A 64,302-nucleotide genomic window follows, 5' to 3' on the forward strand; every position below is an offset into this window, starting at 1 on the left:
GTCAAATAGCCATTTTATCTTCGGATCATTTTTCACATAAAGCACAATTGCACTAACCTAGCAATTTAGTCCTTTCAGTGCACTTTAGATTTTTTGAGTGTATAAAAAAAATCCTGTATATTGAGAATCTGAACAGCAAATAACTTTTCAACATATGAGTTAACACTTGCTACCAAATGGTGGATATCACTTACTCACTTACTCATGTTTTTTCTTTGTCATTTTTTTCCTGTGATTTGTTTTGAAGAAACTCACATCTGGTAATTTTTTTTATTTTTATATTACCTTATAACAGTTGTTTATTTCTTTCTACTGTTTCTTTTGTTTCGTTTTTTTTTGTAACGGTAGTCTCTTTTGTTTTTTTCCCCAGTTTTCTTAAAAAAGCAATGGTTTATTATATTTTTTCAAAAAAATAAAAATAAAACACTACATGAATGCTCACACCAATTATAAACATCATTTTACCATAACACTATACGAATTGAATGATGTTAATATATATATATATATATATAAACTATTAACCTTTGATTGAACTTAAAAATATTTAAGGTATTTTAGAAAAAATAATATTTAGAGGTCTGCAAATGATAGGAACCCAACATTTTAAAAGCATTAATTTTTTTTAATATTTTGCTGTGTAATTTTAACAATTAATAAATTTGATATAAAAAATGTTTTATGTTTAACAACTACATGCATCTTTGACAAATGACAATCATGATTTTGATGATATTTAAAATATTATTTTTGAATAATAATCTTAGGTGTGAAGGTCAAATCACAATTGACTCCATCAACTATAAAACTTCATATCTTTGTTTGTTGTTGATATTACTTTTAATTATGTTGATGTGGAAAGTACTCCAAATAGTCTCTCAAAACATCTCTTTTAAAGCCTATTGTGTTTAACTTCTTTTACTTTCTTACTTTTCAACATGAATAATTTGTTTATTTATTGATATATTCTTGTTAACTGAAAATCACTCTATTTCTCACTGTCCATTAATGAATAAATTTATTTAGTTAAATTTTGAAGGAAAAAAGAATAGTCCAAAAGGGCAAAGCCCACCAACAGAAGACAAGATATATGAGTGTGACTACAAATGATTACATATTTGTTTGCTTGTCTAATTTATTTATTTATTCTCCAAAAATGTTTATTGTATTTTGGTATTATCAGTTTTTCTAAATATTTTATTTTTTAAAATAAATAATTTGATTTCTTCTGTAAAAATGCTTTTTCGGTACCAATAATTTGACTATTTTAATAAGTGATTTTTGAATTTATATATATATATATATATATACATATATAAACTATCGATAAACATCTACTTAGTTATGTGATTCTTAGTTTTTCTTCATAGAAATAAATTTAGAGTTAATAATTTTTTAAAAAAATTATGGGCCAAAGACTAAAAAAAACATTGTTATAGAGTGAAGAAAATGTTTGAAAGAATCACTTTTAAATTAAACATTTATTTTGATTAGTAAATCCAAATAGAACACATGAATTACATCGTCATTTTAGTTATCAATTTTGTGCTGGGTTGGGTTCCATTCTATTTGGAAAATGGCCCAAAGTTGTACCTATATGGCCTCCAAAAGAGAGAATCAATATGGAGATGGCATTATTGTAAAAATATCATATTTTTTGGGTTATTTTTTTACTTTAGAAAAAAAATTGAATTATAACTAATGACTCTCACATAGCTTCAAATTAAATCAGTAATAAGAAAATTAATTCTGATGAGAGAAAGGATTATGGTAGTATTAGTCTCCTAACTGTTTTTTATTATATTAAGCTATACAACTCTTGCAAACAAGATTTGCAATCATGAAATCAGCTTGAAATTCTTAACATTTATTATGCTCAAGTCAATGTTATCATTTACCAAATTATCTCCACCAAAACTTGATATGCAGATTCAATTCTATTTATTATTAATCATGATGAGCAGCAACTTTGTGTATGTTTTCTCTCTAATTAGAATATAATGGGGTTATATCATTTTTTTTTTCCCAATTAAATGAAGCTGTGAATTGAATTTTGTTGTAACTTCAGATAAAAAGTATAAAAGTAACTTAAAATTAGTTTTTTTCCCAATTAAGTGAAGCTGTGAATTGAATTTACAGCAGTGACTTAACTAAACACGGTGTAACTGTATCATGTCTCAAGAAACCCTGGTAGAAGCACCTTCTTTCTCTCATATATATATATATATATATATAGCATATATTTCATGTGTGTCCTTATCCTTCTGAAATATAGAGATGTTTGATTTCAGGTTTTACATCGTGATCAAAAGATTATTATTTATAGGAGTAGTGTATAGAGTTATTGTTCACTGTATACAGTACTATAAAAGGTATCAGATATTGTTTGCTACTATATACAAATAAACTATGACTATCAAATACATATTTAACCATCACTATGGGATGTTCTTAAATGACACGATGTTATATATATATATATATATATATATATATATATATATATAAGCTCACATCTTTTAATGACGTGCGTAGATTTTAAATCTACATGTCCCCGGAATCAGCATTTAACTGTCCCCCTGCAACAACACCTACGACCTCACCCAACTTCTTCTCTCTTTGGTTCTCTGCCCCTTGTGTCTTTTCTTTTACTTTATATTATCAAATTACATTTTCCATATATATATATATATATATATATATATATATATATAAGAGCCAACTAAGTCAATGGAGGTGCGAACATGAGGTTGAGGTGTAATTTAAGGTTGAATGAGGCTGCTAGGAGAAATTGGACTTTGTCTATTATTGATTCTAAGAAAAATTATTGTTCATTAGTGACAGGGTTTTGTCTTGAGAGAGCCATGGCAGTATTAGTTTTCATATGGGGAAAAAAATTTAAGATGTGACTGTTAATTATGATCATGCGCTAATTTGACATCATGGGAAACTTGTTGCTTACTAGATAAAAAATTCTTGTATAAATCCATAAGAAGGTTTTTCTTTTAACCTCTAATAACTTAAATTTTTTAATGGGAGGAAAAAATGGATTTTATTATATCGCTATAAATTTTATGATGGAATTTGGAGTTGGAGTCCACTTATAATATTTATGTTGGCCCATTTAAGATTTCAAACCACCTTTAGAATTCAATTCAAAGAGGTATTAAAATCTTTAGCCCATTTTAATTATAATAAAGTTTATAATAAAAATTGCCCCTGTAATAGATTAGTTGATATTTTATTTTTCTTCTAATTCAAAAATTGGAAGTTGAAATTTAACTTATTACTTATCCACATTTTAAAATATAAAAATAAATAAATAAATATAAAATCATAATAAGGTGACTATTAATTTAAATCTTAAAAAACATTAGTTTTAAAACAACTATGGTGATGAATGACTTTATCAATCTTGTATTCATCCTAATAAATATTTGGATATTAAGCTACCTTAAAATTTAAAGTTGGGTTAATCTTTAATGAAAAATAGTAATAAAAAATATAAATAAATTTATGAGATAAAAATAAATATTTTTTTTTTAAAAAAAATTTCCTATTTTTTGTAATATCAATCCTCTGTAACATATTTCAAAAATCTAAATTTGTAATAATTTTTTTTTAACATATCTAAAGAGTAAAGATAGATATGGTTGAAAAACATAAAAACTTCATGATGTAATGACAAACTGAGAGCAAAATCACAAGATTAATAAATAATATTCCCTGACTTAAATTCACAAGCAACATATATAACTAAATATTAATTTAAAATTCTTCTAAAATATCCAACTATCCAAGTTTACTAAAACATCTTGACTCAGTTCCATGCAGTGATTACATTAGCATTTAAAATCATAAACCATTAATAAATTTCAAATGAAAAAGACTCATCCAACCTTTTTCCACCAATGCCAATTCTTAAAAAGACAACCACCAAAGTCCAAACTCATTCAATCATGTATTGCTTGCATTACCAATAATAAATTGTTTATAAATTTCAAGTCCATTTTCCCACTTGCCAATAGTTGCCATTACATCCACAATACACACCCCAAAAAAAAATATAAAAAAAATAAAAAAAATTCATACCAACCAAGTGATAGCATGCATGGCTGCAAGACCCACCCATTTCATTATCATTGTTCATTTGTTTGACTGTGGAAGGACACCAACCAATGTTTACTTTTCTATTCTTAATTTTAAAAAACAACAACAATAATAACACAACAAGACATTTATCCTAACTATTTAGTATGGGCTATATAATTTTGTTTTGATGTTATTCTATTAAAACTAAGTGATTACATAAATTAAGATTAAATATATCATTTTATAAAATTTATATTAAAAAATTATTTAAATCTTTATTTTTTAATCTGAAAAACTTTCATTTTGTTTAGTAAGAACATTTATAGGATATGTCACTTAATAATAATAAAAATAGTAACAATAAACAGTTAATTTCAATTATTTTTGTTTAATTATTAAGTTTTTTAAATTCACATTAACTTATAAAAAAACTAAAATTACACTTATCATTATTTAAATTTCTGTTAAATATATTTTAAGTCTCTCTATATAAATTTTTTTTAACACCGTTCCACTCAAATAACTTCCATCTTGCTAGTTTCTGCTTGTCTTTACCACCACCAAACGTGTTATTATTATTATTATTTATTTTTTAAAATAGATAGATTATAATTTTATTAAAAAATAAATATAGAAATATATAGAAATATATATATATATATATATAGAAATAATAATCTAGTAACATCTCTAGATTACTAATATCTAGAGACATTTTAATTACAGTCTTTGGATCATTATCCAACGACTGCTTATTTATATAAATATCTTATATTTTTACTATTTATAATTATTGTAGTTAAATATGTTTTGATACAGTTTATGATGATTATAGCCGTCGGATAACTACTATAAACATTTCTAGATTACTGGTTTTTATATATATATATATATATAATAAAAATTTACTAAATATGAAAATATACATATAGATAACAGACATAAACAAAAATACAAAACGAGAGAAAACAGCTGGCCTAAATAAAAAACTCAAATACTCCTGAACAGAGTGAAAAGAGCCTCTCCATCTTAATTTTTAAAAACCAAATAAAATTAAATAAAACGAAAGTGCGGTTGGTGGACAAACGTGGACGAGTAAGAGGGTGCTGAATTTCCACTCCTAACCACAACAGACAACACACGTTAGGTAAGTCCAACCTATTCTCAAGTGGGTCCCATTTCACCAACTTTACCAACCCCCAAATGGGTCCCACACACCCATACACTGATACACATCCCATTCCAACTTATATTTATATACAAGTGCATTTTCATCCCTCCATTCATAACCTTCCTTCTTTGATAAAAGAGGAAAGAGTCAGAGAAACAAAGGAACAAGAAAATGGCAAGTAACACCCAAGCTCAAAACGGAGAGCAAGGCAGGCATCAAGAAGTTGGCCACAAAAGCCTTCTCCAAAGTGATGCTCTCTATCAGGTACTACTTAATTTATAAATTTAATTATTCTTAATTTCTTTTTTTTTTTTAATCTTTCATTATATAATTAAATACAAATAAATCATGATTTTTGTTTACAAACAGTACATACTTGACACAAGCGTGTACCCTCGTGAGCCTGAACCCATGAAAGAGTTGCGTGAAATCACTGCTAAACATCCATGGTATTTATTTTTATTTATTTATTTATTTATTTATTTTGTTTTGTGAGAAATTAGATCATGTTTTAATAAATTTATATATATATATATATATATATATATATATATATATAGGAATTTAATGACAACGTCAGCGGACGAGGGACAGTTCTTGACGATGTTGTTGAAGTTAATCAATGCAAAGAACACAATGGAGATTGGAGTTTACACTGGTTATTCTCTTCTTGCTACTGCCCTTGCTCTTCCGGATGATGGCAAAGTAATTCAAATATATATAAATAACATTTTTAAATTTTTTAGTTATGAAAAAAAAATATTTATTTATTTATTTATTTGTTGGTGTAGATATTGGCAATGGATATTAACAGGGAGAACTATGAGCTTGGGTTGCCTGTGATTCAAAAGGCAGGGTTGGCACACAAGATTGACTTCCGTGAAGGCCCTGCTTTGCCAGTTCTTGATCAAATGATTGAAGATGTGAGATTATAATATTATTACTTTAAAACATCATTATTTAATGCACTTAATTTGCTAGATCCGTCCAAAATGTTTTGAAAATTCTTATGATGACATCCACACGGAACCTCCCTTTAAAACTTTTATAGTTACCCACATAATAAACCTTTTTCAAAACATAAACATACAGAAATTAAATTTTATCATCTTTTATTTACATAATTAATTTTTTTTTAATACAAATATATGTACAAATGTCAACCATTGGATAGCCTAGTGGTATGACATCAAAATATAAAAGAGAGGTCATGAGTTCAAATTACTCCTCTGAATATACTGTTCATATACTGTTTATCTGGGATTTTTATATTATTTTAATACTATACATACACTATATATCCTAGTTTCAATACTGGTTGGTATTGTTTATATTCATATAAAAAAAAATGTTTGTCGTTTATTATTCAAAAAAAAATATATATGCACAAGTTATGATTGAAGACGTTTGTCACTTATTAATTAAAAAAAAAACATATAATATATGATTTATTGAACTAACATAAAAAGCGTTATGAATGGGCATGCAGGGGAAATACCATGGAACATTTGATTTTGTATTTGTGGACGCTGATAAAGATAACTACCTCAACTATCACAAGCGGTTGGTGGAGTTGGTGAAGGTGGGTGGAGTGATTGGGTATGATAACACATTGTGGAATGGGTCAGTGGTGGCCCCACCTGATGCACCACTTCGCAAGTATGTGCGTTACTACCGTGACTTTGTGTTGGAGCTTAACAAAGCTCTTGCCGCTGATCCTCGCATTGAGATTTGCCAACTTCCCGTTGGAGATGGTATCACACTTTGCCGCAGGATCATATAATGTGTCCTCTTTTTTTGCCATTCTATGTATCTTTGTGTTACTCTGTTGTTTTGGAGAGAGAGTGTATGATGTTCTTCTCCTAATTTGCTTAATTTCCTCCTATGCTCTGTTGTCATATTGTTATTATTGAATGTCTATTAACTTTTTTGTTACTGTGCTTTTTTTTATATTCAATGATATATAAAGCGTTGATTATGCTTTCAAGTGATACTGAATTTGTAATTTGTTATTATTATTATTTTTTAAATTTTAAAAGTATTGGCCGGTGTTTTTAAAATAAAAAGTTTTTATACATAAGTAAACGAGATTTTTTTATAAATACAAAATGTATAAACAAAGGGACACGTATTATTGAAAATTGATTGTTCGGTTATGTATTTTTGTCTTGTACTACAAGTTTTGGGTTGCAAGTTAATTTTTACACTGTAAATTATTGAGCATCGCTGTGTCTAATGCAATTTGAATCCAACAATGTAAGGCTCACAAATCAAATTTTACATAAATGAGATTAGTGTCACTGGGTTAAAATTTTTTGAACATTAATAAAATTTTTAGCAGAAAAACTTAAAATTATATATTTTTCTGTCGAACGATTAAGCGGGATAATTTTACTGTTTTTGAGTCCTCAATGTAAGCATGCGCTCCCCCACGTAAAAGATTATGAGAAGTGGCTTGTGTGGAGGTCATTCCCCATTTCACCCATATGGAGTTATGAGCTAAGGTATTTATGTTTTTTCATGGTACCACACTCTATGTACCTCAAGTAGATGCCTCAACTGCTTGTTCACGTACTATGGGCTGCACTAGGCCTGTTGTACTTTGTGTCAGCCCAAGTATATACCGCGCTCTCCAAAGACCAACTGTTCTCAAGTTTGTCTCAGGTTGGAGAGTTGGATAAAGAAAGAACACTGTCCTGAGATAAACCCTGTTATTTGGAGTTAATATTGGTCTAGGCCAATGTTTAAAGCATGAGAGTCACCAAAGACCAAATGGTCTATTGATATACGGGTCATCGATAGAGCTTTTCACTGAGTAGTGAGAGTTCGATTCTCCGTTGATGGTATATTTCTGAGAGATGTGAGCGGTGGTTGTGTACGAGTGGTCTTAGGGTCCATGTATGCACGTGTTCTGCCCTCACTTGCTCCCGGGAAAATCTGAATCCCTCCTCCACATCATAAATAGTGTAAAATACTGGGTAATTTATTTAGTAAAAAAAAAATTGCAAAGATAGTGGTTTAAGTGCTTGCCCGTACCATGTTTAAATTAACACTTTTTAAAAAAAATAAATTTTAGTAATATAATATTATTATACTATATTATAATTGGTTTGTTTTGGTTAATTAAACATGACGTACTTTTTTAATAAGCGGTAAAAACGTAAACTTTAAGGGTTTGGCTAACTCATTTTTTTTCGTTGTGGTTAAGGTTTTTTTTTTTCATGCGCACGTAAGGCATTTTTTTTAGGTTTTAAATATGTGAAATTATCAGAATACTCATTCTATCAACTATGGGACTACTAATATTCATGTCTTTTAAATAAAATGCTATTTATTTTTTATATTTTTCATATTAAACACAACCTTTTCTACTGGTTCATTTTTCAATATAATTAATTTTTTGGATTTTCATGTTTAACGTAACTTATCATGTGAATAAGTATTAAGTCACAATAAAACTTCATTTTTTAAATAAATTATATTTCTTGAAAACATAGACTTGCTTAGGTGGCCTGCCAAATCTGACTAGGTCTCACGCCGATCACTCTCAACGAAAGCACCAATAATATGCATATAAGGGTGGGATTCACATCCTCAAAAGACTGGTCCAATGGTGATTGTTAATCTCACCTCATTTTAATATATACATGAATACTCCCTCAATTAACTGTACCATGTGATGGACCACCCTCTTACGATTAACATGCTACTACCCTTGAACATGGGATTTAATTAAGCCATGCTAGTTCAGGTATGGATCATTGTTCGAGTTATCTCGGACCATAGTGGCCCACACTGCCAGTTTAAAACCTCTAATGCGAGGAAAAAAAAAAAAGTAATAATTTGATGAGTTACCACTCTCAACAGACACATGGACAAGAAAAAGAAAAAAAAAATTACTTTAAGAACACCAACCAAACTACACACTCGAAATAGGCCCGTATAACCGGAAAATCTATACTAAAACTATGCTGTTAATCCACAACAAAAGGCCCAGCCCACAAACAATCAGTCAATATTTGAAATTTCAAGCGGCCACGGTAAAGAAGTAATTCCAGTGACATCCCGAGGGCAAATCCGGAAACTCAAAATAAAGTATTCCAAGAAGGAAAATAAACGGACAGAAGCTGTAAGTGGGAAAACCGCAGCTAACAGCACCAACAGCAAAATAAAACCAATTCCGCCTCCTTTTCCTTCCCTCTTTCCTCTTCAACCGCCAAACTCCCCCCTTTCTTCTTCTTCTTCTTCTTCTTCTCTCCCTCTCTCTCACCTTCGTCCTTCTCTAGCTCTGCGATCATGGATGAAGCCGAGGTAATCATGCTAATCTCTTCTCCTTCATCCTTTTTTAGTGATCTTTTTTTTCTTCATCTCTGAAATCTCAATTCTTTGTCAGAAAATGGCGTCGCTGAAGAAGGCGTATGCGGATGTAATCTTGAACATGGCGCAGGAGTCCGCAGCTCGGATTATGGTCTCGGAGCGTAGGGCGCTCGGATTCCAGCGGAGCCTCTTTGCCGCGAAAGATGAAGCCGTTTCCACGCTTCTCCGCCTCAAGAGTGTCTTGGAATCTAAGGTGAGTGTGGCTGGGGTTTTGTTTCTTCCTTTTTTTTTTCCTCAGAATGATTTTTGTTTTTGGGGATCTTTTGCTTTTTATTGTTTATTTATTGATTCTTTTTTGGTTGAGTGGTTTTGTTGATTCTTTTATGTGTTTTTGTGCTGTTTATATTGAATCTAAAGATGTAATGTAATTTGTTTTGGTGATAGGTTTTATGGTTCTTACATGTTTGATTTTTAGTTCGATGTGGAAATGCCACAGAACTGAGTTCTTTTGTCTTTTGTAATCTGTTAGTTTTGTGCAGTTTTGGAAGTGGTTTCTTGCTTTTGCCTTTTCTTTGTTGATCCGTTTTTTTTTTTCTTGGTGTCTTTCCTCTTATATTTGACTTCTTTTTGTAACAATGCACTGGTCTTGTGTCGAACTATAGTAACAAGTACATTTTCTGTGTGAAGTAATTGGAAAGACAGAATGGTTTTCTCTGAGCATGTCTTTCCTTTCTGTGTGTCGTTTATATTGAAGCTAAAGATATCTGTTTGCGCAATAGGTTATATGTTTCCTAAATGCTTGATTTCAGTTTGATGTGAAGTATGACAAACTTGAACTCTCTTGTCTTGTGTAATGTGTAATTTTGTGCAATTTTAGAAGCGGTTTCTTTCTTTTTCCTTTTCATTGTGGACAGTTTTTTTTCCTTGGCATCTTTCCTCGTATGTTTGAGTTCTTGTCTAACAACACACTGAGCTTGTGCCTAATTATAATAAAGTACATTTTCTATGTAAAATAATTTAATAGACCGTATGAGTCATGTGTTGTTGGTGTTGTTTATATTGAAGCTAAAGATATCTTGCAATCTGTTTGGGTGATAGGTTTTATGGTTTACAAATGCTTGATTTCTGGTTACTATGGAAACACAGCAACTTGAGTTACGTTTGTCTTGCATAATGTGTAGTTTTGTGCTGTTGTAGAAGTGATTTCTTGCTTTTGCCTTTTCTTTGTCGACATTCTTTTGTTCTTTGTATCTTTCCTCATATATTTGAGTTCTTTTTTTGTAACAACATGCTAGCCTTGTGTCTAACCTCTAACGATTTGTGCATTTTCTATCTAAAGTAATTTAGAAGACCATAAGAGTTTTCTTGGTCACCGAATTTAGTGCTTAACTAGAATGGACCTCCGAGTATAGCTGTAGGTGCTTCATCTGTCTTTCGTTTGAAACTTTCAGATTCCTTGGCTTTCTGCACCTAATTATGTCTAGGCTGTAGCTCTATTTGGTAACTGATATTATCTGTTTTAACTATTGGGTTCTTGGCAAACCCTTACATGTGAATCCTTCTTGTCTGATGCTTTTACCCTTCTGCCATGAATAAATTTAAGCTGACACAGAATTTCTCTTAAATCTCATAAGCACTGTTTGCTAGACACCCTTGTCTTCCATGGGAAGAATGGAGTTAAAAAGATAAGGAATGCAGAATAAAATGGTAAAGTTTCTTACTGTGTCAGCATTGGTTCATCACCAATCTGGACAGTAAAATTATATCTTTTCAATGAGTTAGAAATGGTTTTTTCAATGCTTTTCCTGATAATGGTATGTAGGAAAATTACTCTTGCAGCTTGAATTTACCTTTGATCTGGTCCTTCCTAGTCCTCATTGGGATATCTGTTTGCCTAACCATTTTCTTTTCATTGATTTGTTTGGTATTTTCTCAAGTATGAAACTGATCCAATTCAGTTAAATACCGTATTTGATGCCTGGATGATGACCATAAGTGCTACAATTGCATGATAGTTGGATTGGCAACTTGTTGGGTATCAACTTCACTATTTCTTGTTAATGGGTCCCGTACATGTGAAACCACTTGTGATTCCTTCAAAAAACTTAAAAAGTTGTGTTCCTATAGATGGATTGGTCTGCTTTAGTAATCCTCTTGATCTGTTATGCTGTTTATTTATATTGGATATCAGTTCTCTCTAAGAATATACAATGTGTCACAAAACCCCACATATTACTGGCTAGTTACTTGTATTGCTCAAGCTTGTGGTAAATCAGTTAATAGACACTGATGATTTTCTTCCAAACCATCAGATTTATGGATTAGGCTTAATATTTTTGCAAAATATTTTTGTTGTAATTGTGGATTTCTTAATCAGGATCTCTATTATTCTGATTTGGAATCACTTGTATTCATGATATGCTTGCCCATCTTAGTGCCACCAATAATGTGCAAGTCCTTTTCAATCACTTCATCAAATAGTTGTGGCTTCAGATCTTAGAATTTATAGAAAATTTCAAAGTATAAAGTTCAATGGAAATGATCAAGCACACCTTAAAAGAAGTATTTATATGGGTAAAGTCTATAAAGGCAACTAAGTGGCATCAGTGGTGATGGATCCTCTTTCAGGGGATTGGCAGAAACACAGATCTTCCTTTGGTCATTTAAAAGAACATAAGAATAATAAAAGATTTGAGAATAATCAAGATTCAAGGGGATCCCTTTTGGCCATACCATGAAATGATCTTATTCCTTTTCATACTTGACGAGGACTTCTCTTATCAGGGCTCAGATTCCTTGCATGTGCCTGGTCCAGAAGTTTGTGTTTTAGTCCATCCAGATACTACGCGCTATTTGTATACTTTAGTTTGTGTTCCTCATGAAGTCCTTATCATATTTGGTTTTCACTAGGGAAGAAATGTCTCCTTTGTGGTATACCCAGCCAAGTTGCACTAGTGTAACGCCAAAACTATTTTTTATTAGTGCTCTTCTACGAATTCTCCAATCATCTTTGTGCTGTCATCTACTCTCCAATAATCATTGGCATTATTTAATGTCTCTTATCATTGTTCTATTTAAATTCAGAATGCTTCAGTGTCACCAGAGGCTTATATTTAAGCTGATTGCAATTTCAGAACATGAATTATACGATTAGTGCATAAACATGACTTGATCTTTTTTAGAGGATATAGAAATTGTCATTTTTCAATGAGTCCTTGTGTGATCTCCTTGTATCCTTTCCTTATTTTCAAATTGTACAATACACTTGAGTGATTACAGAAAATAGGAAATCATGATGCCAACTTGCTTATTTAGTTTTATGTTGTGTTTGCTGACGTAAATTTTAAGTCTAATGAAAGTTTACATTTCAACGTTTTCATGATGATTCTAATATGTGAATCAGAAGACCTTGTTCATCTTTGTTTATTCACCTGTTCTCTTGGACTTATGTATTCTTCATCAATTGCTGAAATGCTTTTAGAAATTTGTGGCTTCAAGATTTTAGTGTAAGGAATAAAATTTTAAGTTCATGAGTTCTTTCTTTTGAATGAAAATGTTGTTGATAGGTTTGTATTTGAATTTCAGGTTTGGGTCAGTCAAGCATAACTACCGATCGAATTAAACTTGGCCATCTGCAGTCCTAGTTAGTTGTAGTCGAAATATAGATATAGTAACAAAAATAATCTAATTACCTAAAACTTGATGACTACTTTGTTAACTGCTTTTTTGTAATCCTTTACCTTCCAGATAACTGGTTAGTATCAAAAACTGCCTGTGGACTTGAAATTTCTTCTTCATATTTTTTTGGTGGCACATGAAATTTTCAGTGTATTGAAAGATGAAAAACGACATAGGTTAAAATTAAATGCTGATGTGGGTCTAAAGGGTTGATATTTTATGCTTGAAGGAAGATCCAAATTGTGCTTTTGCCAGTTGAAAGATTAAAAGAACTGATGTAATATTTCAAATCTGCAATAGCTGTCGTGACTTATTAATTGTTGTGGCTTGAACACTATGATTATTTTGATTATGATCCAGCAATGTATGTATTAGGTAATCTATGATTAAGGTACTTAATCATCACATTTGATACCTCAAGTAGCTTTTTCATAAGAGTTCGCTACTTTAAAGTGTGTCAGCTAAGTTCTGTGCTTGGGGTTATTAAAGTCAGTTGAGTCAGCGACATTTGATACATTATCATTTCCCAGTAGTGATGTATTCCTTATTTTTCAACTTTCCTTCATCATTTTGAAGATACATGTTAATTAACTTGAGCTTTGACAGAATAGCTTATGTTTTGAATTACCACTGACAATGGACTTATTCTTGTAGAACCAGCAAACCATCAACCACATATTTAAATGACATAGTTTCTCACTGGGTATCTTAAATAAACCGCAGGACTGTAATGTTACCAGGCACATTGACGGTCCCTGCATTCAGGTGAATTGGATTGGTTCTTCATAAAAATTGGCTCTTTTTTCTTTTTATAAAAATATGTAATAAGTTGGATCATCAAGAAATAGCCATCACTGGTTTGATGATTCTAGAGGAAACAATAGGCCTTTAAGCCTTTTTAATCTTTCGTTAATATACTTCACAATATGAGATTGAGTTTGCATGCAGTGTTAATCCTAGTGTCTTGCAGTGATGTTCCCCTTCAGGTGATACTAAACTTAAGTGTAAATGCTTATGTTTTTCTCTTTTCTTCTTCTCTTTCAATTTTGATACAACACAAATGATGCTGGTGTTTTTGACTATGTTTGTTCTTGTTCTTCTTCAGATCAAAGAAGCAGAAAAACAATCCTTAGGCCAGATAAGGAGAATTCAAGAACTTGAATCACAGCTTAATGAAGCAGAAGATACAATAGATTCCCTTAGAACAGAATTGAAAAGCACGCATGACAAGCTAGAAAAGATGAAAAATCTAACTGGATCTTCTGAAGTAGAGAATATGAACACCATTTCTTGTGAGGACAATTCTCAAGAGAGAGAAATTAGTTCTCATTCTGCTCTTTGCTATCCTCCAGGATCTGAACAAATATCAACTGACAAGGAGGATGCTAATTTGAGTCCACCAGCTGTGAATGGTCACTGCATTGTCCTTGGAAATATGATTAAGGCTGAAGAAATGGGTGCAGAAAATGAGTTTTTTAGCAAGCCTGACCTGGCATCAATGATAATGAGAAGTACAGAACCTGAACTTTTCAGAAATGGGTGCACTCAAAGGATCCGCGCATTAGAACAGAATCTTCTGACAGCAACGATGCCTCTTGAAAAAACCGACAATCAATCGGACTTCAATTGCAAATTGATTGAACCTGAGAATGCAAAACCCGAAAGGGCCTACCCTGTAGATACAACAGAGAAAGGAAAATCAGTAACAGTGCCAAAAGAGCTTGCTGAGTTCAAAGAAGTTGATCAGAGTAAAAGCAGGCAAGTTGTCCATTTTTCCCGCAGGGTTTCTTCTGGAAAACAAGGGAAAGTTAACCATGTTAAACCTACCCATCGGAGTGATACTGAAAAAATTTCTATAGTTGATGAAGTGAGCGGCTGTGTTAAAAGCCCCTTTCAGGTTGTCAGCGAAGAGCCTGAGAAAATTTCAAGTGCTCCAGTTTCTCTTGTGATTTCTAAATGCTCTAAAAGATCAAAAACTAGGAAGGTTCAACTCAAGGCATCTCTTCGAAATGAAAAGAGAGGGATATTGAAAAATGATAAACAAAGAATTACCAGGCAGGGATTCAAGGAACAAAGTCATTTGGATTTGGATAATCAAACTCTTGGAAACCCTTCATACGAGTTTGGAGGTAAACATGGACGTGCTGTTGGGGATCCATTATTGCTTACTCCTGAGAAAGAGGATATTTCAGGTGACCAAAATTTTGAAAGTCAGAAACCCCACATGGACAATTCAATATTGAATACACCAGAGAAGGAAATAGCAGATGATGTGGATATTTCTGCTTGCAGCTCGAAACAAGAGAAAAATGGTACCCCTTCTTTAAATTCTATTGTGAAAGAGGAAAACACTTGTGAATCAAGTGGAGCTCCTCAACAAGCCGGAAATGACAAGTTCCTTAAATATACATTTCGAAGGAAGCGGAAGAGAGGTTCTTCCAACAGCAAAATTGAAGACATATTTCCGGGGACAACAGATGCAACAAAGAGGAGGGCAGAGGATAAGCAAGATATCTTGGTGGAATCCCAGAAGCCGAGTCTCATGGTGGAGTCAACTCGAGACAGTCGTCGAATGGCACAAGTTGCTCGCCAGGTACCACTGAGTGCTGATCTTTCCGTTTTCCAAGTTAATTATTGATCTCCCAATCGATGGTGCAGAGAAAATGACTTACAATTACTATTTCTATAATGTTATTCTTACTTGATAATTAGCGCCTAGCGGGAACATTCATAAATTTAAACGTTGCAAATCAATCCTCTCGAGTATTTGTGCAGTTATCTGAATTTCTTTTCCTTAATTTTCAGCTCATTTCCTTGTCTGAGAAAAGATGGTGACTTGATGGTGGACTTGAGTAACCTTTGATGGATGCTAGTGTCACATGCTTCTTCAACTTCCTCTTGACGGGAACTTGTTTCTTCTGCTGCTCACCGGTTCTCAGTTTTGCCCATTCAAAACAGATATAATATGTCAGTTCGGCATGAGCTACTGCCAATACATGTCAGAGAAGAGCTTGATGATTAGCGCAACCATTTTAGTTCTCTTTTTTCTTTTTGTCGATCCTATAATATTAATATACATATAATCTGTCAAAGCTTCACTGCTTTGATGTTTTCGTTCATATTAAGCTTGTAAGGTTAACAGGGTTTAGCCCTCTCTTACCTTGTAAGTTAATGTCATACCTGACATGGGATAGTCCTCTAGCTATATTAATGATTTTTATTACATATAAGCATGCCGGGTTATTCTTTCATAGAAAGCATTATCTATCTTGAGTTCAATCAGAACAAAATCAAGGTATCTGCTCCATGAGTCTGAATGTATTATTTCTTTCTTCATTGTAATGCCTCTATTCCAAATTTCCATTGTTTGCTTTTTTAATTATATATGCTTGCTCTTCACCAGGTTGCTCGCAAACCGCCCTTTGGTTTATCATTTGTGATCTATCAATCAGTGTGACTAGCGAAAATTCTATTTCAATTTGTTGGGATTCCCGGTGTTGCAACAGGTGAAAATTTCAGCGGAATTTAGTGTTTACAGTACTACAGTAAGATACTGTAGCACCGTTAGTGTTCATGTATATGATTGGGTATATGGGCGCTCATTTGGTCTTCTAGTTTCAACCTATTAAAATCTGACACGTGTCCCTAATCATAATAGAAAAAATATAATAATATCACATTGGACATGTGTCTGAATATGATAGGTTAGAATTAGTGTATTCTCTGGTTCCAGAACCAGGGGAGATGAACTCGATCATCTGTCCGTACACCCCACTGTCAACTTTATGCGGCTTTTTGTGTAGGTGCACAGTAGCTTGCACGCTCTTCTGGTGATATTGTGTGGTTGTATGCTTGATGTATGCGGATGCACAGTTACTGGTATGGCTCCTTGGTTGGGTTGTGTGATTTCTTATGCGGTGTATAACCTCTTTATGACAATGCAACTCTTACAAATGCAAAACTAACTTTTTTTGTGATTTAGACATCATTTTTAGTGTGGAAAACTTTTCAAATCAAGAGAAAAAAATCACATAACTTTTTAGAGCCACTTGAAATACTTTCACTATGTCAACAATGGGGTTACAAAAGATTTCTCTCTAAGCTAATTAGAGGTATGCAAGCACAATGACATTAATATTCATTAGGAGAAGCTCTCAGCAACACATGCACATCATCATCACTCAAAGATGAATAACAATGGCATCAAAAAGAGTTTAAAGGAAATCAAGCCAGTGAATTAGGAGGTTTGCTAGCAAAGATGCTTTACCCAAAGTGTGCGAGAAGTCCGGCACCGTTTTGCCGTTTGATTTTCTTGCAAAGCTCAAGTCCTAACCCCTCTCTCTTCTTCTCCTTGAGTTCCTTTATTTATTTATTTATTTATTTTTTGTCTCACTCTCTCTATGAATGAGAGAGTTTTTCCACATATAGGTTTCCCATGTGAAAACCCAAATTTATTCTTGGCTTTTCATTAATTAACATAGCTTTATTTTATTTTATTTTTTCTTTAAGTAGGATGATACACTTTATTCACAAGTTGGGTCCCCAAATTTGGAAGCACCCCAACACAATTGACGTACAATTATCACATGCTATATAGGTTCACTTGTGCAAGTTGAAGATGATTTTATTTTTATCTAAATTTTCTCTGCACACAATTATTGTTTTTAATTTTATTTTTGGATAGTTTATATTGTTTATAAGCGGAATAAATTGGCAACACCTTTTGATCTATTGGCACTAGGTTATTTATGTATAGGGCCTGTTTGTTTCACAGGGGTGGAGCCCGAAGTTACCGAAGTGGTGACTTCTAACCCACTTCAACCTGTTTGTTTCACCGGTTAAGAGCCCGAAGTGGTGATGTGACACCTCCATTATCCATCCACTTCACCCATTCCACTTCAGAGAAAAAAAAGGGGAAGTGGGATTTTCCGAGTTTTTTCACTGTTGGCTGAAGTGGACTTTACAACCCACGTGATTGTCAGGCCTCGTTCGGATCACCGCTTTTATCCATCACTTCGGCCTCTCGTCTTCCCCATCGCTTCGAATCCCCACTTTCCCCTTTGTAATGGCATCGTCACTTCCACATTAGGGTTTTCATTTTCCCGTTGAGAGGCTCTTCTGTCTCCCACCGCTTCTTCAGTTTGCCGTGGTTTTACAGTCCGGAGTTTTCTCGTTTACCGTGGTTTTCCAGTCGGGGGTTTTCTCGTAGCCGAGGCGCACCTGAGGTAATGCATCCTCGCATCTCCGACATCCTCATTCTCATAGAGAAATATGTGGTTTTCCAGGGTTGGGGTTTTTTTTGTCGTTCGGATCATCTGTAGCCCTATTTTTTATCTACGTCTTCGATTTTTTTCACCATATTTTTCAATCTTTCGGTGTTTTTTTCATTTTTTTCCACTTTCCGCCATTAACCTGGAGGCCCTGATATGTTGTTTGATACCAAATTTGGAAGTCAAGTCGTTGGCTTCATGGTTTTTGGTAGGGTTTTTGATATCTTCTTGGGCCGTGCTTTTGCATTTTATATTTGTTAATTTTTTCCATTGATTTGGATGATGAGTTTACGATTTTTTTGCCTCGATGTTTATTTTTCCTTTTTGTTTTTTTATTTGCTTTTTTTAGTTGACTACTAACTCATATGTGATTATAACCTCACCGGTTGATGTTATGCTCTTCAATTTGTGGTTTTCATGGCGAGATCTATGGTTGTCTTACATCGTGGGTTCGAGCAAATTTTGTGATCTTCTCTTTTTCTTCATGGATTTTGATTTGTTTGTTCTTTTTTTCGGTGTGCTTGGACACAATTATTCATAACATGTTGCTCGAATCACCTGTTTTGTAACCAGATCTATGTTATGTTGCTTGATTAATATTTGTTTAATTTTTTTCCTTCTGATCTGCAATGTATGTCCATGTTTTTAGTCCATATTCTTTGGGTTTTCTTCATGGTAGATCTATGATTAATATTTGTTTAATATTATGTTATGTTGCTTAGTAAAAATTTTTGAAACTATGGTTGTTAGCAAGCTGCATGCAATAGTATTACCTTCATGAGTTAATGACACTAGATTTGTTGATTAACATTTTGGTTGACTTCGAATTTTCTGTATGTTAATGTCAAATTCATAATCCTTATAATCTGCATAATGTTGCAATTAGTTGTTCAATTCATTTACATTTCTTTTAGCGTTTTCATTCTCTAATAGTTATGAGTTAATGCCAAATTTATAATCCTTTCAACCTGCAGAATGTTGCAATTAGTTGTCTAATTCATTCACATTTCTTTTGGTATTTTCATTCTCTAATAGTTATGAGTTAATGACAAATTTATAATCCTTTTAACCTACAGAATGTTGTAATTAGTTGTTTACTTGATTCACATTTCTTTTGGTATTTTCATGCTCTAATAGTTATGAGTTAATGTCAAATTTAGAATACTTTTAACCTCCAGAATGTTGCAATTAGTTGTTTAATTCATTCACATTTCTTTTGGTATTTTCATTCTGTACTAGTTATGAGTTAATGTCAAAACCTGCAGAATGTTGCAATTAGTTGTGTTATTCATTCACATTTCTTTTGGTATTTTCATTTTCTAATAGTTATGAGTTAATGTCAGATTTATAATCCTTTTAACCTGCAGAATGTTGCAATTAGTTGTTTAATTCAATCATATTTCTTTTGGTATTTTCATTCTCTAATAGTTATGAAACTGTTTGATTTTCAATGGCTTTAGTTATCATGTCTAAGATCTCTTGCATAGTAAAAGTTTTTGAAACAATGCTAGTTATGAAACTGTTTGTTATTCAATCATATGCCTTTAGTTATTATGTAATTTATTCCTCTATAAGATTTCTGAGGTGATGAAATTATTTATTTTTTTTTAGAGCTACTACCATACATATTTATGCATGTGTGGCCAAGGAGGTCCATATTTATGCAGGTTTTTGGTAATTTCATTCTGAAACCATTGCCTATGTGGGATATTTTCCTATGTCCTTACTGCATGCTATAATTCTACTATGCTTTTTTCATTGTGTGCTTTGCTGGAATGCTGTCTAATTTTGTCCTTATACAATGCTAGTGTGTCTCAGTTTGTTATTCTTATATATGCAATGCTCCTTTGGAATGATGTACAATTATTTGCCTGAGCATGCCATACCCCTCACAGCCGCATTCACAACAATTGTTGTAGTAGTTGCTTTTTTGTTTGAAGAAATGCACCAACCTAGGGTGTCAAGGTCTCGACAGCCTTCTCTTTTCAGAGACCTAACTAGGAAGCGCCACATGGAACATATATTAAGGGGTGGACAAGACTACTATGTTAGTTACCTTAGGATGGATGTAGGGCCGTTCATGCATTTATCCTCCATTATGCGTGATAGGCACTTACTTGTGGATACAAGACATGTGTCCATTGAGGAGCAACTAGCAATTTTCCTACACATAGTTGGGCACAATACGAAGAATAGAACAATGCGAATAGAGTTTCTCCGGTCAGGGGAAACAATTAGCAGATATTTTAATAATGTTCTAACTGCGGTATGTGCACTACGTGATGACTTTGTACAACCTCCTAGTGGGATCTGTCACCCCGAGATTGAAGCTAACCCAAATTGGTATCCTCACTTCAAAGTAAGTATGTCATAATCCTATAGAAAATTTTGAAGATAATTACTACATCCAATTGATATGTCCATAACGCTTACTTGTCCTGTAGGACTGTGTTGGGTTGTTGGATGGTACGCATGTTGATGCGTCCGTTCCCCCGTTAGAGTTACCACGTTTTCGTGGTCGGAAAGGACCAACGCAAAAATGTGCTAGCGGTAGTCAACCCGCACCTCAAGTTCACCTATGTACTTGCTGGGTTGGGAAGGATCTGCAAATGATTTCACCGTATTAAGAGACGCAATATCACGGCCACAACCTCGAGGGGCCTCAAGATAATAGAAGGTTGCCAATCTTGTCTTTACCTTTTAGATCCTCAACCTTTTGCAATTGAATTATGATTCATCGTAGTAAACTCTTGTAGGGAAATATTACTTGGTTGATGCGGGATATACGACCATGAATGGGTTCATTGCGCCTTACCGAGGTGTTCGATACCATTTAAAAGAACATAACGGAAGGGCTCCAATGAACCCAAAGGAATTATTCAACTTAAGGCATTCTATGTTGCGGTCACGTGTTGAGCGTGCGTTTGCCACATTAAAGAATCGATTCAAAATTTTGACCTCCCACCCGTTTTTCCCTTTCAAGATTCAAGTTTTGTTGGTTCTTGCGTGTTGTATCATTCATAATTACATAGCAGGTGTTGATCCAAGCGATCAAATCTTCCATGACAGAAGATTGCAGGATAATGAGGTTCTTGCATCACAACCGCGTTCACAGCGAGAACAACTTGAAGAGAACAGACAGTGGGTCGAGTTAAGGGATAGAATCGCTAATGAGATGTGGTGTCAATATTCTGGCAGTATCTGAATGCTATTTTTAGTTGATGTGTTTCTTTGCCTGCTTAATTTGCTTTCCCAGAATGATTTCCATGAACATCTTCATATCTTGCATGTATTAAATTTATGCGGTACAAGCATGCATTTGACTGTATTAGACATGCTAGCAATGGTTGTTCGGATGAATTGTATTAACTACTCTTTCTAGAATTATGAATTGCTTTATATTACTGCAATGTATGTCTGCTCTTTTCAAATGTTATTCATGCTATGCTATCTTCAACACTTTATTGGGTATTTGTTTTTTTGTGTTTTGGGTTTGGGTTTTCATGAGTTTGTGTGGTTTTTTTCTTTGTCATGCATGAACATTTTCATTATTTATGAATATTCCTGCATTATATAGCATATACCATCTTGCTCAATCTAGTATCTTGCACGCACCATCTGACATGCATCATTAGTTTTCATAATTAGAATTTCATCGAGCATGGAAGTTGGAAATAAGAGATGGAAAACAGAATTTGATAATTTTCTGATTCCGGTGTTGGTTGAGCAAGCCAACAAAGGGTTGAAGTGTGACAAATCTTTCAAAAGAGTTGCTTTTGCCCATGCTGCATCGGCAGTGAACACCAAATTTAACACTGACTTTACAGCGGAAAATATTGAGAACCACTACCGGACACTGAAGGCTCGATACGTGGAGATTAAAAAGGCAAGAGACTTGAGTGGGGCGGGATGGGACGACGAAACGAAAATGATTACCCTTGACCCAATCGTTGTATTCACTTATACGGAGGTATATTTCTTTTGTTTGTTGGTTAGTTTTTTTTTCGCATGCTTTGTTATCTGTGTTCAGTCATAGTCATGTTGTTTTTTTTTTTTGGATTTTGTATGCAGGCACATCCAGCTGCAAAAGCTTTCATCAACAAACCTATTGAAAACTATGAAGGGTTACGGATTATTTGTGGCGAGGATAGTGCGACAGGGTCACATGCGACATCTCTGTATTCGGATTTTGGAGAGAAAACTATTGGAGACAAAAATAATGAGAATGAGAACTCGGACTCACCAGTCGATCAACCTAATAGTGATGATGACGGCGCTGGGAATTCAGCACCTCCAATTGCGCGTAGTCCTGCAACGTCATCGACCATGAGGTCCCAACGAACAAAGGGGAGCAAAGACATTCCAATGATGGCTGATCTGGTGACAGTTGTCGGGGAAATGGCAGCGGCAATTAGAAACCCTACACATTGGTCAGAAACACTGTATTCAAGGGTTATGGAAGTTGAGGGCTTCACTGAGCATGTGTTGGAAGATGTGTTTGATTATCTCCAGGAGAGAGAAACTGAAGCGAGAAAGTTCATGGTTAAACGGTTAGAGATGAGGGAGGCCTGGGTTCGGAAGTATCTCGCCAACCTTGCTTGAATGTTGGTTGCTGCAGGGGATTACTGGACCTTGTTTAGCTAAAGGGTTGTTTGGGGCATGACTGCTTTATGTATTATCTGCACTGCTTTATGCATTATCTGCATCCATATTAGGTCTACATCTTGCACTAGTTTCATCCCATGCACTTGGTCAAACAATCATGTTACATTTTGTTTGCTGATGACCTAGCATGCAACTGACTGTTTGTGGACATGGCTGTAGCATGTGGCCTCGTTCTATGGTATTCTATCTATGACACTATCTATGATGCAGCTATCTAGACATATGTAGACATAATCTGCTGTGTTTTGATTTATTTGCCTCTGCAGGTTATTTCCTATTTGGTTTGTCTTGTTTAATTTGTTTATGTTCTTCACCAATGTTTCTTTGATTTACTTCTGTCATGCTTTTGTGGTTCATGTATTCATATTTTGTATTTTCTTTATGTTTGTTTTCTAGCTGCAGGTACAGGTATTTTGGCAATGATGAGGCAATGTTTTTAACAAGCACTGAGGCAATGTAACTATTCATATGAATGTATCCTCGATGTGTGCTTCCATTTAGTTGGGTGCACTGGCGGGGCAAATTTTTTTTTTGCAGCCATGGTTGTTGCCCAATTGAAATGAAGTCTCTTGAGGGTTCAGTTCACACGTGTGTCCCTTATCATGTAACTAGTATGGCGGGGCAATGGAGCATTACTTGTCTCCATTGCAGCCTACTCGTTGCATTTCTTCGTGAAATTCAGTTTGGTGTTTATGTATTGTATATATATATATATATATTATTGCCCATGAAGTGCTTCATACTGATTTGCCACCTGAGCCAAGGTTTGTAAAAGCTGGAGCATACTGCAGTCTTCATCAGTTCGGCTGACCATGTTAGCATGAAGGATTCAACTTCACGCTTCTATTTTTGTTTTTTTATTATTGAGCAGTCTTTGCTCGGCACTAATATGTAAAACTGGAAGTTATATTGGAAGTTGTAAAAGTCTGGAGTTGTAAAAACTAGAATTTGTAATATTGTAATGGATACTTCAATTTTTGGAATTCAAATTTATGGATTTTGATTCTCATTTCAGTTATTTTTTTTAATAAACAAAATTTTACTATATCTGTTCTTTCATGTTCACAAGACCTAAAAAATAAAATATATCATGATAAACTTTTAAAAATTATTAATAATCATATTATCTAATTGTTTATAAAAAAATAAAAACTAAACTAAATTCATGTCCAACTTTACAATATCCTCACTATCAAGTTTAGGGAGGTAATCTCACCATGGTAAAATAGTGGTGAGTGGAATTGCACTTCCTTGCCAACCAAACATTAGGAACTGCTGAAGTCAGGTTTACAGGATGCTCACTTCCCCAACCCAAACACAAGAAAGTGATCACTGTTGGCTTACTTCCATTCTGAACCAAACACACAGAAGTGACAACTTCAACTGAAAACCTCACTTCCACTGAAGTGTCACTTCCACACTTCCACCACTTCGGTCAGACACTTCTGAACCAAACAGGCCCATAGTGTTTGTGTTTTACCGAAAAAAAATGATTTGAGTATCAGCTCATGCAAAGTGAGGGCATAGCACTACTAGATTACATTAATGCCTCACACGACCCATGTGGCAAATAATCTCTCTCCTAGTCAGCATAGGTTTTTTTTTTAAAAAAAAATCCTTGAAATCAGCTGGCATCCTTCATCAAGTATTTTTTTTCAATCCACCGCCACCCTCTTTTCATCGCCACCCTTCTTCGCAAATAATTAGCTGCTCGTCAACCGACTCCGACGCTGACGCCGACTCCGACGCCGACGCCGACTCCGACTCTGACTCCACATTCGTAGACGTGCTGAAGGAGACGAGTTGTTCCGTAGACGTGCCTGACTCCATCTTCGTCGCCTGCCCGTCAACCGCCACCGCAGCCACCGCCGCCATCACCGTCGCTGCTGCCGCCGTAGAAGTGCTAAAGGAGACAAAAAGGTTCTTAGATTCAGACGTTTGCGGACGTGAGTGGGCATCCTCACATGATCCTTTTTTTCTTTGATCTTTGTTGCTTTCATTGGTTTGTGTGGGTTTTTGTGATTGTGTGGAGGAAATGCGAGAATTTTATGTGTGGAAATTCTGAGGGGGAGTTCAATGGCAGGTTGTTGAAATTTCATTGTCTGTATGGATTCTTAGGCGTTATCTTAGTTTCATTGTAGTAAGGGGACCAAAAATTAAAGGATGTTTTTTTGTGGGGTTGGATGTGAAGGTTAATGAAGAAGATTGAAACATGGCGGCCATGACCTGGAGAACTTGATGAAGCCATGGATGATGATGATGCTCTTCTTCTTCTTCTTTTTCTTCTTCACCAACATTTTATAATTTTTTTTTAAAAATACTTGATGAAGGATGCTAGCTGATTTCAAGGATTTTTTTTTTTTTAAAACCTATGCTGACTAGGAGAGAGATTATTTGCCACATGGGTCGTGTGAGGCATTAGTGTAATCTAGTAGTGCTATATAGCATTACTCTCTCTCTCTATATATATATATATATATCAATTATCGATCAAGGCTGATAAGCCATTGAAACAGTTAGAACATCCTAATCCTCCTTTGAAAAATGAATAAATGTGATCTCCTTGAAGATTATGAAATCAATTTCACAACAAATCCAGCTCATCTTCCCTATTTTTTTATGTTTTTGGTAAAAAAGAACATCAGTTTTAAAAGTAGCTTCATCAATAATATTTCAAAAAGGGACAATAATAAAAAGCAGAGGATGGCAACAATGCAACCTACTGAAGTTCTTATGAGTCTTTAAAAACCAGTGCATCAATTCAAAATCTATAAGCTAAAATAAAAGGAACAAATACATGAAGGGTACAGCTTCTTATGAACTGGAAGTAGGCTTGCAGCCTGAAAAGATATGGGCGGTGTATCGAGAACTCCGGTTGGCGGAATTGATGGTCGAGTTGCTTCCTAATTTGATTGAGAAGTTCGACATAGTCCAAGGTGACGGTGAAGTTGGAACAGTTCTTTGTCTTTATTAGTCTTCTGGTCAGTTCTGATGAGATCCGGTGCTTTTTTTTTGTGATTATGATTAGTACTAACATTTAAAAATGTGATAAGGGACACCGATAGCGGGAATTTCCAAGGAGAAGTTCACAAAGATCGACGATGAGAAATGAATAAAAGAGGTTCACACCATTGAAGGCGGATATCTACAACTTGGTTTCGACTCTTTTATGGTTCGACTTGAGATCATAAAAAAGGGCGAAGATGCTTCGGTCATAAGATCGGTCATGGAGTATGAAATCAAGGACGAGTTTGCTGATAAAGCCTCATTGGTTTCCATTGCTACTATGGCAACAATTCATGAAACTATTGGAAAGTATCTAGTTGAGCAGGAATCTTGAACTTGTTTCCCTTCAGAGAAATCACAATGAAATAAAAACAACAATTGCAGATCTTTAACAACACCAGTTTCCTCAAAACTCACAAATGCAACAATTGCCACTTTTGTATGTGTATTTCCTCATGCCTTTTCCTTGAATCTTCCTTGCCATGTTGGAGAATTGTTTGGAACTTTTAACTGCTTCATCACACATTTTTTCTTTCTTATAAGATGAAATTTGCAGATCTATTTCATTACAAGGTGGCATGGATTTGAGTCTTTTTGTTCTTTGCTATTATTTAAGTAGTCTTATATAAATAAAATATGATATGGTTTAGTGTGATTGACAATTATTAACTCTGAAAACCTATACCCAACGACTGAAATTTAACCTCTCAGAATATATATCTAATTAAAGAAATGGAATCTTAAGCTCATGAAATAATGAAGGACTTACCATCAATGGACAACTTCATCTTTATTTTCTTTACTTGGATGACTTTTATCTGGTTCTTCATTGTAAGATTAACTCCAAGAACATCACTTGCAACTCTTTTTATTTTTTATTTTAGGTAGATTGATATTTGCAAGACACCTAGGGATCTACTAAGAAGGAATTATCCATCAATCATTGCAAGTTTCCTACTTTTCCTAATCTGTTCTATGACATTTTCATAGATTTTAGTCCCTTTTTTTAAAATTATTTCATACTTAGTTTATATGATGTTGCTAAAATTGAGTAAAGTCAAAAAACAATTTTGTCCTTTCATCGAAATTTAATTTTGAAAGTAAAACATTTCAAAATTACTAATGCTTTAAAAGACATGATAAATTTGAAATATTTTTTTTTTATGGAATCAAAAGAATCGAGGGATATAGTATTGATTTTTTTTTTAATGAAAGCGACATACGTTACATATATTAGGGGTGTACGCACGCAAACTTGGGATTTAGTGTTGGACATTAAGATTATTCAATAAAAAAGGGAAGAGAAGCAAGTTACTTACATTGATTTTGAAGTGGCTTGGTAGCAACCAGAATCCAAGAGAAGGTGAAATTCAAGAGAAGCTTTGTTAATGGAGATGTTTCCTTGTTATTCAGAACAAGTGTTGTCTGCGGCTTGAGTTTGTTATTTAAGTTATGCCAATGTGGCAAACAGTTGGACAAAGTCTGTTATTTTTGTTATTCAGACAGTTGTACATTGTTAAGACACTAGTATAAAAGATACCATCAATGTATTACTTCTATAAATTTCAGTTCAATAAAATACATCAATGCTTCTCTTCTCATGGTCTTCATCTTCATCTCTAAATCTTGTTCTCAATTTCTCTTATTCATCTCCATGATAACCAGTCAAAGATCTCAGATGATGAAACTGATGCTATGCGAGTACTGATTTCTTGGTGTTTTTGGCTTCAAAGGTGAAGAAGGAATCAGTGAACTGAGCTTGTTCTCTTGAAATTCTCACATGGTATCAGTGCAAAATTGTTTCTGATCCTTTCTTGAAGCTAGCTATTGTTTTTTATTGGAATTCCATAGTTTTTTGTTCTAGTTTTTCCTGAATCATGGCTGGAAGTTCTACTAATAATAGTAAGGCTTAAGATGTTTTCTCTATTCAATCTTCAGACAATTCGAGAGTGTTTTTAATGTCTAATATTTGGACTGTGAGTCCGCATTCATAACCAACGACCTGTTATCATTATTATTTTGAATTCGAGAACTTGCCCACAATATTAATTTTTTCCAAATATATATAATATATATTGATATTACATGTATGTATAATGTAATTTGTTAAAATGGACATAAATAAGACCGGGTGGGGGAGCATTATAATAACCCTTTGCTTTTTGAAATGCCTTCATTCGGGCTTTTCCCTTCTAATAAAAATTCCAAGCAAAACGCGGGATTGGATTTATCAGGGCAAGAATCCCAATTCTCTTTCTCCCAATGCCTTCCAAGAATCTCCTTCTTTGCACAAGAACCCTAGCTTCCATTGCCAATTCCACCACCTCCTCCTCGATCGCCATCTTCTGGGACCTCGACAACAAGCCCCCCAACTCCATCCCTCCCTACGACGCCGCCGTTCGCCTGAAGCTCGCTGCTGCCTCCTTTGGAACCCTCAAGTTCGCCGTCGCTTACGCCAATGCTCACGCTTTCCGCCATGTCCCCGCCCCTATCCGTGCCCAGCGCCAGGATCGCCGGACCCTAGATCGCCTCGAGAACGCCGGCGTATACACCCCCTCGGAACCCTACGTCTGCCGCGTTTGCGGCCGTAACTTCTACAACCACACCAAGTTCATTAACCACTTCAAGCAGCTCCATGAACGGGAGCAGGGGAAGCGGCTGCGCCGCCTGGAGTCCGCCAAGGGTAGCAAGAGGGTCATGCTGGCTGCCAAGCTCTCGATGAAGATGGAGAAGTATCGGAGGGCAGAGAGGGACGTTCTGGTTCCCAAAATTGGGTATGGTCTCGCCGATGAGCTGCGGCGAGCTGGGGTGTTGGTACGGACGGTTGATGATAGGCCGGAAGCCGCGGATAGAGCGATTAGAGAGCATATGGTGGATACAATGGATAGACGAAGGGTTGGGTGCTTGATGCTTGTTTCGGATGATGCTGGTTTTGCAGGGGTTCTGAGAGAGGCGAGGATGAGGTGCTTGAAGACAGTGGTGGTGGGGGATGAGGGCGATGGGGTGCTTAAGAGATGCGCTGATGCTGCATTTTCTTGGAAGGAAGTGTCTTCAGGAAAGGCAAGGAAGGAGGCCTCATCAGTGGTTGAGAAATGGAGAGACAGGGAACTATTGAAGAGGTTGGAGTGGAGGTATAGGCCGGAGGAAACAGAGGAGGTGGAATGTGGTGATCTTGAAGAAGGACTTAGTGATGGAGATGATGAAGATGGAGGAGACATTGGTTTGCATTGCCAGGTGGAAACACCTTAATCAGTAAGTGTTTGCTGGTGAGAAAATGAGAAAATTATCGACTCCGCAGCTAACCAGTAAAATTATGGATCAGTAGGTGATGGATTTTGCTTATACTCTTCTTACTTTCTACTGTGAATTCAAATGCAGATTGAGCACTAATTAGCTGGGCCATGGAATGCTGCCATCTTTGATGAGCTTAATAAGTGGATGGATAGCCTAATCTTATTCAGGTTCTCTTGTATTAACTGTATAATGTACAGAATTTCTTTAGTTCTAAGAAATTCATTTTTAGTTGCATAATTGTGTAGTTAAGACTAGCAATTCATTTTTATGGCTTGAATCTGTAGCTTTTAATTTATCCAAGTTGAGAATATAAGCTTTTTTTCCAGTGTATGGGGGTAATATAATATCAATCAATTTGGGAGGCACTTTTTCCACTGTAAGCTATTATACTTTCATAAGAACTTTCTTGGATGGAAAACTTGTGATGGATATATCGAATTTAAAATAAAAATAGATTGTGCAACATACCTTTTCACATACTTTTGCAACATATTCTAGGAAGTTCATGAAACATTAAACAAACACATCTTGGATTGAAATACTTAGATTGTCGAGATATAATATGGCGCTAGTTTAAAATGCATGATCTGGTACCATTTGTTGATATATTATACTTGAGACAGGACTAGTTTTATGCTCATTTTCCAGGATTGAAATACTGGTATGGAGTTAGGGGTTTGGGTCCCCCAAACCAATCTATCAGGAATATATGCTCAATATCCAATTTGAATATCTGGAAGTTGTGCTCCTTAGGCCAATCTGCACCAAACAATATTATTCAGATATTAGCTCATTGGTGTCATCTAAGTTGTCGTTCGTGGTGTCTTTAATCATGTAGCCCAAACATGATGTGAAAATGCAGAATAAATCAAAATTACTCTTCATCTCAGCATGCTTTGCAAATAGGGCACTCAGAGCGAACTTTCCTTCAGGTGTCTTGACATCAACCAGTTTCAGCTGTCATATCAAGAATTGAAGAGTAACATAGCAATTCTGTATCATAGGAAAGCAGCATACTTTCTCTTGCCCACTAAAATACGCGGCTATTATTTTGGAATATAGGTAATTTTCACAAATAAAATTGGTCTTTTTGCAAGGTTGAAGCTGATAACAATAAATTGTATAGATTAATGGGTTCTTCCATAGAAGACGCAATTCTAATTTGTAGTTATGCTGTTTGAATGACGTCGATGATACCAAAATAAATGTTGACCACAATACTTTTGACTGGTATTCTTATGAGTCTTTTCAGTGGATTCAGATCTTTGACAATTTTTAGCCAGGCATTGCATATGAAGTTGGCTTAGACGTAGGCAAATAAAAATTCTTAAAGAGTCGCATCAATTGGCAGCTAGGAGAAAATCCGTACGTGAAAGGAACACCGGAGATGGTTTACTTTATCATTTATTTAGAAATTTGATTTGCTAGACATCCAAATAGCAATTCAACTACGAACATAGGTAAGAGAAAATGGATGAGTGATCTTACCTAGAGAACTACATAGGCAATTTATTTTAATCAATATTAAATTGATCCACAATTTAAACCACCCTTGTATATTTTGCACATGCTTTCAGCAAGTTAGAGTAATTTACCTTGCCATTGAGGGTGAGTTTTGCACATGTAGGGTTCTCAGGATCTATCTTTCCACAAGAACCAAGTGGAACCTCACTGAGAGTTAAAGATGAGCTCATATTCTTTAGAGCATCCCTTGCAGTTGGATCCAATGCTGTCAAATAGAAGTATGGAATCCCGTGGCCTTCTCCAGGTAACCCATCACTAAATGAGACCACATTTCTGCATCTTATGGACAAGAATCAGATGCATTTGCTCCAATACAGCAATGATGTTTTCAATTTGATGATGGTACTCACCCAAATGGAACTCCTCCCAGCTCGCTTGAGATTGTGCTGCAGAGAAGTAGAAGGATATGGCTTCAAAATGTAGCCTTAAACCTATAAATAGCAAAGCTAAACCTATAGATAAAAGCTTGAAGTCTGATGAAATATGTTGGCAAAATTAAACCAATCAGTTTAGTTGCTTGTATTTAATAGCTATTAAAGGGTATGGATAGATCAATATCAATCCGAAACCCCTTTGTGTGTGTGTGTGTGTGTGTGTGTGTGTGTGTGTGTATTCTTTTCCTGCATCAGCTCTTTCTTTTACTTCAGATGACACTTATGATAATATGAATTGCCTGCTTAAGCCTTAATGCTACTTGACTGAATGAAGGTTATCTTACTGCAGCCTGCAGGGATCTCACTCTAGCCTTTGGTTCAATCAACTAATGTTCGAGCATGGAAAACAAAAAAGAATCAAGAAACAGTCTTGAAACCTGAGGACACCCCACAAATTCTGAGACACCAGCCAGCGAGCAGTGGCAACAGCATTGTCGGGGTTAGGCTTTTGCTTGATTTGCAGGCGCCCATGAGCAGGAATTGGACCGAGGACTCCGAGAAGTAGCAAGGCAGAGCAAAGGAAGATGGAAATGTGGCAGGATTTAGTCCCTTCGAGTACTTCCATTCTCGGTGTCTTTTGATGGATGTGATGGAGTTCTGGAAGTGTATTTATAAATGGAGGGGTTGGGTGAGTTGCAGTTTATGGCCTGTGTGTGTTGTGTGTTGTGTGGTGGGTGTGGATGTGGGACACTATGCCTGTGGTATTTACTTATTTTTATTATATATATATTATTTATTTTATTATTTAGGGTAAATAACTTAAATGGTGTTTTTATTTTGGTCATTAAGTTTTAAAAAGTTATGATTTAGTCTCTTATTTTTAAGTATTCATTAGTTATTTGAATATACATTGTTAACGGCGGTTATATATGATATATTATGTGGTATATTTTTTATCTGAGTTAGTATATGTTACGTGTGATTATTGTTAATGGTGTATGTTTGTGGATCAAATTATAACAAAAATTAAAAGTAGATAATTAAATTATAATTAATTGTGTATGTTTGGGTAATTAAATTATAATAAAAATTAAAAATAGAGAAGTAAATTATAATAAAAAAAGGGAAAGATTATTTAATGCATGTGCTTACAAAAGTTGATGTAATTATATTACGAAGCACATGTGCCTCCATGAAAAATGTTGCACATCGCTTGATAGGTGAAAATTTGTCATTGTGCAATTTTATTGAGACATAGCTTCCATAAATCCCATGGTATTTGACATGATAAAAGCTAAAACTTATAAACTCTGTAGTAACTACAGTTTAGTGCATTAAATCATTTTAAAGCTAACTATGATTTTTCATGTCCAAAGTTGAGACCATCTTTCCATCATTCCACATTTCAATTTTTATATTTTTATTGGCAAGGTATTATTATCTGATTTTTTAAATAGATATTATAAAATTTATAAAACAAATATAATTTTCATTCAACTGCTTTATATTTTACTGATATATTTTATAAAATCTATATTTGTTTTTCCGAATTTTCTGAATATTCACATACCTAAAATCTAGACCCTAACCCAAATTTCTTAAAAAAAAAAAATAATAAAATAAAATAAAATAAAATAAGAGTGACCTAAAAACCCTTCGATTCCCCAAACCCTCAAAACCCTCTTCCTCGCTCTCTCTCTCTCTCTCTCTCTCTGTGTGCCCTCCTCCGTCCCTCCGACGCATCTCGCGGCTTCTCCTTTCCTTACCTCCAAGCATCGCCTTGTCTCCTCTTCTCCTTCCCGGATTGTCCTCTTCAAGGTCATTTGGGTGGCTACGCTACCGGCGATCTTTTGAGGTAAACCCTTTCCGCCATTTTCCTCGTTCTTAGGTCCTTCTCGCTCTCTTCTTCCCTCTCCCCGTTATCATCATGTTCTCCTGAATTTATGTTCTTTTTCATCTGTAATTCCATTTTGAGTGATTAATGCACTGAAAACCTATAACTTCCTCCAAATTTCCCATAATATGCATTGACGAAATTGCTGCAGTCGTACTGATTTGTGTTGCAATTCTGTTAGGTCAATAGTTGTTTCAGTATCGCTTTTCTTTGGTTTCTTTGTTCAATTTCTGCATTTTAGACTGTAGACTAGACGTTTAGACTTACTGTAGAATTCAGTGTTCTTGAGATTGATATGGTTTATGACTTTGGTTTTTTGGCTCTTTAGGATCATGTTTTAATTTTTTTCTTATTCTAATTTATTATTTTTTTACAGATTTTCCAAATTCTTTTAATGATGTTTAGCGATTTATGTGATATTTTTGAATTTTGTGAATTAAAATGTAAAAAAGTAATGACTCCCCTGCGTCACCAGGTTAACTTGCTAATCATTCTGAGTACAACAAGTGTGCCGAAAGTATAAGAAAGGAATATCCTTTCAATGCTTTTTTGTTGGTCATTTTCTACTCAAGCATTCTTGGCCAAGTAGAACGATTTTCTACTTTTTAGTATTATGTGTTTTTTATTATCTATTAATTTTCTTTCTCCAGAATCTAGTTATGGTTTGTATACATTTTCATTCTATAGTATTTTTGTGAAGTATTTGGTGTTATAAGAACTTTTATTCAACTTACCTCACAAACAGGAGTGACTGGCCTAAGTCATCAAATCTGCAAGGGCGTCTAAGTTGGTTACAATTCTTATGCTAATCTGCAATAGCAGAGTTAACACTCAGGTGAGAAATCACTGTGTTTCTTTTCTCTTGTTAAAATGAACGAAAACAAGCAATTGAATGTTCCTCTCCATTTCTTCTATTCAAGTTTTTCACTCTCTGAAATTGTTGTGTAGGCTTTTTGAACTTGAGGTTGTTGGAATGGCGTCTAACAGCTCCTTAGAAATTGACGGGGACATGGAAGTAGAGGCATTCCGACGCCTCTTCCCCCTACGCTATTATGAACATTATCTTGGCCAGTCTGTACGGCCTGATGCACGACCCCTTGCTCATGCCAGAGAAACTACCATTGCCCTTGGTACTTGGTGTGCTTGATTTCATGGAGATCTTTTCACTTCTGATGTGCATTCTCTCCCTCTCATCTTCTCTTTCTACTCACAGGGCCAGTCACTTCTGTAGATGGCTCAGCTTTAGTCAAAATTGGTGAAACTGTAAATTCTCTTTTCATGCTCTGACCTTTGTTGATTATATTTGGTTTGTTCTTGTATGACCATCAACTGCTTGATGTCATGCTTTTGTTTTGGCAGACCATGCTTGCTGCTATAAAACTTGAAGTCATGACGCCTGCAGCTGATTTACCTGATAAGGGGTGCTTAGGTTTGTGTACTTGTTTCACCACATCTATTGGGTTCCTTTTGTTTCTTGCTATGAAGTTACTTAATTTTGTTTTTATAATTTTTCTTTTGCTAGCTGTTGATTTTTATATGCCGCCTGTTTGCACACCAACTGTCAGACCTGGCAGGCCAGCTGAGGCGGCTCCTGTCATTTCTAAGCAGTTGTCAGATGTTATTCTGAGGTATTTGGTTGATTCTATTACTGTTTTTGTTGTCATTAATCTATTGCTATCCTGCGATTTGAGAATGTTAAATTAGCTCTTTTTTTTTTTTTGTACTTCTGTGAATATTTTTGCTGTACTTATTCCTGTTTGTCAGTGGAAATGCTTTTCACTAGGAGTGATGTGTTTATCTTCATCTCAGTCTGAATGTTCTTGGAGGGGTAGCAATTGATAAGCAACACCTAAATATCTATGATGTTTATTGTGCAAGTGTGCAACACATAAAACAGGATTTTTTGGATTAGTTTGTGTTGAGGTTTTATGTCTCTTACATGACTTATGTGGGATTTACTTTATTCACTTTGTAAATCCTAGTGTTCATTTTTACCATTCTCATCTAATTATTTCTAGCAACCAATATGGTATCTACCAAATAAGTAGCCTACAGTTGGTGTGTACTCTGAGGGTCTGTATAGCAATATAGCTTGAATATTTGGAATATGCTATCTTTTTTGTTTGTGCCCCTTGGGCAATTTTACGTTTCCTTATTGGGTGCAATTTCATAGCCATCGATTTTTCCCCCACTTATTAACTCTATATTTTTTTCAAAGTCCTTTGGCTTATGTACTTGGAACTCATACTTGTTGAATTTTTTTTATGATTGTTTTTTCATGCCCTAATAGGGAGGAGTATTTGTTTTGTCCTTGATTCCTTTATCACCTAAGGTTATACTTTACTGCAATTATTTTATGTTTTATAAAGCTATTTCTCGTGAAATTTTTTTTTTAAAGCTATTGCATGTTGTGATATCTAACAATCAATAACTGCAGTTCTGGAATGATAAATTTTGAGGAACTTTCCTTAATTAGTGGAAAGGCTGCTTGGATGGCTTACCTGGTATGGTTTTGTTTTCTGGATTGAAAATTTTTGTTTCAATTATTTTCCTGCTAATAGCATGATATATTACAATTGCATAATTGACAGGACATTTACTGCCTCAATGCTGATGGTTCTCTTTTTGATGCTGCTTTGCTTTCTGCAGTTGCTGCATTTTCTCATTGTAAGTTCTTATCATCTGGCAGCCATTATTGTCAAGCTAGTGTATTTGTCTTTATGAAGCAAGTATATTTGTTTAAAAGAAATTATCTGTGGTTAATGTGAATGTTTTTGAACTACTTGTTATTTTACCATATTTTATGAGTAGAGGAATTTGGCAGTAGTCATGCATGTGACTGCATGATCATAACATGCAAAATTGGGTTGCTAGCTTTCTGTTATGAACTTCGATTGATGACATAGCATGTTGGCTCAAAGATGTATATGTTAAACGTGTGTACTTAAAGAGAAATCTTTCATTGTTATGAATAATCTCTGCTTATCATTTGAACATGTTTAGCATGAGTTTACCATACTAAATATTGTACTATGCTGATGTAGAGACAAATAGCCTAAAATGGCAGATTTAACCACCAAGAAATTGAAAGTTTAATTTTTTCTTGGTTGTTGATGAAAGAATTTGTTTTTTTCAAATTCGTACTTATTCATATGGTTGTGAGATGTTAGTGGGGAAAATAAACATACTTTTAGATAAAATTACTAGAGTTGATTAAACTGGGAAAATTTTAACTGGGCAAACTCTTGGTATTCATATGAGGGAAGATTTTTTCCCCAGATATCCTTGTATTTTTTTTAAAAAATAAACAGTTCTTTTGGAGTCCTTGTGCTGTGTTTTTTAGTTCGCATCTATTAATCTATTGGAGTTGTTTAACTATCATGATTTGCTATTCATGACAAATGCGGACTAATTCTTGCTGCCAGACTTACTGCTCTGGTCCATATCTCAGTTCAAAAAAGAAAGCTTTATTAGTGACTTTGGCTTGTTTGGAATGAAATAATATTGGTTCCTGATAGGTTATGTGATTGCTGAAAATGTTTGTTGCTCTGCTTTCCATTTACCTGCTTATTCGCTCTGTTCATCATTTAAATTATCATAATTTGCAGTGAAGGTCCCTCTTGTTTCTGTCAACGATAATGGAAGAGTAACTACTGTCACTGGAGAACTCCTTGAAAGCAAATCAGAATTGGAATTGGTCAATAAAGAGAGAAGAAAACTCTCTTTTAAAAGTCTACCATTCTCACTGACATGCTTATTGCATGGTAAGTACATCTTGGCAGATCCAACAGCAGAAGAAGAGGACATCATGGACACCCTTGTAACTGTGGTGGTAGATTCTTTGGGACGTCTAGTTTCGCTATACAAGGCAGGGGGGGTGGTCCTTGCTAACACTTCTACTGTTAAGGTATGTTAACAAGGTATTTTACTATTGGGGTTTGCTTGGTTACTTGTCAGTATATACAGGGTAAGTAACTGGCATGGGACTACATCTGGATACAATTTTTATGCCTAATGAAGCAGCTGATTTGTATGGCATTCATTTATGAGCCTTACATTTAGGAAAGATGAACAAATTGTTAACTGAAAACAAAATAAAGCTATCCTAAGATTAATTTAGTTGATAGATAATAAATTAATTACCTAGTTTATGCGGTCTTGATAGAAATTGGACGCAAATTCTTCTTCATCAAGAACTTTAAGTATGATCTTTTTCTTGATAAGTCTGATTAATTCCATAGATGTTCACTGAAATTTGTTGTCTTTTCATGAGTCCATTGTTCTGATTCTTTAAATTTCTACTAATTTACCGGTGATCATTGCAGGACTGCATTGCATTAGCAAAGCAGAGAGCTGCCGAGTTGCATAACATTTTGGTAGAATCCATCTCTGAGATGGAAGTTGACTAGGTTTTTTTTTGCTGAAATTTTTGACTGTAGCAGGACGTTGTCAGTTAAATTTTGATTCATTAACCCTGATGGAGAACATGTTGAGAATCATTTTTGGCTTTCTAGCTTTCTATTTGCCCCTTAATTTTTAGTGGGCCAGAACTGGTACATCGTCTCGTACGGTCCTACCTGCATGTGTGTATTGATGGCAATACATTCAACAGAAATATATCGTGCTTTTTCTGAATATATATGATTTATATATTATTTTTATATTAAGTTTCTTTTCAATGCTTAACTAGAGAATCACATGAACAAAACTATATATGCTGCCAAGGAGATAAAAGACAATTAAAATATTTTAATAAACAATCAATTAATTACCATAAGAATATTAAGGTAAATAAGTAGGATATGTTTTTTTTTTTATTATTTACTAAACTTAACAACACGTGTTTTTTTCCTGCACAGGGTCTTTAATAAGATAAATCAACATATCTTTATCCTAAATTTTACAAATATAAATCTCTAAAACATTTTTTTTATTTGAATTTTAAAATTAAATTATACATTTTTTAACCAATATTATTATTATTATTATTATTATTATTATTATTATTATATCACCGAATCATTGAGTCAAGTCAATGAACTTATATTTCTTTATTTATTTAAATAAATAATTAAATTAACATTGCCCACGCTATGGAAATCAAGTCCAGCCGCCAACGAAGTCTACTTCAAATGCGGGACCCTTTTCAAAAGACTCGAAAGACTCGTCTCCCGACGATGACGCCATTTCACAGAGCCACCATTCGCAACACCGACGATGCCGATCTCCGCCGCCGCCTCCATGGACAAGGTCCTCCTTCACCACTGCGTCTCTCTTTCCATGAAAGCTCACCACTCCTCCACCTCCCCTTTCCTGCTCCACTCCCTCTCTGTCCCCTCCCCCTGCTCCATCTTCGCTTTTGCCGGCTCTTGGTCCGCCGATGATTGGATTGTTGGAGATCATGCGCCCTTTGGAGCATCCGACATTGATTCATTGCTTTTTCCTTCTCTCAAGACCCTCGTCAGGGATGTCCCCGCCGCAGTCAACATGGCTTTTCTCCGATCCTTTCAGATGATCCTCGAGGCTTCGCGACTCCAAGCCGAGGTACGCCGTGTATATCTTTTGATTGTTTATTGATTTAGTTGAATTGATGGTCGTATGAAAAACCTGGATATTATCATGCTTTGCTTCGCATAAATCATTTGAGGTTTGTAATTGCATTGATTTCACTGGACTTTAATCAATTGCTTTTTTCCATTTTTTTTTCCTTTGTTATTGAAATTTACATATTTTTGCAAGGTTAGTAATTTAAGTGTTTCTTTACTGTTATCCATCAATACATTTACTTATTATTATTATTATTATTATTTGCATCATAAGATGGAGATGTATCAGTCTTACACTGTCAGAAGGGAATGATTCATGGGCAATGGTGTTTTTCAAGACCCTGTTGCTTACTGAGCTATAAATGGCAGTTGAGTGATCGAGAGCCCCATCTAAGTAAATATTTTAAAAATTCTGGATTTGTGTTCTTGTTGTGAATAAAGTTTCTGCAAAGTTTGCTAAAACCAAACAATTGAGTTTCAATTCTTTCAGTATATTTTATGTCAAGTGGATGAATTTGTAGCATGTTTTACTTGATCTTTCAGGTTTTAAAAGCTGTTGCTGAGAGGAAACAGATAGTTTTCACCGGCCATTCGTCAGGTGGTGCGATTTCAGTCCTTGCTGCAATCTGGTTGCTGGAAAAACATCTCAAAACTGATAACGGAAATCATAATGTTCCTTTTTGTATCACTTTTGGGTCTCCTCTTATTGGAGATAATCTTTTCTGTCAGGCTCTCCAGCGAGAGGACTGGTCTAGCTGCTTCTTACACTTTGTCATGACAATGGATATCGTTCCGCGGATTCCATTGGCCCCTTTGGCATCTTTGAAGGAGGAATTGCATTCCATTTTACAATTTCTCTGTCCGAAGTCATCTTGTTTAAGCTCCAACTCATTTGAAATCTCTCAGCTATTGTCCAGGTTCTACTTCACTGTTTTGCGAAATGCGCTAACCATATCCAATCACCAATCTTGTTTGTCCATGGGATGTGCAACTTCTTTGTTGGGGAACTTGTCTGGTTTCATCAAATTTAGTCCATACAAGCCTTTTGGGACGTATGTCTTCTGTTGTAATAATGGGAGACTAGTCAGCGTCAAGAATTCAGATGCTATATTACAAATGTTATTCTACTGTCTTAGAGAAGAGAAGGCTGATGACCCATACCGAAGTTTTAAGGAGCATTTGCAGTATGAGTCTAAATTGAAAAGTTATTTAGAAGCGCAAAATGTGGTTCATGGAGATTATTTGCAAGCAAATGAATTGTTCTCGAGTGAGATGAACCCAGATGAAATGCCATTAGTTGAAACCTTCTTAAATGATCTTGACATGGTAAGTTTCATTGATTGATTATGTTATTGATGAATATACTTTCTTTTATACCTTAATTGCGATTGATATGATGGTTACTTTTTTTTTTAAATATGAAGATTGTTTCATAAGGCTTGAATTTGTTTTGATAGTTATAACAACAAAATATTACATCCAGACTTGTGAACACTGTGGAAATGGAGATTCAAGAATTAGATAACTGTCGTTTGAATAATTGATTATAGCACCACAACTGTGATTTTTTATTTCCCTTTACTGCATTTGTATAGAATAGCTGAGAATTCCATTTGTTGAATCTGTAAAACTTGGTAATGCATTAGTTATTCCAAAGAGCATAACCCTGTTCAAAAAGCATTTCTCTAGGAATATCCTTGCAAATAATTTTTACATGGTGTAATTCATACTTGAAATCAATAGCTGAAAGTGTACAGATGTTCCCTTCAACTGATCAGCCAAGTCCTTAATTCTTGTTACCAAACACTAGTAATCAGTCCATGTCTCTGTCAGATTTAGTTTCTCTAAAATCAGCATATAACTTGTGAACAAATTGAACTTACAATTGAATGACAGAAGTGTTAAGGTAATAAATCTCCAGGGTTCTTTTGTGTACATATCATAAAAAAAATAACATTGAAGATCCCTTTTTAGTTATCCACCAAATATTTTTAAAGCTCGTTTCTTTTAGCATAGGTTATTTTATCTTGGATTTTGGAATTTCAGGGCAAAGAAGCTTGGCTACATCTTCATGCTGCTGCTGAGTGGGAGATGCAGAAGTTTAGAAATCAGAAGGGAATTGATGCAAATTATAGCAAAATTCAAGAAGCCTTGAATGCTCTCGACAACTACCGGTCTATGTGTGAGTTGCGTGGGCTATGTTACTATGACGCTTTCAAACTTCAGAGGGACACAGAGGACTTCAATGCGAATGTTAAGAGATTGGAACTAGCTGGACTTTGGGATGAAATAATTGAAATGCTGTCAAGGTTTGAACTTCCTGACAGATTTGAAGGACGCAATGAATGGGTGAAATTGGGGACCAGATACTGCCTTTTAGTCGAACCTTTAGACATCGCGAACTACTATCGGCACTCTAAGAATGAAGACACTGGACCTTACATGGTGAAAGGTAGGCCGAGACGGTATAAGTTTACCCAAAGATGGGGAGAACATGCGCAACGAATGCCTAAAGGGTCCAGCTTAGAATCATGTTTTTGGGCAATGGTGGAGGAGATCTCTGCTGACATGAATAACAAGAAGCCATTTGTAGAGGTTAAAGAGAGGGTGTTGGAGCTGGAAAAGAATGTTTCGGCATGGCTTGATTCTGGGAAGTTGGGCAGTGATGTGTTACTGGGAGGATCAACCTTTGTGAAATGGTGGATGGCTTTGCCAAAACAACACAAGCTCAGCTCCTGCATTGCCAGAATCATGAGCCGTGTGGAGAAATCTGGGTAACCATGGTAGACATCAACACTGGTAACATTCTGTTTGAAGAACACATTGTGCTGCTGATTAAACTCTTGTTTCACATTTTCGTTTTAGTTTTTAAACATCATTGTAAGAATTAAAATAATGATGTTTATATATATAGGACGAAGAAAGGATTACAGGAAGATCTTGTATTTTACTTGATTTTTCTCTTGCATGTAAAAGAATGTATGTCTGTGAGGGATTTTATCATTCCAAGGCTGTAGCAGTTGAATATCAGTAAAATAAGACCAAATGTCAATGAATTCACTTTCACTTAGGGCATTAAATTTGACTGTCTTTCAGGTTCGCTTATGCTTTGTTTATACATGCATTGAGCAAATAATAGGCAGGTGAATGTGGTTTGCTCCCCCCAAATGATACATTAGCACAGAATCTGCCACTCAAAAAAATACTAGATTCACTTGTAGCTCAACATAAGGAGGTGAGAACGGTAACAGAATTGAGTAGATATATGTTGTACAGTATTTTTATTTCTGGGGCTTTTGAGGTACAAGTATCACAGTCCAAAAATAAGCTAAAATTAGCAAATCCTTGGGATAAACTAAGAAAAGCTCGTATTTGATCATATAGCCGGAACGTAGTATGATCTTCAATCGACTTCCAAAAATACAGGCAATGTGTATGTTGTATCTGCAAGAATATATGAATGCGCAAGTGAACCAAAGTGAATAAAATTGGCTCCTCAGGATGCAGCACATTAACTGAGATAGTGGAGCTGAATTCAACCATCCTAGGCCAATAATGTAACCAGGATGGTAATGCAGGCAATAAGAGTAAAAGAGTAGGATGTCGACCAGCCTTGACGATGAATATCCTGCGATAAGCAACAATGAATAAAAACTAAATGCAAATTAACAATATTATCTGGACTCGATTGCAACACCAACGCTTAAACTGATAAGAGCCAAACTTGTATATCCCTTTCTATATTTACTTGGTTGATGTGGGACTTCAAATTTCTTTTGATACAGACTAGTTTATTGTAGCATTGCAAACAAATCAATTTACTCAACTTTAATTGCATGTAAGATGCAAACCAAACATATTATCCGGACCCGATTCAACCCAAAAGTTTAAGCAATTGAGGATGAGATATCCAAACTTATATATATGCCCAACTTTTCTAACTCAACCAAAGTGGGGCTCTTAGTTACTCTAATGCATCTAGTAATCAAATGTGTTAAGAAATAATGAAGAGCAATCTTTTTGCAAACTTCGCAAGTACGCCTGCGCAAGTGAGATCTAGAACAGTGTGAGAACCTCTCCCATTACAAGTTTATCAGGAGAATAAGAAATAGAACTTTCTGATCACTAGTTAGTCTCATTCTAGTCAACAGTGCTTCCTATTGTTAATATATTTTAAAAGTGTCCTTGCTGAGAAAATGAAAAGCATTATCATGTACGAAGAATTATGATATCAGATACAAGGGCAGACAAGGAAATTGATGCTTAAAAATAATCTAACAGATCAGAGATGCTGGATTAGTGTTGCAGCCAATCCAATGGGAAAAAGAACCTCAGTTACTAAATGAAAATGGGAAGGATATTACTTGTTCCACTATGTAACTAATAGTACTCTCTTAGCAGGCATAACATTTTCCTTCTACGGAAAAAAATAAATAAAGGGCTTCGAGAAAGCAAGTACCTTTAATGATAGAGTAGACGCAGGTGCAGGTGATGACTTAAGGCCACTAAAGCCAATATCATCTGAAACGCTGCCATTAGCGTTAAACAATCCGTAATGCCTCTCCGAATTTTGTCCAGGTTTCAAATCTTCATTAAATAAAGCAAATATATATGCCTTTGTCACAAGCTTTGGTCTGAGGGGAGTGCCTTTTCTCTTGAAAAGCCTCTTGCGCAGATTAAAATTATAGGTCCTTGCATTTTCAGGAGAAGCTCCCTTTTCATCATTACCACCAGCAGAAGCCCAACCTGTTTCCGTGACAATTACTTCCATGTTATTAAAGCCAGCAGCTTCCAAAGCGGCATAAGCTGCATCTACCTGAGCATCAAACATATTGTCATAGTGGAGATCCGTCTTTTCATCATAAACTCCAGCATTTGGTTCAAAGAGTGCATAATTGATATCTATGTGATCAGGATCGCTATCATAAGCCAAGAATGGGTATACATTAACACAGAAGGGAGCACCGGTCTTTGAAAAGAAATCCAAGATTGGCTTCAAATATACAAGGGCACTCTCTTTAAAAGTACCTGATGATGGTGGGTAACTAGAGTTAAAGACTGCCTGAGAATGTGATGTTGAAACCTCAATAAGGTTCTCCAACTGAAGTTTTTTGAGAGCACTGTACATGTTTTTAATAGCACCGAAAAGAGCACCTTCTAGCTCCTGATCATTTCCTCCCAACACCTCATTCCCAATAGCAATGCCTCTTATATGTGTGTCGGGTAAATATGGTTGGACATTCTCCTTTAACCAATCCATAGCATGGCTTTGATTCGTGCTTATATCCTTCACAAATCCATTGGGAAGTCCTACAATCAACTCAAGGCCAGTTCCTTTAAATGCCTTGAGGACACTGTCATCTGCATCATAAATCCTTACATTCTTTATCTTTGATGATCTCAAAAGTGTCACGACTCTTTCAGGTTGAGGGATGTTATCAGCAATGCGTCCATAGTTTATGCCGTAAGTACCAGTAAATGCATCCACACTCATAAGGCCTGCACAAACAACAAGAGATGGCCAATTCTTTCCAGATCAAATTTCAATAAACAAATACATTGAACCACAAGATTAGTCTTCTCAAGCATTAGTACATCTACGCAAACAGTAACTACATGCAATGGCAACAAAAAAAAAGCATCTGGTCTTTCTTGTGTTAATGATTTTATTTATACATGTAATAACTTGTACCAGTAAATTAATCATACTCTTATTTAATGGAAGGAAACGAAGTTTATGATAATGAGAGACCAATGAGACAAGTTTTAGAGCAATTGGAATAAGAAGCTAGATCAGACTAAGTGCCAACCAGAACTACTGAAGAACAGCGTCAAATTTCATGCTTCCAGCTATGGTCTTCAACAGAGGGGAGGGACAAAAATTCAGGCAAACCCTTCTGGTGAGAAAATCACAAAGAGATGAGTGACAGGAGCGTAGGGAAGCTGGTAGAAATTTTAAACAGGATAGAGATAAAACGTGTGCACAGGCACTCCATAGGTACAGGAGGAAGGATGGAAATCAGAAAGAAACAATAAATATATAATTTCAGTTGGGAAGGGAGTTTTTTTGTTATTATTCATTATAATATTATCAAAATACATAGTGGCATATGGTTGAGCTACAACTGTAAAATTGCAAGGAGAGCGCATAGACCATGCAAGAAGGCACAAAATGAAATGAACATACACCACTAAAAGGGAGATGTTAAGGCTAGAGGAAAACAAAGAAAGGTATGTAAAGAAGGAAGTGGTACCAGGGAATAGAGGGAGGATGATGAAACAACAGCTGCAATATATGAGAAAATGGAGAAGTCGCCAAGGTAGCATGGAGAAGAAAGTCCGCATCAGTGGGAAAGCGGCAGGAGATAGATTTGCTTCTTTCGTTCTGCTGGTGCTGGGAGACAAGCCTTTCACTTTGGTCTTCCCCTTTTCTTTCAATTACAAGTAATCAATCAGTCCTCGCGACTGCCAAACACCAAATGGCTCGTCATCCTGAGAGAAATGGTTGGGAACCGATTACCAACCAATGCCCCCCAAAATCATACAGGTAGCAATTGGATGGGAACTGGACCTTGAATAAAGATCAACTGCTGCTTTCACTTGCACTTTCTGATGCCGGACTTGTGAACTTTTCCAGATACACAGATCTATAACATATTTTCTGCTTTCAATGTATCAGAAAACAAGTCAAAAACTAATAATATTTATGACATATAAGGTGAATCATAGTAAATATTAATCAACAATGCACAATATATCTGAAGCTAGCAAAATTAAAATACAAAATTCACCAGGTAAACACATAAACAGAAAAAATCAACTGATATAGATACAAAGAAAAGCTAATTTAGGGAAACTAAACTCACGATTAACACAAGATGAATCTAAAAAAATGGTTGACCAAGAATACTGAGTAAACAACAAAGGATTGTGCTTTAAAATAGAAAATATTAAATCTATATTTGCAAATCATACATCTTTTTAATACTTAATTTCAAGGATTATGTAAAGACATAATACTTGGCACAGCCAGCCATAAACACAGTTTCTTTTCCAACCTTAGAAATCCAATCCTCCCAAAATGCTTCACACTCTCTCTCTCTCTGCCTCTCAAGTTCAAGAAGTATATAGACAAATTTCCAGTTATCCCAAAACACATAGAAAATGATAAATACACATATAAAAGATCCTGATCTTATTTTTATGATCTTAAAAACTATTCTCTTGTACAAGCACCTCCATTTCTTAGATTTCACTAATTCTTCTAATAAAATCATTCTATATAAGGACACATCCACTGGTAATTCAAACATGCCCTCCCAAAAGAACTTTGCAAAGACCCAAAAAAAAAACACACCTTTATACATTGAACTTGAAAAAAAAAGAACAAGATCATTGATCAAATCACAATAGAAGTATATAAAACCCAGTTAGCAGCCATGAAAATCATGCCAAAAGCAAGCAAGCGAGAGACAAAGAAAAAAGGGAGAGAGAGAATCATACGAAGCTCTAGAGGCATCAAACCCGTCAATTGGAAGGGGGATCGGAGAAGAAGGACGTCGCCGGAGAACTACAGGCCGAGGATCGCGCACAGAGAGTATGATCCGAGCTCGTCTGGCAGCAAGAGTGTAGCCCGAAGAGGAGGAAGGAAGGTCGGTGCTCGCCGTGGTTCAGCGCCGGGACAAAAGAAAGAGGGTTTTAACTGCGCAAGCCCAACTGCCGAGGTGCCGTGCCTCTTTAAAATTTCTTCTTTTGTTTAAAAAAAAAAATATTATTATTTACCTTTTACAAAATCATTAAATATATATATGTATTTTTTATTTGTAAAGCCAAATGGAATTATATTGCCTATTTATTTTCAATTATTTATTTATTTATTTGGTAAATAAATTACAACTTTCTTATTTAAAAGAAATTAGAGATGTGCACATATATAAAAGATAACGGCTAGCTCAACAAACATTCATGCCCTCATCTTGTATGAGCTTTCAGATTCAACATGAAGTTATTAATAAAATGAATTTTCAGTGTAACGTATTTGGTACAAATAGATACAGGTCATTGACAATTTTGATTTTTTTTTATCAATATTTATTTTGGTTTAAAAAATTAAAAAGATTAGATAAATGATAACATAAAATCACAAATTTTTTTAAAAGGTTGGATAACTGAAATAAATTTTCAAACATAATTTTAGAAAAAAAAATTGTGGAAAAAAATAGAATTTTAGGGAATTAAATATTTCTTTTATTAATTTTGTGAAATATCTTATTTTCAAATGGAATATATACTAATAATGCACTTGATATAAATACATGTGCAAACTGCCTAAATGCATGCTATCTTTTGTGATTTTGGTGCCTTAACCTACTCAACTTTAGTTTATGTGCTTGTGCTTGCATGGTAATGTTGAAAGGTGCTTTTTTTAGCACCAACTTATATAAACCACTCAAAATGATTCTTTGTGCTATCATAAGCATGAATGAACTTTATGTCATGGAATGAACTAAGAAAGAGAGTGACATAACTTTAAACAGATATATATGATTAGGAGAACCAAGCATGTTAGTAGGACAACAACATTTTTGGTCACCAAAGTTTGTCAAGACTTGCAACTTGAGGTCTAAATGTTGCGTAAAGACTCAAAGCCACATCATTGGTTTCAAAAACATTTTAATATTAATTATATTTACATTTTTTTTAACTCACCGCTTGAAGGTCCAAATATTATGTAAAAAATCAAAGTCACATCATTAGGTTTAAACATATGTTATGTATAATATTAAACATAGCTTAGAATTTCGTTTGCTCTCTCTCCCAGCACAGACATGGGGAAGATTATATCCAGTGTTTTCAGACCCGGACTGGACCGGGCAGTCGGACCAGGTTGACCTGGACCCGGCCTTAAAACCGGTCCGGTTCAATATATATAACCGGATTTTGATAAAACTAGGGTTGAACCGGCAACCCGGGTGATCGAACCGGTGACCCGGTGACCCGGCCCAGTCATCAACCCGGGTTTGCACCAATTTTTTTTTAATTCTTATTCTATTTTTATAATATATTAATGTTTGGGGTTTATAATGTAAAATTATAAAACTAATGAAGGGAGTGACCAAAGGAATATTTTTATTTTAATTTTTTAATGAATTTTTTTAGTTGTGTATTTCCTTGTGAATATTTTTATGCTTCTCAATTAATTTTATATTAGTTTATTATTATGTTATTGGGTGTATTTTACATTTTCAATGTGGTGTACTTCAATATTTATTTATATAAAATACTCCCTTAAATTTTTAAAAATCATGTTTTTATTTTTTATTTTTTTTATTCTTCAATATTTAATTTTTTTAATTATATGTAACTAAAAATTATATTATTTTTAATAAAAATTATTGACCCCGGTTCAACTCGGTTGAACCCCTCGACCCCTGACCCCTATCTTTTTCTGGGTCGATGGCCGGTCCGGGTCTGAAAACCTTGATTATATCTAATATTTAGCCTAGTTATTAGTTAATTAAAGTGTCAAACCGATCAACTTGCTTATATATATACTACTTACAATGAATAAATTTTCAAAATAATTATCTCCTGTCACTACTTTCACATGCCTATTTAAGAATTTTCTATGATGCTTACATCCGCTACTAATGGATCCGAGGCAACCGTCGCATTATTATCTTATTTTAGATGTTTTTTTTCTTGTATTTTTTTGTTTATTTTTTCTGTAATTAATTAATTAATTAATTAATTAATTAATTTCTTGACACAATCCTCTCAAGAGGAACATTTTGACCCGGCTCCAAACAACTTGGACTGAGGAAGGTTCTAAACCTCTATATATATATATATTATGCACTAATATATATATATATATACGAGAAAAGTGTTTCTGCATGTGTTTGTAGATATCCACAGACACTAACATGGTTAATTTAGTTTTTAGTTTTTATAACTGCAGGTGTTAGTAGGAATAGGGTTTAATGGTTGTAATTTGTTCAAATACTGTGCATCACATTTTTTACTGAATAGTGCACAGTAATTTGAACACTGTTTGTCCCACTTGTAACTGTGCAATACAATATTACTGTTAACTTAAAAATAACAAACCATTGGATCTCAATCCAACGGTTGAAATTAACATCCATAGATTAATAATTTCTGGACGTTCACAAAGGATTGATGCTATATATATATATATATATATATATATATATATATGTAAACACACACAAGAGATTATGTTTACAAATGTTCTTATTGCAGAAATAAATGGGAATTCATTTCCAAAGAAGTGAGATGAAGTGAGGAAATGGAGGAAGTGGTGGAAGTGATATCACTTTCAGTATTTTTGATGTTTATTTGTCAAAAAGTGAAAATATAATTAGAGAATTTAAGTGTTCGATGAAGTTTTGTGAGTTAAAAAAAAAATTTTAAGTGAGAAGAAATGAGTTTTTATAAATTGGCTTACTTCCATCCACTTTAATAAAAAAAAAATCTTGAAATAGGTTTAATTCAAAATCCACTCTCCGACATAAACAGGGAAACTTTCTCATTTTAAGATAAATAAACACCAAAAATAAAGAAATTCATGTCATTTCCTTCACTTCTCACTTATCCTGAAATGAACGCTCCCCTAACATGGCATGCATTGATGAAGTCGGAATGAGTATTTGTTTAAAGAGGATTTAATTTAGCTCACAGTTAGGAAACCATTGCTACATAAATATATGCTGAAAATAAGCTTTCATGGAGTTTATAACAAATACAATTTTTTATTAAAATGGATAAATAAATACAATACTATTTATGTAAATAATTTTCTGAAAAAAATAAAATAAGAAAATAATTATAAGCATGGGTTGAATGAAGGCAATAGGGAACAACATAGAAAGTGACAAGAAAACGATGATGATTTTTTTTTTTTAAAAAAATAAATTTCTTTTTACTTCGTTATGAAGTAATGGTACTCATTCAACCCACTAAGTAACCTAATTGGCTTCCTAATTGGCTTCCTATTGCTATCTTGCTTTCATTCCCTTTCGCCCAAGAAAGTTCCATGAATGGACGGACCTATTCAAGTGCAACGTGACCTCTCTTGCATTATTTATGCAGTCCCGTGTCATATTTTTCATCAATTCTATTGTATTAAAAAAAGATTTTCTTGTTGACCATGCACATCTAACATTTTTGTGTGTATGTATGTAAACACGTAACCTAAATATATTGAAAAATAAATATGTTTAATGTTTAGACTAAAGAGCTGAAAAAGAACAATTAGATTTTTTTTAAAATAAAATAGACGAGTTGCTTATGAAAACTAATGTTATGAGAGAGAATTAGATCTTTGCCAATAAAAAGAGTTATTATTTTTTTAATATAAAAATAGTACAATTAAAATTTTATTACTGAGTGCATTTGTTTGTATCACTAAATCATTTTATTTTATATTTATAGTTTTAAAATAGAATTAGAATATTTATATTTAAGGTCCCTGATTTATGGTTTGTCACTTACTATTTTGATCTATATTGCATAATTTAGAGATTTGAATCACTTTAAGTTGTTGATAAAAATAAATGAAATGTTAAAGGTCCATCGTCATTGTAATGTGAAAATACATTATACAAGAACTATCATATATATTAATATTAGTTCTATACTAAGATTAGATAAATACCATAATTACAAACAAACAATCAAACTGAGTTTCCTGTTACACCATTAATCACGTGAGAACTGAAGAACAAAGAAAGTTGAAACTTGGAATTGTAACATTAGGAAAAAAAAGGAGAAAATTTTAAAACGTGCTGGAAGTTTTGACATGGGACTTTTGACCTCTTGTGCAACATCCATTTACTTCAATTAAACCGTAAAACTGTTCCACTTTTGAATTCCACGATATGATGCTGGATTATTAGATGTCCAATTTAAGTGGCAAATTTTTTTTTGTTTGACAAAGTTGATAAACAGGTACAGAAATGCATCAATTACGATGGCTTGACTGATTTTTTAAAGATAAACTCCTCTGTCATATAACTTTTGAAGGAAAATAAGAGATAATTCTCACATAGAACTCGAGACTTCTCTATTACAATCACGGGTAATTATCATTGACCTAATTTATAATTTGTTGGAGTTTTGCATTTTGTTCGGAAGTTTAATTATTTTTAAGTTTTGTAAATTTTTTTTAGAATAATATAATTTGTTTGGTGGGGTCCGTCCATTCGTCAAGTAGCTGAGTATTCTTGGCATGTCAGGCTGGTCACCAAACGCGGAACATGGGATATTGGAATTGGGTGGGCTACTAATAATAAGTAAGTTAGACCCATTATTGTGTTTACCAAACATATAAATAAAGAAATAAATAATAAAATAAATAAATACAAAAATAATAGAAAAAATAAAAGTTAGACATACACATTGCCAGAGTCCTATTTGTCAGGTGTCATGAGTCAACAGCTGGCATCGCACTACTGGCTCAATTATCCACACATTGAAATTCTATTGTTTATATATATATTCAACATTTTATTTCTCATAGCTTAAATTAAAAAAAAAAAACTTCTAATTCATTTGGTTTAGTGTTTTTATTGATGTTGTTGTTATTTTCTTTAACCATTTATACTTATAATTTAGTTAATGTACTTGATAAGCCATATGGGTTTGATTAATTTTTTTTTTAGAAACACGACAAATGACTGAACCCTGCAGACGCATGCGCGTGTGAGGGAGTAAAGAACATCAATCCACGTATCTCACCTCATGCGTGAGGGCGTGAGGGTTCGATCCCGTGCCTTCCCGAAAATGAATCGCCTCTACATAAAGGGACCCCAATACTAATTGACCTAAAGGTCGTTAGTTGGGTTTGATTAAATTAAGTCACGTATTTTTTTTTTATATTCATATCAATAATAAAAAAATTTCCATGAGAGGAAAGTAAATACATGTCTTAGATAATTTCAGCCTTTTTGCATATAATCCTCTTTCAGTTTTTCAAAATTTATTAAAGAAATCTCATTTTAAACCTAGTCATCTTAAGATTTACTATAATTCAAATTAATGTCTAGAACAATTGAAGCAAAAGACAATATACAAATATATATATATATATATATATATTATTGGAAAGAATGAAACTTATGTGAATAACACTCTTATCAAATAATAACATTGAAAATTCCAAAAAAAAAAATATATAATTAATAAATATGTTTATTACGATCTTTTCCAACATTAACCAACGACGAATTCTAACAGACCTATTTGACACGTCTTTCCCCAAAAAAACCTAAAAAATCACATCTCTCACAGTCTCACTGAAACAACAATAATATAATAACTCTTATTAACTAAATCAAACCAATCCCATCCCACCATTCAAATCCCAACCAAGTAAACCCCCATTAATATATAATTAAAATTAATTAATTAATTTAATGCAAGCCTATTTCCCATGTTTGGAAAATTACAATTAAAAATAACGCGGTTTCAATGGCCGCTTAAAAAGCAACGACCAACCCAGCCAGCTATTCCCATCCCAAATCTCAATTCAAACATTAAAAAAAAAAAAAATCCCAAATAAATCAAGAAGAAGAAGAAGAAGAGATCAAGAACCAAAACAATGGCGGCTTCTTCTCCTCCTCCGCCTCTTCTTCTCCTTCTCGCCGTCCTCATCGTCCTCTTCCCGTCCTCCATCGCCGCCGCGCGCTCATTCCCATCCCATATCTCAACATCGAAGCTCTCATCCTTCTCAGAAGCTCCCCATTTCCGCAACAGCGATGCATGCTCCTCCGACGAGGTTGTTCACATCGCCATGACCCTTGACTCCCACTACCTCCGTGGTTCCATCGCCGCCATCCACTCCATTCTCAAGCACACCTCCTGCCCTGAAGACCTCCACTTCCATCTCATCGTCTCCGACGATGATGATCTCCACTCCATCGTTCGCTCCATCTTCCCTTCTCTCCGCTTCCAGATTTATCAATTCAATGAAGCTCGAGTCCGTGGCCTCATCTCCCCTTCCATCCGAGAAGCCCTCGAGAATCCTCTCAACTACGCGCGAGCCTACATCGCTGACCTCATCGACCCTCGTATTCGCCGCGTGATCTACCTCGACTCCGACGTCGTCGTCGTCGACGACATCCGCCGTCTCTGGGACACCCCCGTGCGAAGCTCTTCCGTTATCGCCGCGCCCGAGTACTGCCACGCTAATTTCACCCGATACTTCACCGCCGCGTTCTGGGAGGGTAGTGGTGCCGGTGCCGGCGCTAAGGTGTTCGAAGGGAGGAGACGAAAGCCGTGTTACTTCAACACGGGGGTAATGGTGATGGATCTTGTGAGATGGAGAGAAGGAGGGTATCGTCGGAGAGTTGAGGCGTGGATGAGGGTGCAGAGAGGGAAGAGGATCTACGAGCTTGGATCACTGCCGCCGTTCCTTCTGGTGCTCGCCGGAGATGTGGAAGGAGTGGATCACCGGTGGAACCAGCATGGATTGGGAGGGGATAACGAGACCGGGCGGTGCCGGGCTTTGCACCCGGGGATGGTGAGCTTGCTCCATTGGAGTGGGAGAGGAAAACCTTGGGATCGTCTTGATGCTGGTGAGCCATGCCCCGTGGATCATCTCTGGGAACCATATGATTTATTCCGGCGATCGCCGACGCCCTCCGCCACCGTTGCTTGGTAGGGTTCGGAGTCTTGGAGATTTTGGGAATTTGGGGATTTTTTTTTTAATTTATTCATTTATTATTATTATTTTTTGGCGTGATTATTTTGTCCAATTTTAGATGAGAAGGACAACATGTAGAGGATATATTATTACATTATTATTATTATTATTATTATATTTTTTTTTTCATTTTTTTTTTTAAAATTTGAATTTGAGAGAGTGATGTTATAGGGCTGGATATATTCAATTGATTCTTCCTGTTATACTTTTTAATGGATTATTTGTTTGTATTTCTTCCTGTTCGTGAGCTCTCAGTAAAATTGAAATTGCGTGTGTGTATATATAATTTTTTTTTTTATATAAAATCTAGCGTCAAAATAAAAAGCAAACGTCAGGGAAAATTTAACTGAGGTGAATAAATAATATATTTCTAATAAAATATATAGAAAATATAAAGTAAATTTTTTTTATAATCTCTAAAATATCTCAGTACAAGAGTTGGGGAAAACTGATACAGACATAAGAAAGATGATGGACATGTTATTCTATATATGTATATATGCTTATCGGAATATATTTACTCTATAAGATATTTTAATTTTTATTAGAGTTATTTAGTTTTTACTTTTTACTAATATCTTTTTTTTAACAAAAAGAAAGTAAATTTAAAAAAAAATAATAATGCTTGTGACAAGTAATTTGAAATTTTTTCCCCAAATATAATGGTTAATATCAAACCGGAATATAATACCTAATAAGTACAAAAATTACCACAAACACCCTACTTTTATAAAAAATATTTTTTATATCAATTATAGAAGTTATCAATAATATTTTTTGTAAAGATGGTAGACATGAAAAATCAATGGATTATAAATATTTTTTTTTTTTTTTGACAAAGGTGACAAGCACAGCCCCACAATAGGTTTCAAAGAACAGACATGTATGGAGGCGCACTAGTTACGGTGGCTTAACTACCCTTTAGAGATTCATTAACTTTGGTTAGATATCACATGAGGCAATTAGATTCCTACCATATGTACGCTTAGAAGATATTTCAGAAACCAAACCAAGTTAATAAATCTCATGACCTGCAACCTTGTAGGGGAGAAAAACGACATACTTCCACAGGAGATCCACAAACAGTGAATAAACAATACCGCTACAATATTTATACAGTATCTACAGTGAATACACAGTACTATAACAGTAATGCCGACCTAATGATTTGACCCTGGGTCAGCCCATTCAATATCTAAATAACATAATACTACAGTAAATTAAATTATTAGATTTGAAAAAAAAAAAGTCATACATGTGCAATCAAATATTATCACTTTAGAACGATCTTTTATATCAAAGAATTAAGGGATCAATTTGTTATTGTGATTAACGGTTTGCCCACCTTATAAAAAAAACATTATTACTTTAAAATTTGCTAAATAAAATTATTAAAAATAAGTAATAATTTCTTTTACATGTGTGTATATATAAATATTTGTCCTAAGCAGAAAAAGATGAAGCTAACAAGATTATTCAATGGATTAACAAAATAAACTGAATCCCTCTTTTTTTTTCATTATAGCTTAGTTAACACTAATTTTAGTTAAAAGAAGCCTCAACCAATTAATTTCTTGGATAATATACATATATATATATATATATATCAGAAACAGAAAAAGAAAAACAGCTTTTAAGGTGTTTACCATTGATTCTTTCCTGGCCTTGAAACTTTTATTTTATATATAATATATATATGCACACACACGCACATGATAGTACATAAAAATACAGCTGAGCATTGGCTGGCGAGAAATGAAAAAAAGCAGGTTGAGGTGAAGGAGACATTTGGATTTATGGTGAATAGCATGGATTATTTTTTATTTTTTATTTTTTTAATGAATAATAGCATGGAGTTTTAACTTTTAAGGCCTTTAAAAGGAGAAGGTATAGCGCGGAGAAGATGACATGAGGACTCTATCAGCTTCAGTTTCCACTGATTATATATAAATAAGTATTATATATATACACACCAAAAGACCTTTGATTGAGGGCTGCTAAAACACTGTGAAAAATATGTAATGGAATTTTTTATTAGTAAAGTTTGAAACACAATGAAAATTATAATACTAAAAAAATCCTTAGTAATACAGCAGTCTTACAACTTTAACATGTGGTTTGTACATTTTATCAAATATATATATATATATATATATATATAATTTTAAGAGAATGTACCATCCCATCTTATAACAAATAATTAACATGTAAATCATGAAAGCCCGTCTACATACAAATATGTCAAATAAAAATAAATATTTTCAGTAATAAAATATTTAAATAGAATTCAATGGAGAAAAGTAGTGAAATTTTATATATATATAAACAAATACTAGCTGACCATAGTAGCAAGGAGTTATATAAAAACTTACAGCCAAACAAAATGATTAGCAGGAAATTAAAAAAAAATCAATAAATCCCGGTGAACTAGCAACCAAACACATTGACAAGTCTGCAAGATACAAACATCAATGACAAGTAATCAAGAAAAAGAAAACACATGCTTAATAAAACAAAATTCTATAAATCAAGTTTGCACCGTTGTGTTGTTTTGAATATTCATATGATTGTACATATTTTTCCCAATTTTCAACGCATGCACTTATCACTTATGATACAAATGTTAAATATTATTAATATAAATTGATCAAATATTAAGTCTTTTCATTACTTAAAAAAATTATTTTTTCCCATTAAATATTATTTTTTTAGAAAAGTCTGATGAGTTATTCTCCTCGCTAGTTAAAAGTCTAGATTTAAATGATGATAAATAGCATGAGTAATATATATATATATATATATATATATATATATATATATATATATATATATATATATATATATATATATAATTTATTAATTTATACTATAATATATAATTTTTTGTAACATTATATTTTATGATTATTTGATGCAGCGATATACTAGAACTGTTGATTCGCGCACGAATACCCAGTACAAGCCTTCAAAACCTGTTGATCAAAGATAGCCAGGAATTGGAAAGAGAGTAAATTTTATTACTCAAGAGAATAACTATTACAAAACTGAATTCCTCTTACCCATAGGCTTACATTAAATAGGAAAAAATATCAAAAATATGAAAATAATCCTAAAACGGAGATAATTCGAAAATATACCAAAATTGGTAAATTTTCAAATACCGGCAAGAAATAAAAGAGTTAACAAAATAAAGACTAACGCCATAAACGGCTTACAAATCAGAGATTTCTAGCCAAAGAAATGGCGAAATCAATTATTACTAAAAATAGCAAAATCAGGGTTTTCGAGGCCTAAACGATGGAATTTGGCCGAAATCATGCATGACTCACGAGTTTGCGCAGCAAACTCGTGATTTGTGTTTGTTGGCCCGTTTCCCATCAGACTAGGCCCAAGTAACCTAAAAACTCCACTGCTCGGCGAATTACTAAAATACCCTTATTACTTCGAGTCCCACTTCCGCATGAACGCGCATGCCATCTCCTCAATACGTCCCGCATCATTATTCCTCATGATTTTTTATTGGGACTATTTGTAATTTATATTTTGATATTACTGATTGGTCTAAAGAGATGCCGCCAATCATATTAAACAAAGACAGTAATATGTTGGGTTTTACATTCAATAACAAGCTGACAAATCACATAGTTTTAGAATTTTAATTAAAAATTGTGAATGCTATGATTTTTGTAAGTATTTCCTAGATAATTAATTCATGTGAATGAGACATTCAAATATTTGATGCTTTTGTATTTGTATGATTCTTATAGTAGCTGTTTGTGTTCATCATATAAATTTTAAAATCGGACAATTAATAAGTTAGTAACCAAGCATCGTTTTATTTTACTAAATCATTATTGTTATTATTGTTATTATTATTGGATAAAGATGTATAAACTGTTAAGATAATGATGTTTATTTTAGTTTGGTTAGAATATCTTTGATTTAAATATTTATAGTTGTGTTGATTAAAACTCAAATTAGTAGAGATTATCTTTTTAGAATTTTGCCTTTATAAAGGCTTCAAAGTGTGCAATTTTCCTTATCTCTTCTTTTAAGTTATTAGTGGTATCAAGAGCCGAGGTCTTCAACAAAAAGGAGAGTTTTTTTTTGTAGTGAAGAAATTCACAATGTCTGCAGACAACTTTGTGCAACCATCTATTCCACGTTTTGATGGTCACTACGATCATTGGAGCATGTTGATGAAAAATTTCTTAAAATCGAAGGAGTATTGGAATATTGTTGAATTCGGAGTGGCAAAACCCGATGTTGAAGTGGTACCTACAGAAGCACAGCGGAAGGAACTTGAGGCATCAAAGTTGAAAGACTTCAAGGCGAAGAATTACTTATTTTAGGCCATTGATCAATCTACTTTGGAGACGATTCTTTGTAAAGAAACCTCCAATGATATATGAGATTCGATGAAGAGAAAATATCAAGGCTTATCAAGGGTGAAGAGTGCACAACTTCAAGCCTTGAGAAGGGATTGTGAAAATCTACAGATGAAGGATAGAGAATCTGTTAACAACTATTTTGTAAGAACCATGAGATTGGCCAATAAAATGCAGTTTCATGGGGAGAAGATGGATGATGTTACTATTGTTGAAAAGATATTGCGATCTTTGACATCAAAATTTGACTACATAGTTTGCTTAATTGAAAAATCAAAGGATATAGATGCACTCTCAAATGATGAACTTCAAAGCTCTTTATTAGTTCATGAACAGAAAATCAACCGTAATTTTACTGCTGAGGAACAAGCTTTGAAGGCCTCTACAACCAACAACTTCTCAATATTACAAGGTAGAGGTCGAGGTGGAAGTAGAGGAAGAGGAAGAGCAGATATAGGCTACAGAAGTGGCAACAGAAATACTGATGATGGTTATCTACAAAGTAAAGGAAGAGGACGAGGCCAACAGTTTGATAAATCTAAAACTGAGTGTTTTAGATGTCATCGATTTGGTCATTACCGTTCTGAATGTTATACCAAGCTACCTAATGACAAAGACAAAGGAGAAAAGTCAAATTTTGCAGAAAATAAAGAAGCAGAGACTTTGCTAATGACAATTCAAGATAGTCAGAAATCTCACAAGTCAGATATTTGGTTTGTGGACACTGGTTGTAGCAACCATATGTGTGGAAGTAAGTCCTTCTTTTCATACTTAAATGAAGATTTTCACTCTACTATTAGCTTTGGAAATTGCTCTACGGTGAATGTGATAGGAAATGGTGATATTAATATAAAAACCAAGAATGGTTTTATAGAAAAAATTTCTAATGTTTTTTATGTTCCTGACTTGAAAAGTAACTTACTGAGTGTTGGTCAGTTACAAGAGAAGGGATATACAATTACTATTCAAAAGGGTGCTTGTGAATTATATGATCTTTGTAGAGGTGCAATTGCAATTGTGTCGATGAGTTCAAATAGATTGTTTCCTATAAAGCTTGAATGTGCTCAACCTTGTTTGATGGCTAAAACAAAAGACCCTTCATGGCTATGGCATTATCGGTATGGTCACTTGAGCTTTGGTGGATTGAAGACACTCCAAAAAAAGGATATGGTGATAGGGCTTCCTAAAATCACTATTCCCTGCCAATTTTGTGAAGAGTGTGTTGTTGGCAAACAACATCGTACTCCTTTCTCTCAACGAAAGTCTTGGAGAGCAAAAGATGTTTTAGAACTTATTCACTCTGATATTTGTGGACTAATAAATCCTACTTCTAATGGAGGTAAAAGATATTTTATTACTTTCACTGATGATTATTCTCGAAAAACTTGGGTTTATTTTTTACAGAAGAAATCAGAAGCTTTGAGTGCATTTAAAAGCTTCAAGGTATATGTTCAAAGTGAAACCGGGAAACCTATTAAAACAATTCGCACTGATCGTGGAGGAGAGTACTGCTCGAAAGACTTTGAAAGTTTTTGTAATTATCATGGCATCCGAAGAGAGCTCACAGCTTCCTATTCCCCACAATAGAATGGTGTATCAGAAAGAAAAAATCGAACCATCCTCAATATGGTGCGAACCTTGTTAACAAAGGGCAGAATTCCGAAGAATTTTTTGCCAGAAGCAGTGAATTGGAGCATTCATATGTTGAATAGAAGTCCTACTTTTGCTGTTCAAAACAAAACACCAGAAGAAGCATGGAGTGGAAGAAGACCAGCAGTAGATCACTTCAGAATTTTTGGTTGTATTGCATATGCACATATTCCAGATGAGAAAAGAAAGAAGCTTGATGATAAGGGGCAAAAGTGTGTTTTTCTTGGGATTACTGAAATATCCAAAGCTTTTAAATTGTATGATTTATTAACAAAGAAAATTGTGGTGAGTAGGGATGTTATTTTTGATGAGGAGAGCACTAATTGGAGTGAGCAGCAGCCTACTTCAATTATAATTAGTGATGAAGGTGAAGAAAAAGGAGAGCAGGTCCAACATCAAGAAATTTCAACTAATGAAGCCTCAATTACTACTAAATTTTCACAAACAGCAGCAGAGACATCAACTAAATCCCCTATTACTCGTGTCCGAAAAAGGCCGGCTTGGATGACAGATTATGAAGTAACAGATTTCAACCAATCTGAAGACCTTGCTACTCAATTTGTTTTATTTTCATATTGTGATCCTTTATCTTTTGAAGAAACTATCCAATATTCAAAGTGGAAAAAAGCTATGGATAATGAAATTGCATCAATTGAAAAAAAATAAAACATGGGAATTGACTGAATTTCTCAAAGGGCAAAAAACAATTGGTTTAAAATGGGTATACAAAACAAAATTAAACGAGAAAGGTGAGATTAACAAGTATAAGGCACGATTGGTTGCAAAAGGTTATAAGCAAGAATTTGGTATAGATTATAAAGAGGTTTTTGCTCCAGTTGCAAGGCTTGACAATATCAGGCTTGTGGTTGCATTGGCGGCTCAAAATTCATGGTCAATATTTCATCTAGATGTAAAATCGGCCTTTCTACGTGGAGAATTAGAAGAGCAGATATTTGTTGATCAACCTTTGGGTTATATTAAAGCAGGGGATGACCATAAAGTGTATAAATTAAAAAAAGCTCTCTATGGATTAAAGCAAGCTCCACGGGCATGGTATAGTCGCATAGAAGCTTACTTTTTAAAGAAAGGATTTCAGAAGTGCCACTATGAACATACACTTTTTATGAAATTTGAAGCTGAAGGAAAGGTACTTATACTCTGCTTATATGTGGATGACTTAATCTACACCGGCAGCAACAAAGTGATAATTGAGCAGTTTAAGACTTCCATGATGATTGAATTTGATATGTTTGACCTTGGTTTAATGCATTACTTTCTGGGTATAGAAGTTATTCAATCTTCTTCAGGTATTTTTATTTCTCAAAAAAGATATGTGTATAATATCCTGCCCAGGTTTCAAATGCAAGATTGTAATCCGGTTTGTACTCCTGTTGAGACGGGTTTGAAGCTTGTTAAAAATTCAGAAGGAAACATGGTTAACAACACTTTTCACAAGCAAATTGTTAGAAGTTTGATGTATTTAACTGCAACATGGCCCGACATTATGTTTGGTGTAAGTCTCATTTGTAGATTCATGGAAAATCCAAAAGAGGTGCATCTCATGGCTGCAAAACGAATTTTGTGATACTTACAAGGAACAATAGATTATGGAATATAGTACAAGAAAGGAGAGATATCAGAACTAATTGGATTTACAGATAGTGATTATGCAGGAGATTTAGATGATCGGAAAAGCACATCCGATTTGTATTTATGATGGGTTTTGGAGCTATCTCATGGTCATCAAAGAAGCAACATATTGTTACTCTTTCCATAACTTTGGCTGAATTTGTAGCAGCAACAGCATGTGCCTGTCAAGCAGTGTGGCTAAGAAATATTCTTGAAGAACTTTGATTAAAGCAAGAAGGTTCGACTCCAATATATTACGATAACAGTTCAACTATCAAGCTATCTAAGAATTCAGTTTTTCATGAAAGAAGCAAACATATTGCCGTAAGATATCATTTCTTGCGAGATCTTACAAAGGAGAAAATTATTGATCTCATCTACTGTAGAAGCAAAGATCAGATTGCTAATTTATTTACAAAGCCTCTCAAAATAGCTACTTTTCAGAAGCTCAGGGCATTGATCAATGTATCTAGTATGAAAGCATTCATGCAAGAGAGATAACTTTAAACTTATGAGATAAACATAAGTTTAAGGGAGGGTGTTAAGATAATGATGTTTATTTTAGTTTGGTTAGGATATCTTTGATTTAAATATTTAAGTTAGTTGTGTTGATTAAAACTCAAATTAGTAGAGATTATCTTTTTAGAATTTTGCATTTATAAAGGTTTTAATGATTATGAATAAATTGTGCAGTTTCTCATCTCTTCTTTTAAGTTATCATAAACTACTAGTTCATTAAATAAGAGCGATGTCTATATTTAAGCATTGTTAAATTCTATTGATTTTTATAATATAAAAATATAAATGTAGACAAATAGAGATAGTTTGGCTATTTGAGATAAAAAAATGTGTAGGGAAAAAAAAACAGATGGGACAATGTTTGAAAGTTTTATGAAACTGAAACATCTTTTATACACTAGAAAAGATTTAAAATAAAAAATAATTAAAAAATTGTTAGTAAGGTTACTAAGTTTTGGGCTCAGTCAAACGTCGCGTTTGCGGGTTGATCGGCCCAACTACGGATTGTTTGTTGAGAACTTAATATTTAATTAAATTATATTCACAAAGGTATATATATATATATATATATATATATATATATATATATATATATATATATATATATATGAGGACCACTTATATATGGACGTCCATAGATAAAAATTCTACTAACATCCACACAATACTAATCATCATCATCTAAATTCGAGCTGATATTTTATTATATCGCTAATCACACCAACGCCATGCATTATAAAATAAGAACTATTGGGATGCACGACCGCTGTAAAACGCCTATAGATTTGTTATTTATGAACGTGCATATATGTTGTTTTGCATATTATATATATATATATATATATATATATATATATATATATATATATATATATATATATATATATATATATATATATATATATATATATATAAGCTTTTACATAGAAAACAAATATTTATTTATATAGTTCCATGAAGAGTAATTTTAAAAAATAAAATCAGTAAGAAAAAACATTACATTAATTTTGTTATTTGTCTTATCCTCTTTGTAGCCAGTTTCCAAATTGGCTGGCTCTAATTCTGGTTAGATTTTAAAAACAAATAATTACAAATTTTTCATTTAATCGGATAATTTTAATTAATTAGTAATTAATTTTTTTTATGGACATAAACAAATTTCTCTCTATATGTTCAGAATAATTTAAATGAAAATTATAGAAGCATATTTTTTCTCTAAAAAGAATATCTTTCAGCCTTTTATAAATTGGGATATTAACCATTAAAAAAAACAAGAACCATCCACTCATAAAATTATTTGTTAGGATGTGAACAATTGAAAATTCGGGAAAACAAATTATAATTTAGACTAATTATTGAAATTATTTTAAAATTATGACAATTATACCTTACAATTATTTAATATATATATATATATATATATATATATATATATATATATATATATATCTTTTAACAAAATCAGGATTTGAAGTACCAATTATACCCTTCATTTTTCTTTTCCAGAAATGTGGACAAACTACTTAAGACATGCCTGTGAGCCTGTACCCAATGTTGATAACTCATTATCACCACGGTTTTCATGGAGTCTTGAGCTCAAAACTCTTCACTCTTATTAATTTACTAGCCTTTTGGTTGCCCTTCAATCTTTTGTTGTAGTATTTTATTAGGTTATTATATTTCATTCTCCATTTGGTCATAAGGTTTAACAAATTTAAACCTTCGGTTTTTTATTGCATCACTCTAACAATAATAATGTTTTGAGAAAAGCAGCACTAGGTCCCTCCAAAATGATTCAATTTTATAGGAATTCCCAAGGTTTTGATATCTTTAAAACATTCCTATTTTTCAAAATAATTTATTTTTAAATTTAAAGTTAGATGAAATTATATATTGTTTTTAATCTTCTTCACCAACACATGTCCAGAATTTACTAGTCTAGTGGAAGTCACCATGAATGATGGGTGAGTGGTACAAAATCGAATCTCTTATGACACAGTACTGAACATCACTATGCATATCATAATATAAAAATATTACATCAATATTGTTCATCAATTATTCACCAGATCTCATGTGGGAGGAACCATCAATTGTTCATCAAGGCAAGGAGATTTATTATTGTGAAGTTGTAATTATTAATATATCATTATTTTGAGCATACATGACAAACTCTAATTATCCCACGTGATATATATATATATATATATATATATATATATATATAAAAGCTTTCACATAGAAAACAAATATTTATTTATATAGTTACATGAAAAGTATTTTAAAAAATAAAATCAGTAGAAAAAACATTACATTAATTTTATTAATAGTCTTATATCTTTGATTAATTTTATAGGCAATTTCCAAATTGACTGGCACTAATTCTGGTTAGATTTTAAAAACAAGTAATTACAATTTTTTCATTTAATTGGATAGTTTTAAGTAATTAGTAATTAATTTTTTTAATGGACAAAACAAATTTCTTTGCATACGTTTAGAATAATTTAAATGAAAAATATAGAAGCATATTTTTCTCTAGGAAGTGTTTGTTTTGATA

At 33.9% G+C, this 64,302-nt stretch overlaps 9 protein-coding genes and 1 long non-coding RNA gene across 13 annotated transcripts; 8 read left to right on the top strand and 2 right to left on the bottom strand.

Annotated features, from left to right (window-relative positions):
• The first annotated feature begins 5,370 nt into the window (after nt 1-5,370).
• LOC120266342 (caffeoyl-CoA O-methyltransferase) lies at nt 5,371-7,198 on the top strand. Its single transcript, XM_039273968.1, has 5 exons — nt 5,371-5,527; nt 5,633-5,712; nt 5,824-5,968; nt 6,055-6,186; nt 6,753-7,198. Exons 1-5 carry the CDS (start codon nt 5,435-5,437, stop codon nt 7,044-7,046), a joined length of 744 nt encoding a protein of 247 aa, XP_039129902.1. The 5' UTR covers nt 5,371-5,434; the 3' UTR covers nt 7,047-7,198.
• Nucleotides 7,199-9,415: 2,217 nt separating this feature from the next.
• Nucleotides 9,416-16,488, top strand: LOC120267568. Its single transcript, XM_039275247.1, has 4 exons — nt 9,416-9,574; nt 9,657-9,833; nt 14,364-15,851; nt 16,064-16,488. Exons 1-4 carry the CDS (start codon nt 9,560-9,562, stop codon nt 16,091-16,093), a joined length of 1,710 nt encoding a protein of 569 aa, XP_039131181.1. The 5' UTR covers nt 9,416-9,559; the 3' UTR covers nt 16,094-16,488.
• Nucleotides 16,489-22,189: 5,701 nt separating this feature from the next.
• Nucleotides 22,190-23,130, top strand: LOC120267181. Its single transcript, XM_039274879.1, has 2 exons — nt 22,190-22,498; nt 22,600-23,130. The coding sequence occupies exons 1-2, from the start codon at nt 22,190-22,192 to the stop codon at nt 23,128-23,130; spliced, it is 840 nt and encodes a 279-aa protein (XP_039130813.1).
• Nucleotides 23,131-25,937: 2,807 nt separating this feature from the next.
• Nucleotides 25,938-26,791, top strand: LOC120267754. The gene is made up of 2 exons (XR_005538564.1): nt 25,938-26,174; nt 26,247-26,791. It is a non-coding gene; the product is annotated as an uncharacterized LOC120267754 (long non-coding RNA).
• A 1,561-nt stretch (nt 26,792-28,352) lies between these two features.
• LOC120267480 lies at nt 28,353-31,872 on the top strand. Of its 2 annotated transcripts, XR_005538474.1 has the most exons (3): nt 28,355-29,451; nt 29,578-29,660; nt 31,741-31,872. XR_005538474.1 is itself a non-coding variant. In XM_039275154.1 (2 exons), exon 1 carries the CDS (start codon nt 28,462-28,464, stop codon nt 29,446-29,448), a length of 987 nt encoding a protein of 328 aa, XP_039131088.1. In that variant the 5' UTR covers nt 28,353-28,461; the 3' UTR covers nt 29,449-29,465; nt 31,741-31,835. The 2 variants fall into 2 exon arrangements, 1 of the variants encoding a protein (XP_039131088.1); XM_039275154.1 differs by lacking the exon at nt 29,578-29,660 and having other exon boundaries at nt 28,353-29,465; nt 31,741-31,835.
• LOC120267481 (protein CREG1-like) lies at nt 29,932-32,172 on the bottom strand. Of its 2 annotated transcripts, none has more exons than XM_039275155.1 (5): nt 31,829-32,172; nt 31,368-31,403; nt 31,089-31,296; nt 30,372-30,450; nt 29,932-30,252 (listed from the first exon to the last, which is right to left on the bottom strand). In XM_039275155.1, exons 1-5 carry the CDS (start codon nt 32,014-32,016, stop codon nt 30,131-30,133), a joined length of 633 nt encoding a protein of 210 aa, XP_039131089.1. In that variant the 5' UTR covers nt 32,017-32,172; the 3' UTR covers nt 29,932-30,130. The 2 variants fall into 2 exon arrangements, with proteins under 2 accessions (XP_039131089.1, XP_039131090.1); XM_039275156.1 differs by having other exon boundaries at nt 31,089-31,290; nt 31,829-32,169.
• An 888-nt stretch (nt 32,173-33,060) lies between these two features.
• Nucleotides 33,061-37,960, top strand: LOC120266353 (exosome complex component RRP43). Its single transcript, XM_039273979.1, has 10 exons — nt 33,061-33,246; nt 34,031-34,120; nt 34,234-34,415; nt 34,499-34,548; nt 34,645-34,714; nt 34,808-34,913; nt 35,723-35,789; nt 35,877-35,952; nt 36,894-37,192; nt 37,611-37,960. The coding sequence occupies exons 3-10, from the start codon at nt 34,259-34,261 to the stop codon at nt 37,692-37,694; spliced, it is 909 nt and encodes a 302-aa protein (XP_039129913.1). The 5' UTR covers nt 33,061-33,246; nt 34,031-34,120; nt 34,234-34,258; the 3' UTR covers nt 37,695-37,960.
• Nucleotides 37,961-38,317: 357 nt separating this feature from the next.
• LOC120266765 (protein EDS1L-like) lies at nt 38,318-41,867 on the top strand. 2 transcript variants are annotated; one of them, XM_039274426.1, is made up of 4 exons: nt 38,708-38,829; nt 39,106-39,199; nt 39,375-40,157; nt 40,878-41,865. In XM_039274426.1, the coding sequence occupies exons 2-4, from the start codon at nt 39,194-39,196 to the stop codon at nt 41,607-41,609; spliced, it is 1,521 nt and encodes a 506-aa protein (XP_039130360.1). In that variant the 5' UTR covers nt 38,708-38,829; nt 39,106-39,193; the 3' UTR covers nt 41,610-41,865. The 2 variants fall into 2 exon arrangements, with proteins under 2 accessions (XP_039130359.1, XP_039130360.1); XM_039274425.1 differs by lacking the exon at nt 39,106-39,199 and having other exon boundaries at nt 38,318-38,829; nt 40,878-41,867.
• Nucleotides 41,868-41,879: 12 nt separating this feature from the next.
• Nucleotides 41,880-46,548, bottom strand: LOC120266766 (glucan endo-1,3-beta-glucosidase 14-like). Its single transcript, XM_039274427.1, has 4 exons — nt 46,335-46,548; nt 45,086-45,492; nt 43,291-44,330; nt 41,880-42,459 (listed from the first exon to the last, which is right to left on the bottom strand). The coding sequence occupies exons 2-4, from the start codon at nt 45,174-45,176 to the stop codon at nt 42,376-42,378; spliced, it is 1,215 nt and encodes a 404-aa protein (XP_039130361.1). The 5' UTR covers nt 45,177-45,492; nt 46,335-46,548; the 3' UTR covers nt 41,880-42,375.
• Nucleotides 46,549-52,347: 5,799 nt separating this feature from the next.
• On the top strand, nt 52,348-53,779 carry LOC120266331 (probable galacturonosyltransferase-like 9). The gene has a single exon (XM_039273953.1). The coding sequence runs from the start codon at nt 52,456-52,458 to the stop codon at nt 53,515-53,517; it is 1,062 nt and encodes a 353-aa protein (XP_039129887.1). The 5' UTR covers nt 52,348-52,455; the 3' UTR covers nt 53,518-53,779.
• Nucleotides 53,780-64,302: the final 10,523 nt, after the last annotated feature.

This window comes from Dioscorea cayenensis, chromosome 8, assembly GCF_009730915.1.
Source record: "Dioscorea cayenensis subsp. rotundata cultivar TDr96_F1 chromosome 8, TDr96_F1_v2_PseudoChromosome.rev07_lg8_w22 25.fasta, whole genome shotgun sequence".
NCBI lineage: Eukaryota > Viridiplantae > Streptophyta > Magnoliopsida > Dioscoreales > Dioscoreaceae > Dioscorea > Dioscorea cayenensis.

What these genes read in the sequence shown, in the direction of transcription:
- LOC120267481 (XM_039275155.1), bottom strand. Translation starts at nt 32,016, where the DNA reads ATGGAAGTACTCGAAGGGACTAAATCCTGCCACATTTCCATCTTCCTT. An exon ending in AACTCACCCTCAATGGCAAG is followed by an intron (nt 30,451 to 31,088) that starts GTAAATTACTCT and finishes TTGATATGACAG; the next exon opens with CTGAAACTGGTTGATGTCAA. An exon ending in AAAGCATGCTGAGATGAAGA is followed by an intron (nt 30,253 to 30,371) that starts GTAATTTTGATT and finishes TGTTTGGTGCAG; the next exon opens with ATTGGCCTAAGGAGCACAAC.
- LOC120267568 (XM_039275247.1), top strand. An exon ending in AGAGTGTCTTGGAATCTAAG is followed by an intron (nt 9,834 to 14,363) that starts GTGAGTGTGGCT and finishes GTTCTTCTTCAG; the next exon opens with ATCAAAGAAGCAGAAAAACA. An exon ending in TGGCACAAGTTGCTCGCCAG is followed by an intron (nt 15,852 to 16,063) that starts GTACCACTGAGT and finishes CTTAATTTTCAG; the next exon opens with CTCATTTCCTTGTCTGAGAA.
- LOC120267181 (XM_039274879.1), top strand. Translation starts at nt 22,190, where the DNA reads ATGGAAGTTGGAAATAAGAGATGGAAAACAGAATTTGATAATTTTCTG. An exon ending in TTGTATTCACTTATACGGAG is followed by an intron (nt 22,499 to 22,599) that starts GTATATTTCTTT and finishes TTTTGTATGCAG; the next exon opens with GCACATCCAGCTGCAAAAGC.
- LOC120266342 (XM_039273968.1), top strand. Translation starts at nt 5,435, where the DNA reads ATGGCAAGTAACACCCAAGCTCAAAACGGAGAGCAAGGCAGGCATCAA. An exon ending in AAAGTGATGCTCTCTATCAG is followed by an intron (nt 5,528 to 5,632) that starts GTACTACTTAAT and finishes GTTTACAAACAG; the next exon opens with TACATACTTGACACAAGCGT. An exon ending in CTCTTCCGGATGATGGCAAA is followed by an intron (nt 5,969 to 6,054) that starts GTAATTCAAATA and finishes TTGTTGGTGTAG; the next exon opens with ATATTGGCAATGGATATTAA.
- LOC120267480 (XM_039275154.1), top strand. Translation starts at nt 28,462, where the DNA reads ATGCCTTCCAAGAATCTCCTTCTTTGCACAAGAACCCTAGCTTCCATT.
- LOC120266765 (XM_039274425.1), top strand. Translation starts at nt 38,503, where the DNA reads ATGCCGATCTCCGCCGCCGCCTCCATGGACAAGGTCCTCCTTCACCAC. An exon ending in CTTCGCGACTCCAAGCCGAG is followed by an intron (nt 38,830 to 39,374) that starts GTACGCCGTGTA and finishes TTGATCTTTCAG; the next exon opens with GTTTTAAAAGCTGTTGCTGA. An exon ending in TCTTAAATGATCTTGACATG is followed by an intron (nt 40,158 to 40,877) that starts GTAAGTTTCATT and finishes TTGGAATTTCAG; the next exon opens with GGCAAAGAAGCTTGGCTACA.
- LOC120266353 (XM_039273979.1), top strand. Translation starts at nt 34,259, where the DNA reads ATGGCGTCTAACAGCTCCTTAGAAATTGACGGGGACATGGAAGTAGAG. An exon ending in AGAAACTACCATTGCCCTTG is followed by an intron (nt 34,416 to 34,498) that starts GTACTTGGTGTG and finishes TTCTACTCACAG; the next exon opens with GGCCAGTCACTTCTGTAGAT. An exon ending in CTAACACTTCTACTGTTAAG is followed by an intron (nt 37,193 to 37,610) that starts GTATGTTAACAA and finishes TGATCATTGCAG; the next exon opens with GACTGCATTGCATTAGCAAA.
- LOC120266331 (XM_039273953.1), top strand. Translation starts at nt 52,456, where the DNA reads ATGGCGGCTTCTTCTCCTCCTCCGCCTCTTCTTCTCCTTCTCGCCGTC.
- LOC120266766 (XM_039274427.1), bottom strand. Translation starts at nt 45,176, where the DNA reads ATGCGGACTTTCTTCTCCATGCTACCTTGGCGACTTCTCCATTTTCTC. An exon ending in CATCCTCCCTCTATTCCCTG is followed by an intron (nt 44,331 to 45,085) that starts GTACCACTTCCT and finishes TTGTTTGTGCAG; the next exon opens with GCCTTATGAGTGTGGATGCA. An exon ending in CGTCTACTCTATCATTAAAG is followed by an intron (nt 42,460 to 43,290) that starts GTACTTGCTTTC and finishes TGCTTATCGCAG; the next exon opens with GATATTCATCGTCAAGGCTG.